General features: G+C 51.7%; 4 protein-coding genes across 5 annotated transcripts; 2 read left to right on the plus strand and 2 right to left on the minus strand.

Annotated features, from left to right (window-relative positions):
• The first annotated feature begins 293 nt into the window (after positions 1–293).
• Positions 294–2,316, plus strand: gpr12 (G protein-coupled receptor 12). The gene is made up of 2 exons (XM_066700244.1): positions 294–478; positions 1,280–2,316. Exon 2 carries the CDS (start codon positions 1,293–1,295, stop codon positions 2,301–2,303), a length of 1,011 nt encoding a protein of 336 aa, XP_066556341.1. The 5' UTR covers positions 294–478; positions 1,280–1,292; the 3' UTR covers positions 2,304–2,316.
• An 8,142-nt stretch (positions 2,317–10,458) lies between these two features.
• On the minus strand, positions 10,459–24,392 carry wasf3b (WASP family member 3b). 2 transcript variants are annotated; one of them, XM_066698988.1, is made up of 9 exons: positions 24,278–24,392; positions 17,790–17,952; positions 15,635–15,769; positions 15,023–15,176; positions 13,997–14,114; positions 13,674–13,849; positions 12,974–13,279; positions 12,313–12,671; positions 10,459–12,079 (listed from the first exon to the last, which is right to left on the minus strand). In XM_066698988.1, the coding sequence occupies exons 2-9, from the start codon at positions 17,920–17,922 to the stop codon at positions 11,925–11,927; spliced, it is 1,536 nt and encodes a 511-aa protein (XP_066555085.1). In that variant the 5' UTR covers positions 17,923–17,952; positions 24,278–24,392; the 3' UTR covers positions 10,459–11,924. The 2 variants fall into 2 exon arrangements, with proteins under 2 accessions (XP_066555085.1, XP_066555084.1); XM_066698987.1 differs by having other exon boundaries at positions 13,674–14,114.
• A 3,625-nt stretch (positions 24,393–28,017) lies between these two features.
• cdk8 (cyclin dependent kinase 8) lies at positions 28,018–41,565 on the minus strand. The gene is made up of 13 exons (XM_066698989.1): positions 41,070–41,565; positions 34,999–35,074; positions 34,583–34,693; positions 34,168–34,308; positions 32,935–32,992; positions 32,593–32,724; positions 32,216–32,359; positions 31,406–31,475; positions 31,250–31,322; positions 30,826–30,923; positions 30,186–30,264; positions 29,630–29,788; positions 28,018–29,514 (listed from the first exon to the last, which is right to left on the minus strand). Exons 1-13 carry the CDS (start codon positions 41,195–41,197, stop codon positions 29,389–29,391), a joined length of 1,395 nt encoding a protein of 464 aa, XP_066555086.1. The 5' UTR covers positions 41,198–41,565; the 3' UTR covers positions 28,018–29,388.
• A 746-nt stretch (positions 41,566–42,311) lies between these two features.
• rnf6 (ring finger protein (C3H2C3 type) 6) lies at positions 42,312–49,711 on the plus strand. The gene is made up of 4 exons (XM_066698990.1): positions 42,312–42,388; positions 44,197–44,386; positions 44,573–44,683; positions 45,009–49,711. Exons 2-4 carry the CDS (start codon positions 44,221–44,223, stop codon positions 46,853–46,855), a joined length of 2,124 nt encoding a protein of 707 aa, XP_066555087.1. The 5' UTR covers positions 42,312–42,388; positions 44,197–44,220; the 3' UTR covers positions 46,856–49,711.
• The last annotated feature ends 4,759 nt before the right edge of the window (positions 49,712–54,470 follow it).

The raw sequence follows: 54,470 nt of genomic DNA on the forward strand, positions 1-54,470 counted from the left end.
GGGCAGAGATGCAAACACACGGTTCTGTAATACTGAGCAAGGTGTGCAATCTCCTGTCTCTGTCCCTCTGTGTGCTCTGTGTATGTGATTGGGTTACATCCAGGGCTGTGGGTATGAGCCTGCGAGTCTCCCTCCCCCAACCCACTCCACACACACACACTCCCTCCTTCCCTCCTCCTCTGCTCTCATCTCCCCCTCGTCTCCCCGCCCCTCTCACCGGCTCTGCCACACAGTCTCCCTCCACGGTGATGCCCGCACTCCCTGGCTCCACTGCTGCCACTGTCCCCCCACACCCCCCTGCTCACACAAAGGCCATCGCCCCCTGTCCGGCCGCAGCCCCGCGCCGAGGCTCGGTGTCCGGGAGCAGCACCGCACCGCACCGCACCGCCGCGCCAGACGCACCTTGTCATGGAGAGCCCGCAAGGTCGAGGGGACGTGTAGCAGCGGACGGTACGGGCGGCTCGCCTACAAAGTCACGGTAAGGGACCGCTGGGGAAGATCGCATGATAACGGCGTAATGCAAAAGACAAGGCTTGTCATTGTTAACCAATACACGCCTTCCTGCCGATGCAGTTTATTGCATAATGATGAATAGATAAATGCACACATAGCATGATGGATGGTTGACGCGTTTGAGGAGGAATTGTGATTGATGATTCCACGCTGGATAATAGAGCCTGGACTGCTTTTGGTTTGTTTGTCTCTCCTCGTACAATTGCTCGTCTCTAGATGTCACCTGTGCGGGTGATTGTATTATGGTCTGTTTTGGAGGCAGCATCCTCGGCGTGCAGTGATAACCGGCTGCTGACAGACCGGCGCTCGGTGCCGTTAAACACGGTAAAGGTGACGGATGCCGCCACTTTACTCATTCACACGGTCCTCTGCTGCCACACCGTCAATAGCAATGCTGAGAACTGAGGAGGCGATGTGGGACAATAAAACGACTTGCTGTTTAATGCTTCCCTGATTGTTTTGTTGCAGCCTGCAGTCACAGGAATTGTTTATAACGCACCACTGAAATTATGATTATTATAGCACGCTGCTACTGGTGCGTTTCTGGCTTACAGCCACAGCATCGCGTTAACTTCATCTGTCACGGGAGCTGGCTGCTCCTGCTCACAGCGCAGTACTGACAGTTTTCCCGTTAACCACTGATCCTGAGCAACATAGGGACCTGTTTATTAATAGCTGTGGTATCTGTAACCTGTGCGGGCATTGAGAGGGCCTCTGGGGGCGGGGTTAAACATCTCCAGCCTCACTGTGCTTTGTTCTTTCCTAGACTGGGGGCTACAATGAACACCGAAATGCAGGTCAACGCCAGCTGGCTGCCTCCGGAGGTGTCTAGGGCCGGGGGCTGGGCTGCGGACAATGCCACGGCCGGCGTGTCTTCCCTGGAGCCGGCCTTGGAGGCAGCCCCCCCACTCATGGTGAACCCCTGGGACATCGTGCTGTGCACCTCGGGGACGCTGATCGCCTGCGAAAACGCCATCGTGGTGCTCATCATCCTCCACAACCCGGGGCTGCGCGCACCCATGTTCCTGCTGATCGGCAGCCTTGCGCTGGCAGACCTGCTGGCCGGCCTGGGCCTGGTGGTCAACTTCATCTTCGCCTACCTGCTGCAGTCGGATTCAGCCAAGCTGGTGACCGTGGGGCTGGTTGTGGCCTCCTTCTCTGCTTCCGTGTGCAGCCTGCTGGCCATCACCATCGACCGCTACCTGTCCCTTTACTACGCACTGACATACAACTCCGAGCGCACTGTCACCTTCACCTACGTCATGCTGGTGGTGCTGTGGGGGGTGTCTGTGTGCCTGGGGCTGCTGCCCGTTACCGGGGTCAACTGCCTGCGGGACGAGTCCACCTGCAGCATCATCCGTCCGCTGACCAAGAACAACGTGGCAGTGCTGTCTGTGTCATTCCTGCTGTTGTTCGGGATGATGCTGCAGCTGTATGTGCAGATCTGCAAGATCGTCATGCGGCACGCGCATCAGATCGCGCTGCAGCATCACTTCCTGGCCACATCGCACTATGTCACCACGCGCAAGGGCGTCTCCACCCTGGCCATCATCCTGGGCACCTTCGCCGCCTGCTGGATGCCCCTCACCCTGTACTCTCTGATAGCCGACTACTCCTACCCCTCCATCTACACCTACGCCACGCTGGTGCCCGCCACCTACAACTCCATCATCAACCCTGTCATCTATGCCTTCCGCAACCAGGAGATCCAGAAGGCCCTGTGGCTGATCTGCTGCGGCTGTGTGCCGGCTAGCGTGTCCCAGAGAGCACGCTCCCCGAGTGACGTGTGACGGTGGGGGAGGAGCGAGGAGGAGAGAAGGGGAAGAGGGGAAGAGGGGGACAGAGCAACAGCAGGCGTGTCGCTCTCCTCGCTCGCTCGCCTGTGGGGGCCGTCCTGTGCTCTCTCGTGCTATAGTCCTGTTATTTTGCGTTTGTCTCTCAGGCAACCCTGAAGCTTTCCTCGCTCAACTTTTTCTTCCAGTCAGACTGAAACCTATGCCAGTCCTGACAGGCACACCTGGTGAGCAGTTTTTAGTGCTGCTGTAAGTCAAAGCTCCCTCCCTCCAGTTACCTCCATTGCTCCATCCCTCTCTCCATTTTAGCTGAATGTCTGCCATGGATGACACCCATAGAGACATGTTCCAATAAACTACAAACTGCTTTCCATGTGCCCTGAATCTTGGGGACAGGGTGGCATGTAAGCAAGGAGAGAAAACGAAGGGATGCTGGCGTCAACTCCCATCAGCCATCTCTCATCTCATTGTGCTCAGTAGCACTCCTTCACCCTCACCCAGTGTACATGTGAGAGAGAGAGAGAGAGAGAGAGAGAGGGAGGGGAATTTTAATTGGTAAGAATCCTTACACATATTCGTTGCCTTCATTTTAACTTTAACTTTTTTATTAATGTATGTATTTTTTAAACAGCTTTGCACAGCGTGTCGGAGTGTGGTGTTAATGTGTGTCGGTGCCGTGTGCTGTGGAGAGCCCTGGTTAGGGAGCGAGAGGTGAGGGGGCGTTGGCGGGTCGGTGCTGGCCGGGCCGGGCGCTGCGGTGGGCAGCAGGGGCAGTAAATCGGGGTGTGCGTCCCGTCTGCAGCTCCACTCTGCTGCACTGGGAACGTGCGCTGAAACACAACAACCAGCAGAACAGGACGGAGGCGCTAAAAATAGACCCGCGCTGTGTCTCCTGGCAGGCAGAGGCGCTCGCTGGGTGACACCAAGAGAACTGTAAGAATGATCTTTGAAAAAAAAAAAAAAACATATATATATATATATATATACGTCAGTCCGGTTTTTGGCAGTCCGTTGTTTTGACTAGGCTTCGTTTATTTATGTTTGAGTGCCAACCCCATCCAAAAAAGAACAATGGCCTGTAATGTTTCCTTGCTGATTATTATTCATGAACGGAGGAAATGTAAACGGCGCTGCTGCAGCTCAGTCCGGCCCCGTGTAGACTGACAGGCTGCGGTGGCCCACAGTCACAGCGCACGCCGGAGCAGCACTCCACCATGGCAACAGAGGCTGGTGTGAAGTGGAAGCGGAATGACAGCGTCGCTCTGCAGGCCGTGTCCGTGGTCGGGGCGCTGTGTCCACCAGCACACTGAGGCCTCCGTGCAGCGTTGGCTTTGACAGCAGAGCCGGCCCGGATGTCCTGTCCTGAGAGAGAGCAGTTTTTAATTGTAGTTTAACACATTTCAGTGCAGAGGAGTCAGGGCTGAATGTATCACTGAGCGGTGCGCGGATGGGCCGCAAGTGGGCCGCTCTTTTGGACGCCAGGCGTCGTTCACAGGGTTTAGGTCAGATGGCCAGCCTAGTGGGAGCAGTAGGAGGCAGGGGCTCAGCTTGGGGACGCGGTGGTGTGTGTCCTGGTGCACATCCCAGCCTGCCTGTGCACTTCTCAGACACGTTGGGATGCACAAATAGCATAGTTTTTGTTTTTTTATTTGTATTGTTTCAGCCCACACAGCTGGCATTGTGTGTTTCCTTTAGAAAGCTGCTTTGTACTGGAGCGACTGGGGGACAGCGTGCCTCTATCCAGGATACAGCAGCCCTGCGTTCTAACCTGACAGACAGAGTCCAGTGTGATACGGTACAGACAGAGTCCAGTCCAGTGTGATATGGTACAGAGTCTAGCCAGGCAGTGCAGTGTTCGTCCACCAATGGGCAGGTAATGCCTCCACAGCTGCCGTGGATATCAGCCATGTACCTGGACACTATTACAGCATCTTTGTCTCAGTTAGCAATAAGTAAACCCTGGACACTGGCACACAAACGCACACGCACACGCACACGCACACACCTATATTGTTTTCCTCTGTTTTTGAATGGGACCAGGAGGATTACTGCAATATCCAGACAGCAATAAGTCATATACATTTCCAGACACAAGCCCAGTGCGAGTGCATTCACATCAGCTGCGTCTCTTCAAGGGCACTTGGCAATTATTCCAGCTTTTGTGCTCAATGGGGAACCAGCTGAGCAGTGATTATGATTTGTATGTACAAAGCACAGACTGTCACTGACTGCTTTTGATATCCTAAAGATATGTTTATTTCTGTTTTTTATTTCCCCCCCAATTTAAGACCTGCGATCACTTGAGAAGGAGTGACACGGGGTAATTAGATCACAGCAGGAAGCGCAGATGTGATTAGCAGCTCCCTTACTAACGCATCCGAGGCAGTGGCAGGAGCCGGTGTGCTGCCCCAGTGTGTGTTGGGTATTTAGGGATTTCACAGAGCCTGTCTCTGCCTTTAGAAGCCACTTAATTAGCCCAGCACCGAGAATCGGTTTGATGCTTCAGAAAATAAGACGGGAACATTTTGTGATATGGAGTATTACTCACACACACAAGCCAGAGGTACAGGTCGGCCCCTGGCTGCTGCTGCTCTGCCCCCTCCCCTCAATTAGCATTAGATGATTGAAAATTAAAACCAGTCAGGTCAACCCCCTGAACATGTGCCTCCCGAGGACCTCGAGACAGGAGAGCAGTGGAGTCCTGGCCTGTGTCTGCAAGCACTGCCTCCAAAGTGGTGTTTTCTTGTGTGTTAGGCCCAGACACTAGCCCAGCCCAGCCCAGGGCCTCGGCACAGTAATCTGACATCACGATTCCCCCACAGGCCCACAGCACAAATCCCCCTCTGTAAGGCAGCTGGCAAATATTTTTTTAACCCTCAGTTCAGACACAGACAGTGCGGGCGGCTCCCAGAGGGCTGAGTGGGGTCAGAGGTCAGGAGTCACGATGTGGGAGGGGCTTCTCTGGAATTCCTCAGGTCCTGCTTAGTCCTCAGATTCGCAAGGGGGCGGATGTCAGACACTGCCACTGCGTTAATGAGAAACACACACACCTGGTTTGACACATGTTCCTCAGAGAGAACTGTCGTACTTTAATGTATCATACATGTTTGCCTTAGTTCTCGCCTCTTGCCCGAGTGGTTGTATGGAGGCGTGTTACCAGTGTAAACGAGCAATGCCAAATGTATTGCGGCGTATTTCTGCTGTTGCACGGTGTTGTAAGAAATCTCCCAGTAGGCTCCCTGTGTGTTGGCCGATCCAGTCTGCTGGGGGGTGCCTTTTTGTTGACCAATGAAGCGATAAAATCAAGCAAACCAAGAAAGACAAATTAAAATAGTTCAATTCACGCCCCAGTGGTAACGCCCCAGCTTGACCAGGAGGCACTGTGGCGCTGCTGGACTGGGCAGCCCTGGCAAGGTGTGTAACAGGGCACAGGGCCTCTGCTCTCTGCCATTTGGACAAGCCCACAGCTGGCCTCTCTGTTAGCCCCCCTGCCGAAGGCAACACTGCAGGATGCCCCTCCAGAATGCCCCAGGCTGTGAACTGGGCTTATTTGGCCTTTTATATTTTTTGTAGATGTTAATTTATACATGTATGGTTGTATGTAAGTATGTCTGTTGGTATGTATTTATTACTATAAACGTGGGCTTCTGAACGCCTCCTGGATTCATATCTGCAGTGCTGTGTTGACAGATCGGATTCCAAGACATCCAACAGCCCAGAGTCTGTCACCATCAACATTCACCGTGCTGTTGTATCAGAACGAGCAGGTCTTTTTTTTACAAAGGAAAATGGAAAGAATCACAAAAAAATCAAAATAATGACCGAAAAAGGAAATGACACAGTAGCCAGACCTGGACTGAGACCCAGAGGTGAAGGAGACAGGGAGGCCAGAGTGAACACCACTCAGCTGGGCTGGAGAAGGCCGCCCCCCATCCCCATCTGTACAGAAAGACTCTTGCTCCATTCATGCCTTACAGAGACCTGCTGGGCGGCTGCAGTACTGCGGATCCCAATTTAACATTAGTGCCTCCTTCTCCTTCCCCTTCCACGGCAGTGTGGAGACCCTGACAGCCAGACTGAGTCTCTGCCACTCTCCCCTGTGTAGCTGCCCTGCCCACAAACAGAGGCCCATGCAGGGGGACAATAGTTGTAGTGTGCCAAGCCTCCGGAGCAACGTAGATTATTATAGTGCAAGCAAACTGCAGCTTGAAAAACGCCATGCTGTTTGATGTGTTGAGCTTTTAGGAGGGAGAGACGGAGAAGCATTCACAGCTGTGGTTAAGAGCTTTCTGTGTAGTGACAGAGACTTGAAAATACGTAACGGTAATGATAATAAAATAGTAGCATGTTCTGTGCATAAATAGATATGTATATATGCATATATATATATATATATATATATATATATATATATATATATATAGGTATATATTTATATATATGTATACATATTGGATGTCAAGCCCAAACGTGGAGTGCACAGTGGGTCAGGTGTAGCTGCAGAGCCACTAGTGTGAACATGTTAATAGTTTTATCTGTGAATTGCACTTTATTTTCAACAGAAATGGCACAACCCATTTACGTATCTGCAAAATAAACCAATAATCAACCTGCACTAATTAAGACATTATAATGATTACATTCTCTTTGTGTGTGTGGGTGTGGGTGTGTGTGTGTGTGTTTGTGTGTGTAACAGTGTTGTATATTTTTTCAGGGTGTATTAATTGTAATTTTTATTGCTTTGGTTAGTAAAATGACTTCAGAGATATTGTTAATTTTGTATCAAATAATGTGCTGTGCATTACAAATAAACTTTTTTTAATATATATATATATATATATATAGAGAGAGAGAGAGAAGGTGCCAGGATGTCTTGTTGTTTTTATTGAGTTGAATGTGACCAGCTACCAGGCATGGCCAGGGGCCTGCGTGGGAAAGTGTGGAGTGTGGAGTGTGCTCAGTGTGGAGTGTGCTCAGTGTGGTATGTGGTCAGTGTGGTATGTGGTCAGTGTGGAGTGTGGTATGTGGTCAGTGTGGAGTGTGCTCAGTGTGGTATGTGGTCAGTGTGGAGTGTGGTATGTGGTCAGTGTGGAGTGTGCTCAGTGTGGTATGTGGTCAGTGTGGAGTGTGGTCAGTGTGGAGTGTGGTCAGTATGGTATGTGGTCAGTGTGGAGTGTGGTATGTGGTCAGTGTGGAGTGTGCTCAGTCTGGAGTGTGGTCAGTGTGGAGTGTGCTCAGTGTGGTATGTGGTCAGTGTGGAGTGTGGTATGTGGTCAGTGTGGAGTGTGGTCAGTGTGGTATGTGGTCAGTGTGGAGTGTGCTCAGTGTGGTATGTGGTCAGTGTGGAGTGTGCTCAGTGTGGTATATGGTCAGTGTGGTATGTGGTCAGTGTGGAGTGTGCTCAGTGTGGTATATGGTCAGTGTGGAGTGTGGTCAGTGTGGTATGTGGTCAGTGTGGAGTGTGCTCAGTGTGGTATGTGGTCAGTGTGGAGTGTGGTATGTGGTCAGTGTGGTATGTGCTCAGTGTGGTATGTGGTCCGTGTGGAGTGTGGTCAGTGTGGTATGTGGTCAGTGTGGTATGTGGTCAGTGTCGAGTGTGGTATGTGGTCAGTGTGGAGTGTGGTATGTGGTCAGTGTGGTATGTGGTCAGTGTGGAGTGTGCTCAGTGTGGTATATGGTCAGTGTGGTATGTGGTCAGTGTGGAGTGTGCTCAGTGTGGTATATGGTCAGTGTGGTATGTGGTCAGTGTGGAGTGTGGTCAGTGTGGTATGTGGTCAGTGTGGAGTGTGCTCAGTGTGGTATGTGGTCAGTGTGGTATGTGGTCAGTGTGGAGTGTGCTCAGTGTGGTATATGGTCAGTGTGGTATGTGGTCAGTGTGGAGTGTGCTCAGTGTGGTATATGGTCAGTGTGGAGTGTGGTCAGTGTGGTATGTGGTCAGTGTGGAGTGTGCTCAGTGTGGTATGTGGTCAGTGTGGAGTGTGGTATGTGGTCAGTGTGGTATGTGGTCAGTGTGGAGTGTGGTCAGTGTGGTATGTGGTCAGTGTGGAGTGTGGTCAGTATGGTATGTGGTCAGTGTGGAGTGTGCTCAGTGTGGTATGTGCTCAGTGTGGTATGTGGTCAGTGTGGAGTGTGCTCAGTGTGGTATGTGGTCAGTGTGGAGTGTGCTCAGTGTGGTATGTGGTCAGTGTGGTATGTGGTCAGTGTGGAGTGTGGTATGTGGTCAGTGTGGAGTGTGGTCAGTGTGGAGTGTGCTCAGTGTGGTATGTGGTCAGTGTGGTATGTGCTCAGTGTGGTATGTGGTCAGTGTGGAGTGTGGTATGTGGTCAGTGTGGAGTGTGGTCAGTGTGGTATGTGGTCAGTGTGGTATGTGGTCAGTGTGGAGTGTGGTATGTGGTCAGTGTGGAGTGTGCTCAGTGTGGTATGTGGTCAGTGTGGAGTGTGGTATGTGGTCAGTGTGGAGTGTGCTCAGTGTGGTATGTGGTCAGTGTGGAGTGTGGTCAGTGTGGAGTGTGGTCAGTATGGTATGTGGTCAGTGTGGAGTGTGGTCAGTGTGGTATGTGGTCAGTGTGGAGTGTGCTCAGTGTGGTATATGGTCAGTGTGGTATGTGCTCAGTGTGGTATGTGGTCAGTGTGGTATGTGGTCAGTGTGGAGTGTGGTCAGTGTGGTATGTGGTCAGTGTGGAGTGTGCTCAGTGTGGAGTGTGGTATGTGGTCAGTGTGGAGTGTGGTATGTGGTCAGTGTGGTATGTGGTCAGTGTGGAGTGTGCTCAGTGTGGTATGTGCTCAGTGTGGTATGTGGTCAGTGTGGAGTGTGGTCAGTATGGTATGTGATCAGTGTGGAGTGTGCTCAGTGTGGTATGTGCTCAGTGTGGTATGTGGTCAGTGTGGAGTGTGCTCAGTGTGGTATGTGGTCAGTATGGTATGTGGTCAGTGTGGAGTGTGCTCAGTGTGGTATGTGCTCAGTGTGGTATGTGGTCAGTGTGGAGTGTGGTATGTGGTCAGTGTGGTATGTGGTCAGTGTGGAGTGTGCTCAGTGTGGTATGTGGTCAGTGTGGAGTGTGGTATGTGCTCAGTGTGGTATGTGGTCAATATGTTATGTGGTCAGTGTGGAGTGTGGTATGTGGTCAGTGTGGTATGTGGTCAGTGTGGAGTGTGCTCAGTGTGGTATGTGGTCAGTGTGGAGTGTGGTATGTGCTCAGTGTGGTATGTGGTCAGTGTGGTATGTGGTCAGTGTGGAGTGTGCTCAGTGTGGTATGTGGTCAGTGTGGTATATGGTCAGTGTGGAGTGTGGTATGTGGTCAGTGTGGAGTGTGGAGTGTTGTATGTGGTCAGTGTGGAGTGTGGAGTGTTGTATGTGGTCAGGGTGGAGTGTGCTCAGTGTGGTATGTGGTCAGTGTGGTATGTGCTCAGTGTGGTATGTGCTCAGTGTGGTATGTGCTCAGTGTGGTATGTGGTCGGTGTTTATACAATGGAACGTGGCTTGTGTCTCTCTCTTCCTACCTGCCTCACAGACCTCACAGCAGTTCCCCACGGCCAACAGACAGGCGGGTTCCGTGTGAGTGTGAGTGTGAGTGTGAGTGAGAGCAATGAAGGAACAGGCAAGGACAGAGTGGGTGGATATGAAGCCACACGGGACACAGCACAGCGGGGGTTAAACTGGGGTTTATTCTGGTTAGCTGCTGTACAGACTCGGAGCCAGAGCAGGAGCACTGCAGACTGGAGCTCACAGACATGGCCGCCTGCTCACAGGCACAGGGGACGGGCAGGAAACACACCTCTGCCCCCCAGGTCAGTATTGCACTCAGGGGGCCAACACTGGACCCAAACAACTGGCACTAAAGCCTCTCTCCTCTGCAGTGGAGAAGCAGTGCATAAGCAGTGCACTAATGATGCAGCCCACCCAAAAATATGCTTTTAAGCAAGGAGGAGAACAAAAAAGAAGCTGCCCAGTCCCCCGCTATCCTGCAGAGGAACGTTGAGTCCTCAGTGGCCCCAGGTTGGTCCCCTAGGATGGCCGCGCTCACATTCTCAATAAGAACAGGTGGGTGGCCCCTCCCTTCAACTCATTTAATATATTCAGCTATACATACCGTCTCAGAGAAAGAAAAAATAAAATCCAATCAAATCAAATAATTGCCAAGGAAGGCGAAAGAAATGTAAAACCTCATTTAATGTCAGTCTATAAAAGCGTAAAAGAGAATACAGTTTCAACAGCTATGGGTCATGAGCGCTGGACTGGGGTTTTGTGTTTTTATTTTAATTTAACATTTTCAGAGATCAGATCAAAAGTTTTTTGTTTTTTTTTAAGTTACTGGTTACAGAAGAAAAACAAGACAACAGTTGTTTCACAGTGTGGCAGTGTGACTCGGTCAGTCTGGGAGCCAGCGAAGATCTGTGGTGCATTTCACCAGCAAAGGGAAGGGAAATCCAAGCCTCCACACTGCGGATTCTGAAATGGTCTGCAGTTTGCTTTCTGTCGCCACGTCTTCTGTGCTCCCACTACAGGACCCAGTGCAGGGGGTGCTGCCATTACACAAGTCAACGGCAACTAATTCATATGGAAGGCAAGGGACCACAGTGTACTCCGTCACATCCAGTGTGTACTGTCCATCATTCACAGTGACTCAAACCCGTGGCGCAGCTTTCAACATCCCACCTCTAGAGTGTGGACTAGTCAAGTCAAGCACTAGACGTTTCGAGGACCCTACCCTGCTGGTTTTTGTTCCAACTGAGCTCTCCATTACTTCATTGAATCTTAATTGAATTGACAATCTGCTTAGATTTGACACAGGGAGCCTGAGTGGTAGAGTAGCACCTCTTGGCTTCTGGGATGTGGAAAGACTATTGCCTCTCTAATGTTCTTAGAGTCAGGCTCATGCCTATAAATTCTCTCTATTCTAGAGTCTAATTAAAAAAATAATAAGGAACAAATAGTAAACCTATAGTGCCTTTTAAAAAAGGGACATATTAAAAAATTAATATCATCATTAGTCATCTCCTTTTGCTTCGGTTGCACAGAGTTAATGGTGGGGGGGGCAGGGTGTGAATATCCCTGCCACCCAGACGCACAGCCTTCTTATTGCTTTCAGTTGGTTTGGGTCTCTGCTCTCGGTCGGTGCCGACACCAGCTCTCGACGACGCAGGAGTCCCTTGGCACGGCGTCGAGCAGGAACAGCGGAGCCAGGCAACTCCAGTAAGTATCTTTGATAACGATTGTTATGTGATGCACAGCATACTAAAATATATATACACACTTTATGAATGATGAGTATTCAGATCGGTGAGTGCTCTCCTGTGTAGGGGGGTGTATGTGACAGGGGTATGTACAGCAGTATCCCCCCCGACCACAGTCCGACCCCCAACCCTCACACATCCAAGTGAGGGTCCGTTGGTTGGTCAGTTGGTCAGTATGTGGGGATGCAAGTCAGTCAATCGGCCGGTCAGTGTGTCAGGTTGGGGGCTATCAGTCAGTCAGTCAGTCAGTCAGTTGGGCTTTTAGTCAACCAGTCTTGGCTCCAGTCAGTCTGTTGGGGTGGCTCTAGTTAAAGTGGATGTCAGCCAGTGTGTCTCCGTTGTCCGGTCAGCGTGGGTCAGCGTGGGATGGTCAGCCGCCCCGGGTCAGTCGGACCACTCGTTGTCCTCCAGCTCGGAGTCGTCGGAGTCGCTGTACTCCACAGCGATGCGGCGGGACAGGATGGTGGCCACATCGTTGCCCACAGGCTCGCGCTTCGCCTGCTGCTCCTGCTGCTCCTGCACCTTCTTCAGCTGGATACCTGCACAGGCACGCACAGACGTATGGACAGACACAGAGTTAACAGAGTTGCTCTCCTCTCTCAGCTGAACCTTTCAAAGCAACTTACAGAGACAGCTGCAAGAAACTCCCACTGAAGCTCTTCAGTCCTTGAGCTCGTCTTTAGACAAACACTCCCCCTCTGGTGTTCAGTAGACAACACACACACACACACACACACACACACACACACCTCAGCCCAGCTGTGACACTCACCCATGCGAATGGCTGCCAGCAGGTCGCTGCGAGCATCGTTGACAGGCTGGGTGCCCTCGTGCCTCTTGCCCTCGGGGGTGGCGGAGGGCAGCGTGCCGTGTTTGGGGGAGTGGGCGAAGCTGGGAGGAGGCGGAGGTGGTGGGCCAGGCGGAGGAGGAGCCACCAAGGCTCCAGATGACTGCTGAAGGGGAGGAGCGTATCCGGCAACCCCAGCCATTGGCCCTCCATGGGGTGTGGGTGGGATGGGGCCCCCCAGGGGAGTGGCGAAGGCAGTCTGGGCCGAGGGGATGAGTGGAGCCGGGGGAGGGGGGGGCGGCCCCCCGGAGCCGTAGTACTCCATCATGTGAGCGGTGGACATGCTGAGGAGGAGAGAGAGTGAAAGTGAGAGACAGACACAATTTCTCAGGATTTCAAGCGCCCAAAGTGCCAGTGTATCAGCTCTGTTCAGGGTTTTCAATGCTTATCTTTTCATCTCTACCCCCCATGGCTGAATGGACTCCGAAAACTAAGTTACATTTCCACAATTATAAAATATTGTGAACCAGAGCCAAACACACAGTGAACACACAGCACGAGAGCCAGGGGATGGGAGGGAACAATACAAATCTTACCCCAATAAAAAGTGTACAAAGCTGACGCGAGGGGACAGGGGTGTGTGTACCTGTACTCCACAGGGGGTGGCGGCAGGCCTCCGTTGTGGGTGAGGGCAGTGTCTGTGGGGGGCGGGGGCGGCGGAGGCTGCTGTGGCCGGCTCAGCGTGCCCTGCCTGTGCCCCAGGGTGCGGTAGTCGTGCTCCAGCCCCGACGCCGTGCCCAGCAGGTGAGACTGGGCTTCGGCGGCGAGGTAGTGGTGCGGCAGGGTGGGCGGGAGCGTGTGGGCGAGGCCGTGGTGGTGCTGGTGGTGGTGCAGGGCTGAGTGGTTGGGTGTGGCCGGGTACGAGTACTCCGTCAGGTCCGAGCCGTGGGACCTAGGGCGAGGGGACACAGGGAGAATGGGAGGGACGGTTATACAACAACAGAGGACAGTACAGGACAGAGACGGGCACAGGACACACACAATGCAACCCCACTCTGTAATTATTAAAAAATAGAAATCTTCAATAAAATGTGTTAAATGAAAGAGGGCAGATTGTAAAAAATGGGTTTGTTTTGGTTCTTCGCCCAAGAGCCCAGCAGAGGGAGCCAGAGACGCTGAGAAACGGCGTCGGGGCTGCAGCCAAGCAGGGAGAGCGTGGCAGCCGTGACTGAGATAACGGTGCTCTGAGATAGGGGAGCCGCACGAGGGACTCCAGCCGTCTGTGGCGAAGGACGGGCGCAAACATTTCCCATTTCGCGCACCGCATGTGACACGGAGCACCATACCTGCTGTCCGGGGAGAGCGAGCCCTCGGACGAGGCCCCGTGGCCGGCGTTCTGGGAGAGGCGGTGGTCGGGCCGCAGCTCCTTGTCGAACGCCATGATGTTCCACTCCTGCCGGCGGTTCCTCGCCTTGCGCACCTTCTTCACCTCACGGGTCGTGCCATCCACGCGCTTCTGCTCCTGCAGTGGGGGGGAGGATGGAGAGAAAGGTGGAGAGAGAGAGCGAGAGAGAGAGAGGTGAAACAAAAAGAGCAGAGCAAACACCCACCGGCCCCTGGGGGAAGAGGCTGGGTGTTGCACTCGGCTGCCCAGGCCTCTGGGCCTCACCTTCTGCCTCCTCTTCTCTTTCCTCTTGTCCTCCGTGTCCTGCAGCATCTTCTCTTTCCACAGGTCGAAGAAGTAGGAGGGGTCGGTGTAGAACTTCAGCCCGTCCTTCTTGTCATCTCTGCAACACAAAGACAGGGGCAAAAATGTAACAAAGAGGATATCAGGCAACACTTTACTGGATTACTCCGTTGCCTTGAACAAATAAGTAGACGAGTACAAGGAAGACATTGATGGAGAGCGTCTCTATAGGAGATCTTGAAGACCATACTAGAATAATAATAAGTTTGGTTCTTTCCATGTGCCGTATTTAATGATGAATACATTCAACATAATGGGGTGTATGCATCGAGGGTTTTTACAGCAAGGTGTTATTTCCGACACTTATTTTCTCGCTCTGTGATGTATGCACGTTAACTTTCAGAGGTAAACTATGTAATCTATGCGTTCAACGCTGGTGTCAGGCAGAGTATTCCAGATTTGTTGTGGTTGCTCTCCTCTCGACAGCATTTGAGAGAAAATGTATTATGTCTGGTGATAAAAGGTTTCTATTAAACCTACAGATGCAGCACGACTTGCTTCCTCCATTCTTATCGTTGGGCTGTGCGAGAGTACTTATATTGTGACATCACATATCTGGTCTCCATTTCAGTGTTTTCAGTGATATTGTCCCTAATGGCGCCTCATACTGATGCATGTTTGTGTGTTATAACAGTAAACAGGAAATAAACTGTAAAGAGGAAGTATGTTGGTGGGAATGTGGAAATACTTCTCCTCCACATAGACAATCCTCAACCCCCCCACCCTCTCTCTCTCTCTCTCTGTCTGTCTCTCTCTCTCTCTGTCTCTCTCTCTCTCTCTCTCTCTCTCTCTCTCTCTCTCTCTCTCTCTGTGTGGCAACAACTAAAGACAGAAAGGGCCGAATCTGAGCAAGATGTCAGGTTTTTTATTTTAATGTATTATTATTGTAACCTGGTAATAACGTTGGTTCTATCTGGAGGGGGTTGCCCATTTTGATCAAGGGCCTACCTGTAAGGGCTGAGTATGCTGAGGGGGGGTGGCTTGTCGCTCTGACTGTACATCTCCACCACGGGGTTGGGGATGCTGTTCTTGGACACCACCTGCTGGTCCTGCACCGTAGAGCTCTTGAAGGCCTTCCTCATGTTGATGTCCTGCAGGGACACTGAGACGCACAGGGAGACACAGAGTCCACTGTTAGTATCGAGGCAGGAGGCGGTTAAATGAACACTCTGAAATTGATAACTTGACTTTCCCTAACAGCAGACCACATTAGTAATGGGGCCTGTTCAATGTGTGACCATTACCCAGACTGTCCTGTGAGAAAATAAACTGGGCAGCTTGTCCAATAAGTCCAGGAGGAAAAAAACAACAACCAAGTAGACAAAACACCCTCTGATGCAATAACAGCTGCTCCCATCTTGAGCGGGGAATTTAATAACAGTGCGCTGCTCAAGGTTTGTTTTTCTTGGTCTATAAAATGTCTGCAGCGAATTAAACTGTGCAGAAGTTTCAGACGGCACCACATTCCTCACATTTCTACACATATATGAATATATATCAGAGTGCCGATCAGCGGATAGGTGGCGTGGCTGCCTTCTCGGCCCACGGTCCCACACTCACCCTCCTCCACTGTGGAGTCCAGCTGCGTGACCTTCACAGCCAGTCGGTCAATGCGGTCCTGCAGGGAGTTGGCGCGCAGGTAGAAGTGGTTGGCCTCATTGAACAGCTCCCCAAAAATGTCCTCTGCATGCTTACCTGCCGAGAGAGTTAAAGAGAGAGAAAGAGAGATGCACAAAGTCTTTATCAGGAGCTTGGCACACACATGCAATTATACATTTCCCCTGGAGTGAGTTTGCACACAGGTCTGGGGGAGAACATGGCCTGTGTCCACTGGGTCCAATGAAACAAGGAAACCCAGTTGGTTCCGTTAAACTGCACAAGCCCGTGACATTTGACTATACTGACTGAATGAATGGATGAATGAATGAAATGCGCAATAACCAGCTGGCCGATGCCTAATTTAGATCTCCCCTGGTTTGCCCTGCCTTGGCCGGGCAGCCTTGCTTGGCTCTCCCTCGGTGGCGGGACTGTCCCGGTCACACACAGCTCTATAAATAACCACACTGCTCAGGAAGAATGGACTTTAAACACTGACGAAGATGAGCTCGAGGCCTCCAGGCTGCTGTGGCCCAGCAGAGCGCTGTGCCGAGTCCTACCCAGCCGTGCGGGTTACACTTCATTGCACACGTGCTCTCTCTCTCTCTGTCTCTCTCTCTGTCTCTCTCTCTGTCTCTCTCTCTGTCTGTCTCTCTGTCTCTCTCTCTGTCTGTCTCATATGAAGCGGTTACAGTGACATTGTAGAAGCAATGTTAAATTTAAATTTAAGTATTTTGTTTGTTTATTTCTTTGTTTTAACCTTGAGAAGATTGAACCCACAGAGCTGGGAAGACACTAATACAGCATCTCAGCCCATCAGAATCTCAGCCCCCGAGGAGCCGGTCAGAGGCCTGCGATTGCCTGACCACTTCACTCCTCAACAGCTGTTCCTGACTGGTTAGAGCGTGAGGTGCATTATGATAGAATCAGGGGTCTGACTGACACACTGACTGACCGATATACTAATAAACTGACTGACTGATATACTAATAGTGTGTATGTATGTCAGAGAAGTGTATCGGTCAGTCACTCTAACTGACTGACCGACTGACATACTGATACACTGACTGTCTGACACACTCTGGTCTCCTCTGTCTGCGAGGGGGCAGCACAGCCCCACTGGCAGGCCCCCCTCAGTCCTCAGTCTCCCGGGGTCGTGGCTGTATCGCTCCCCGGGCCTGTTTGCCTCATGATCCAGAACAGCCTGTCATTATGGTCCTGGGTTTCAGAGAGCTGACAATAATCTGGAGTCTGCAGATCATCTCCTGACACTGATTAACAAACACCCCCACCCACCCCGCCCCCTCCCCCACACGGAGCAGAATCCTATTCATTCATGCATTTATTTTTAACCTCTGCCGGCTCTGTTGTGCTGCCGCTGAAAGGCTGGAATCCCAGTGGAGGAAGAAAAGGGGAATTCAGGCGACAATGGAGGGCTGATGCAACGGAAGGGCAATTAAAACACACAGACATCTGCGTCCTGCCTGTGGGGGGGGCGGGGAGAACCATCCAGCCCCACCGCCCCTGGGGATCAGGACTGCTTTTTCCCCAGGACTCATCGCCATCCAGGGCCACCATTGTGCGTCTGTGAGGCTCTGCCACAGCTGGTGCAGCCTGCGCTCTGCCTGCCCCCCTGTGCCATGTCGCCCTACTGCATTACATACTCCCCCGACCCCACCCCCCCGCTCCACAGCCGCTCCACAGCACAGCACAGCACAGCACAGCACAGCACAGCAAGCGGAAAATACAATGTGTGCAATACATGTATCGCATATAAAGCAGTGCGTCTGGCGTTAACTGGCGCTGGGGAGAGTGTGCAGTGGGGTGGGAGGCTGTGCAGGTGGAGGGGGTGTGCCGATGTTGTAGCTGCCTGGGTCTCCTCTACTGTCTTCAAAAGTTAGAACGTTCGAAGGTTCGTCACATTCTATTCTAGTTGTCCAGCAATTTTAAAATCCCAGCGTGGCCAGTTATGTCAGGACTCCCGTATAGCAGAAATGTGACCCCAGCCGCTGAGCTGCTTCTAAAACCAGCAACACCAACTGAAATAAATGAGTGAAGAAACACAGAAAATAATGAGGGGGTGAGCAGTGGAGGAGGAGGGGGGGAGGGGGTGTCTTACTGAGGCTGCTGAGCTGGCGGATGATGGAGGAGAGGGTGTTATTGGTGACGCACTCCAACTCGCTGCTGATGCCCTCGGGCAGCGTCCCCCGGCACAGCGGGCGCGGCTCAATGTTCCTCTTCACCAGCGGCATGTTAACAGGGACGGGGCTCACACCATCACACTGCAACACAACAACACAACGACTGTCACACTGAGCCACAATAATGCTCACACCATTACACTGCAGCACAACACAAAGGCTAGGGAAAGTTTGGCCTATAGCTATGAATAAGACTTAACCATACCCACCCCGACATTCGACAATTCGTCAGCACATTAATTTATTATTAACTCAATTATTTTGAGTGTCAAGAAAATTCCTTGTTTTTCTCTGCTAAAGTGAATAAAGGCGGACTTGGAATTTTCTATCTAAGCCAACAAACACACACACGTCCGCTGGAGCGGCAGTTATGAATTACATCATCATAAAATGCACCAGTGTTGCCTCCTTACTCAAAGGTGTGAGTCTGGAAGTGTGTTGTTCAGTTGTGGGTGTGTGTTGTACAGGTGCGAGTGTGTAGTGAAGCAACCCCAGGAGCGCAAACCAGGGCCTGACAGTGACCTGGGTAAAGGGCGCAGGCAGTCTGCCCAAAACCTACAGCCGCAAGATTAACATATTATCAAAAGAAGATGCTGACCTGCTAATCCTCTCCTTATTGCTGTGGTGGGGCGGAGACAGAGCACACTCACTGACTCACATAGCACTATATAGCGCCTCAGCTCAGCGCAGGGAGCAGCAGGCCTGTCTGACGCAGACCTGAGTAAGGCCGCTGTGCCAGCTGCACAGAAAGCTTAGGTGGTTAATAACTTGAGCGCGTCGAGGTATTTTGTCCAACATGTTTACACCGAAGGAACACTATGAGGGGAGACTTTGCCCAGGTTGATTTTTTTGTAACACAGCCTCGTCCAAACCGGTTCACACAGCAGAGCAGGGTGGTGCCGGGCAAGGGCAGGAGTACCAGCTGCATGTTCTTCCATTCCAAAACAGATCAATGTCACTACATCAGCGGAGTAACATCAAGCTCAGCCAGTCAGGCTTTAAGCTTGATTGAAAAACCCAGCGACCTCTGACAGGTCTCTGTGGAAGAAGCAGAAGCCAAGACTATCTGGTCCTGCAGGTGGAGACCGGGTGCTGCTATGACGGTGAACACACGGCCCTGCTCTGGCCCTGTCCACCTGGAGGAAGGCCCCAGAGCCCTTCCCTAGTCCTGCTGCTGCTGTGCTCAGCGACTGTACCCGCACACAGACTCACTGAGACTCAGACACACACACACACACACACAGACACTCATACACAGACACAGACACAGACTGCACCCTGCTCACAGCTGGGCCAGTGACCTGGATTAAAGCTGGGATTACCCTGAGACGCATAGCGCAGCTCTCTGTCACCCCTGCCCTCCCTCTCTGCATGCGCACACTCACACACATACACATATACACACATATACACACACACACAGGTTGAGGTCTCAGTCCAACAAGGCTCAGATTTACAGTGCAAAGTGGGTGTTGTTCCCAAGTAGAAAACTGCCCCCAATTCTCCTGGAAATACAGACTGCATACACAGAGACACTGGAAGGACGTTTCTGAACACTTATTACATCCTCAGACAGAACTACCATGCTGATTTGTGTGTGTGACACACGGTGACATCTGCGTCACGATCCACTCTGTGTATAGTTCTGGGCTCCACACTTCAAGAAAGATATCGCTGCTCTAGAGGCAGTTCAGAGGAGAGCAACCAGACTTATTCCAGGTCTGAAGGGAAAGTCCTACTGAGAGACTGAGGAACTGAACCTTTTCACCCTGGAACAGAGGAGACTACGTGGGGACTTGATTCAAGTCTTCAAAATCATGAAAGGCATCGACCACATTAAACCAGAGGAGCTTTTCCAGATCAGCAGGGACACACGCACCCGGGGACACAAATGGAAATTGGGCTTCAAAACAGAAAACAGGAGACACTTCTTCACACAGAGAGGCATCACAATCTGATAAACTCCCAAGTGATGTGATAGAAGCTGAAAGTTTGGGAACATTTAAAAATACACTGGATAGGATCCTTGGATCACTTAGTTATTAATGGACACCAAACAAGCATGATGGGTCAAATGGCCTCCTCTCGTTTGCAAACTTTCTTATGTTCACTTTGCCACTGAACTGACAGCAGCATCCCTGGGGGCCAGGCACAGGAAGGAAGGGAGAGGGGCCGCTGCACAGGCCAGGAGAGAATAGCTCAGAGAGACTTTATCTGAGGGAGTGACAGGAAAGTCCTGCTTCTCCCCCAGTCAGGCCTGCCCTCTATCAGCAGGGATGTTTGTCCAAGGTGGCTGGGGCCCGGAGAGCAGTTTCCTGCCAGGGCAGAAGCGTTGGGCTGCAGTGAGAGCTCAGCTGCCATGTGCTGCAGACCCAGGCCAGCCACACACACTAGTCTGTGCAAGTGGAGCAGCCAGCGCAGAACTGCACATGGCTGAAGAACTGCGCAGCCATGGGGGGACAGTTCTGGGTTTGTTCTGTGTGGAGTGTACTCAGCAGGACAGCAGGCCCTGTGGACAGTAAAGGGGCGTTGACCAAAGGGTTTTATAGGGCAGGGTTATGACAGTGGAAGAAGCAATGGCTTCCTCACACCCCTGGAAGCCGGTTTCCGGTTTAAACAGCCCTTTAACTCAGAGCTATGCCCCACTGCTGCATCCCCTCACAGTTCCTGACTGCACCCCCTCACTGCACAGCAGGTATGGCACTTACTGATCCAAGGCTGCAGGGGCATGTAGTGTGTACAGGCAGCGACAGAGCGAGACATCATCGCCCAGTCTCTGTCAACATGCTGCAGTGGAGATGTGCAGCTGAGACCATTATAGAGACTGTGGGCTGTTGTCACTGCTGCTGTTGCTGTTGCTGGCTGCCTCGACAGCACACCACTGTAATCCCCTCAATGCAGCTCGGTACCTGGCAGGGCATCGGAAACTGGTTCACAGTGCTGAAACAGAGCCCCCGCTTAGCCAGCAACAGTGCCAACGAAAACCAGTTTCCCAGTGCTCTCTGCATTCAGTGAGGTTCACAACACCCTCTCAGTGGGGTGCGCTGAAACTACCGAGCTCTCTGGGCCATGCGTACGACTGTCTGCAGATCCGCACACACTACAGAGAGGAAAGCGGGTTTCATTACCCAGCCGAGCTCCCCCGCTCCAGCTCCACAGAGCATCACAATTGTGCACGCTGCTCTCGCAATGCACCTCGGCCTCAAAATGCATTTTTCATGGTAATTTACGTCCAAACCAGGTTTGGAGGCGTGTCATAAATAATTGAGCCCCTGACACTGCAGGGTGAGTGCAGGTCTGTGCTGCAGTCTGCCTCCATCACGGCTCAGACACTCCAACGGGAAAGAAGAGAGCCCATCAGCATGGGCAGAGAGGAGAGACAGGAAACGGGACTGCCATCACAAAACCCCAGGATGCAGCCAGACGCCAAGGCTCCCCTGACATGCAGTGGAGAGACACAGACTGAATCTCCTGCTGCATCCCAATGAAACACGAGTAATTTCCTATATCACGGGGGGGGTGCAGCAGAACAGTCCTCCTGTGCAGCAGCTGGTGCAGCCGGCCGCAGGCTCCTGCACGAGCAGTCCTGAGAAAGCAGGCAGTGAGACACTTGCCAAGAGCCTCGGCCTGCGCTGCTGTTCTCAGTGAGGTAGCATGATCAGGAACACCCAGCACATCCTGTTCCCTGTTCCCTGAGTTTTGGTCTGGATTTAAAAAAAGAAAAATATCTAATTTGTAAAAATTCAAAGTGGGCTTAACTTACACGTGCCAAGAGTGCGTCAAAGAACCTGGCACGTGTCCCCTCTACCGGTTGAAAGGAGTAGAGGGGAGAGACAGGGATCTGTTTCCTTTGGCCAGTGCTCTCATTGATCTCAGATTGCCTCGATCGAGAAAGAGGAGCAGAGGAGAAGAGAGAGAGAGGACGCGGGAACAGGAAGCACCCGGAATAAACAGGAGCGGGGGCGCCGGGGCTCCCTGGCAGTTGGAGGAAAGCCGTGCAAGCCTTAATGACTGTGACAGGGGGAAGGTGGCAGATAAAAGACTTTCACGAGAGAAAAAAAAAAAAGAAAAAAAAACAGAGGAGGGGAAGGAGGAGGTGGGGGAGGAGGGAGGAAAAAAAATCAAAGGGAATGCGAGTCCCCTGAGGGAGCCGGCGGTAGGAGGCTTCTCCCGGGACAATGGAGGGGCTGATTCCGGAGTCCAGTCACTGAGCCGGCGTTCACACGGCAACGGTACAACTTTTCTGCGCATTCGCCGCCGCACAAAGGCAGCCCGTTCTGACCTCCATTCAGCCCCCACTGCCGTCTGCAGGACCCAGGAGCTATTCCTCTGCCAGCAGCTCCTTTAGCCCCAGCACCACTGAGAGACTGGAGTGAGAGCGAGAGTGAGAGCAAAAGACTGAAGGATGAAAGCAAGAGAAGGAGAGAGCGAGAGAGAGGGGGCGGGGGGAGGGAAAGAGAGAAAGGAGAGAGTACTGCAGAGTGACCTCGTCTCTCAGACAGCACAGGTCTCCCCAGGCACAAGAGACCCTCACACCCTCGCGCCCATCGCCTTGTTCCTGAGCACTGGACCCGTCTGTCAGAGCTTTGGCAACACTGATGTAACTTAGTCAGGCCAATAAACACAGCCAATAAACCCTTTATTTATCTGAATCAAATTAAAAGAAACAAGGAGAGAGAGACAGAGAGAGAGCAAGCAAAAGAGGAAGAGAGAAAGGGGGTCTGGGGGAGTAACTGAGGCCTCGGTGTCCGGAAATAATCAGGAAATGGAGGGAAGAATCTGAATCGTTTAATGAAGTAGCCGAAGCGCGGCTTTAAAGATAGAGTAACTCAATACTCACACGCCAGCCTCTCTACAATGGCCCGGGACGGTTCACAGCCCATGTGAAACGGAGTGTGACATCACAGCAAGCCCACCGCCATACACACTGCCCACCCCGTGACATAAAGGGTCACTGGGGCTAACGAGGTCACCAGAACACAGCGGCCCGGGAGCAGGGAGGATGGGAGAGCGCCACAGCCATGCCCGGCGTTGACGCCGTGTTCGTTTCTGAAATCTGCTTTAATGGAGGACGAGATTGAAACACCTCGACAGCAGCATTAGTGAGGGGTGGGGGTGCCAGCACTCAGGCCTGTTAAGCTGTGGACACATTACAGCTCTGTCTAAGCGATTGTTGCCTGTCCCTCACTGCTGGCCGTGTTAAACGCTGTTTCCACGCTGCTGCTATTAAACAAATGGCTTCATCTGTCAGTGATAAATGGGAGAACCGGATCTCATAATGCACTTACTGGAAACACGCATGCATAGTAGATCGGATTGGGGGGGGAACATACTGACAGAATTCACCCACTCTCTCTCTCTCTCTCTCTCTCTCTCTAGATATTTATACACACATTTATATTCCACCCCTACTAATTTACACTTCCAGACAACACAACAAAACAACAACAACGACAAGCTCTTTTCCAAACTCAACAGCAGGGTGCAGACAGATCCCGGGACCCTGATGCGACCCAGGGCCACTATGAAGAGTTAGCCGGACCAGCTGCGCACCACCGTGAGAGAGACCTGCTTGAATAATGTTGTGCACATTTTCTGCATCAGTGCGCAGACGGGATCCCTGGGCCCCGGACCCCCGACTCAGTCCCTTAGTCCCAATTAGTTTAATTAATATTGATCGGATCCCGGCCAGAGCCTGTGTGCACATTGAACGTGTCCCCTCTACCTAAACCATGCATATATATTATAACTGCACAGCCGGGGAGTCCAACACATTTCCCCCAGTCCGGCTATGGACAGGTCGGGATTGTGTAACGGGACTGTTGTGTGCTAAACTGGGAAAATGAGTTTTAATCCCGGTAAATCTCCGTGTGGAGCCGACGGGTCTCTCCAAGGACAGGATTTTTGGTCGATAACTTTTTTTCCCCCCCCCCATCTCTCTCTCTTTGTTTTCTCTTTCCCTCTATCTGTCTTTCTTTCAGTGTGAATCCCCTGCCGGCCACCGGGTTTTCGGACGGGGCCGCATCGGGATCAAAGTGATAAAACCCCCCAAACAAAACAAGAACACAGACCCCTCGATGATAATGCAAAAACTCATGATAATATAGGTTTGATCATATACACTCAAATATAGCAGCATGAATCATAAACAATCAGAGCAAACCAGTGCCGGACGCTAAATAATAACCAGACCAATAAGTCGATCTGTGCGCGGAAAGCAGCTGTCAGAGCGACTGCGAACAACACAACCCGGGTCTGGACGCGTAAAAGCGGATCGGCCGGAGCTCATCATGGGGGTGCCCGGCTCACAGCACAGCCAAAGCCCAGGCTTGCCCACTCGCCAGCCCGGCAACACAAACACAAGAAAAGCAACATTGTAGCGACGCTGGAAACGCGCGGATCTCACCTCGGAAGAGTCCGCCGTCGGGGAGCGATGGGCTGCGGGGCTCGGTCTCCGTCCACCATTCACTGTCCAGCGCAGCCGGACCGCACGCCACTCAATCCGCCACCGGGGCGGGAGGTGCTGGCTGACGGGCACCGCTCTGGGCCAATCAAGACGGAGGAGAGGGGATTTCAGGCGCCGTGGTGGTCCGGGCGTCCAGTGGAGAGCCGCGGTGGGCGGGGGCTGTGGGTTGAGTGGCAGCTCGGGGCGGACGGTGCGGTGGCCGGTGCCGGGCGCTGTTCATAATATGCACGAAAGTGACGCGTTGGGGTCAGTGCTTGTCTGAGGAGACGGCGTCTCTGGGGTGTATTTATTGAATTATCTTTGCATTTTCGCAGAATCTATGAACAAGCACACACACGCGTGCGCAAACAAGTTGAATGCGTTTTGTAATTTACTACAGGATGCAAACAATAGCGGGGTTTGCAGGGCCGCCTGGACTTTCCCTCTTGAGATTTCAGCGGTGTCGTTAGCGAAATTATTATCAGCTACCACCACAATACAGTAAAAACTGCCTCAACAACAGCAACAAAACGGACTCCTCTGTGCTGGCAGTCGGAGGCCGATATAGTTATTGATCCGGTTGGATGGGGAAAACAAGCCGCTGCTCGGCGAGGTGATGCGCTGTGTGCCGCCAGGGGGCGCTGCGCCACCACAACAAGGCGCTGTCCAGTTCTGATATTGAAGTTTGAAAGTGGAAGAATTATATTTGTGCAATACATCTATTTAATATGCGCCATGTAATCATAATAAACTATGCGTTTTCACTTTTGTAATGAATATATCAGCACTGTAATTTAATTAACAAACAAATAAATAAATAAAAGGTACACAGACAACTGATTAAGACGGTGGTTATTTAATTTTGTAGCTGTAACCCCCCATACTTTCATGCGCAGTGTCCTCTCATTCTCTTTTCGGGAGCTGGAAACTGTAAAAATATCCCAAATTCCCTGTATCGGCTCCCAGGTGGAATAATGTGAACTGTAGTAATTCCATGCAGGGTGGACTGTATGCCATTAACCCTGGGGTCAACATTTTGCTTTTACATGTTGTTATCTTATATATATATATATATATATATATATATATATATATATATATATATATATATATATATGCATATCCAGTGGTGCTGTAGGGCCCCTATCCAGTACGTTTTGTCAATCTCAAATTTCAACTGACTGGGACCACATGGAAGTTTTTGATCAATTAAGTAATTAGGGGAATTCTGGTTATTGAGGGCTGAAAAGGGTAGTTCATTTTCTTCATACCAAATCTCTACATAACTTCATTTCACAAATCACCCGCTTAATTGATCATAGTGAAATTGATCCAGGTGTTGTGAAATTGATAATTAAAGGTTACCTATAAAACCTGTTGGATAGGGGCCCTCAAGGATTGGGTTTGGGCAGCACTTTGTATATCTATTTATAGCTGTGTATATACACTCACCTAAAGGATTATTAGGAACACCTGTTCAATTTCTCATTAATGCAATTATCTAACCAACCAATCACATGGCAGTTGCTTCAATGCATTTAGGGGTGTGGTCCTGGTCAAGACAATCTCCTTAGTGCCAATTGGGCACCGTTTAAATGCCACGGCCTACCTGAGCATTGTTTCTGACCATGTCCATCCCTTTATGACCACCATGTACCCATCCTCTGATGGCTACTTCCAGCAGGATAATGCACCATGTCACAAAGGTCGAATCATTTCAAATTGGTTTCTTGAACATGACAATGAGTTCACTGTACTAAACTGGCCCCCACAGTCACCAGATCTCAACCCAATAGAGCATCTTTGGGATGTGGTGGAACGGGAGCTTCGTGCCCTGGATGTGCATCCCACAAATCTCCATCAACTGCAAGATGCTATCCTATTAATATGGGCCAACATTTCTAAAGAATGCTTTCAGCACCTTGTTGAATCAATGCCACGTAGAATTAAGGCAGTTCTGAAGGCAAAAGGGGGTCAAACACAGTATTAGTATGGTGTTCCTAATAATCCTTTAGGTGAGTGTATATATATATCTGTAGGAATTGCCTGCTCTTGGCGAGGTAAACTCAGGTCCTGTCCTGCACATGGAGAAGACATGTCTTGTGTTCTCAGGGCTACAGAGCATCTCCCTGACAGTTAATTATAGGGAGAGAGGGCCAGAGCTGTGCAGCGGATTGCAGGGAGTGCACCTGAGTGTGCAGCTCCTCTCCGCTCTCCTCCCTCAGTCCCAGCACAATCTCACCACTCTCCCCCTCCCGCTGACCAGCCTTGCCAAGTTGACTCTCCGGCTTTTAAATCTCATACCCCTTCCTGTTACTTTAATGTGTGGTGATCCCCGTGCCATTATGATAAGATTTCCCAGCCGTTTCCAAAGCATCAGTCCTTACGAGCGTTCAGCGGTAAGCCAGTGCTCAACGTTATCTTGCAGTAGACGAGCCTTGCCCTGCGTTTCCACCTGACCCGAGCAGCTCAGCCATGAGGTCAGCCTGTGGTTTGACTCCAATGCTGAATTAGCAACTCTCTCATTTAAGGCTGACCTCCACTGAAAGACAGAGGCTTACATTAAGACAGTGGTTTTCAAACCGGGCCTGGAGTACCCCCTGCCCTGCTGCTTTTTGTTCCAACTGAGGTCTTAATTGCTTAATTGAATCCTTAATTGACCTAACAAAGCAATATACCATTCAATTAAGTAATTAAGACCTAGGTTGGAACAAAACCCAACAGGGCAGGGGTACTCCAGGACCAGTTTGAAAACCCCTGCATTAAGACAAACAACTACAAAAAAGATGAGCTGAAGCTCAAAATCAAAGCAAATTCAAAAGTTTAAGCCATATCTTCCTAAAAGGTAGACGAGGTAAACATGTTAATCTGAGGCCAGGAGTCCCCAGTCCCAGTGTCTTCAGGACTCCCTTGTCAACCATCGCCCCATCAGTGTCTTAACTCTGCATTTTCTACACAGCTATACATCAATACATAAAGTTTAATGTATTTACAATGTAATGGAATATGAAACGATTAACGCGATTTTCTGGTTGTATAAAGAATAATAGATTAATATTCCTGTCAGCTTCATATTTTTTCTTCATTCAATGTATTTTTTCTATGCAGTAATGAGCAAATCTGCGTATCCCAACAGGATACCAAACTGCCTGCACCAGTGTGACGAAACAAGTCATTTTTCAATCCTGACCTGTTTCCTTGCGTCATAAAGTTCATTTTCCAGTGACTTTACCGTTACAGAATAAGGCAGAGCAGAATGCTTTCCGCTGTCGCAAAGTAACTTAAGGTTTAACGCCAGTTTTAAAGTGAAAAAATGCACGGAAGGAGGTTTTCGTAAAACATCGGCACAAAATAACACGTAAGATTTTAGGACCCCCCCCCACCCTCCCCAAGGATCCTACGCGCTGACGTCACACGTCGCCGGTGCTTCTCAAGGCGTCATGGAAACAGCGCAGGCCTCAGACGGGAGCAGCGCGACATGCCGGAAAGCGCTTCCTGCGGTGAGACGGGTTTCTGTCTGCGCCTGCGCTCTGCCCCTGCAGCCTCCATCACAGCCAGTCTCTGCACCGAGAGCCAGGGCTGCCGAGGACGCCCCACAGAGCTGTGCGCAGGTGCGGACTTGGGGAATTAGGCTTTTTAATTATTTTCACAATGGCTTTTATACTGTGACCTTGCCCCCCGCCCACAGATACGCCCTGCAGTGAAGGTTTTAGCCTTTATTGTCAGAATACTTGATTCATTCATGTAAAATATTTCAATACAGTACAGTACAATGCATGTTACATTTTTAAAATTGGATTCATGAAGTGCTAAGGCTCACCCACAACTCTTTTGTCTGGCTGTAATATGGGGCACTCCTAAACTGTGGGAGCATGTTCAGATTTTTTTTATAATATATATATTATCAGAATTAAAACAAACTAACAAAACAAAGAAAAATGTACTTCTCTAAATACATTTACTAAATTCACTTTTTATTTTTTTAAACTAAGACCACTTGTATGGAGATGTGCGCTTCTAGCAGCGGTGGTGAGAATCGCTACTCTGCGCCTCTTGGCCTGAAAGCATGGCGCACACTAGCGGCACCCCCTGGGCACTGCCCACCCAGCACAGCCTGGCCTGTGGAGACCAGCAGGGGGGCAGAGCCCAGCGCGATTACTGTCAGTGACGTAGCAGCTGTGGAATCAGGCAACTTAAAGGAAACTCAAAGAGAACAACTACTGTCAGAGTGACCAAGACGTTGGCAGTCTCCGGGGAACAAAGGGGAGGCAGTGTGTGAGGCGAGACTGGACCTGCGGCCTGCAGTGCACTCAGCTCAGCTCACACCCTGCTGGACTGGCCAGATAGCAATACGCATAATAATAATAATAATAAAATAAAGAGAACCAACCCATAATAGTCCCAATGAACTACAACGTGTACCACACGTTCAGAATGTCCTCACCTCTTCACCTCCTATATGTCCGAGTCTATTCACGTTTACGATGAGACTGTTAAATTCAAGTACCAGTTACAGGACTGTGGTTTGTTTTCTTTCTTCCGTGGGTCAGAGGTCAACTCACCAGTAACAGATAAAACACACCTGGCTCGAGCACTCACAGCGTTATTTGTTTTTTTTTCGTTTTTCCCCTCCATATTTTTATTTATTAATTCATTCATGGTTTAAATTTTAAAACTGCTAAAAGTCAGCCGTTCGGGGGAGGCACTGACGGGGAGCCGGGGCGTGGAAGGGGGCGATGGGCCACGAGGGAGAGCCATGCGATCGGCACACGCAGCGTCTGTCAGCGCCACAACCCTGCGTTCCCCTCCCCTCCACATCATGAATCGTCGGCTCCCGAGTCACGGCTCCCGAGTCACAGCTCCCTCTCCCTCCCTCAGTCCGGGTGGTGATGGACAGCTGGGTCCTGGAACAGTATGGCGGGGTGCAGAAGCACAGTACATTCTCCTGGCAGGCCAGGCCCCGGTGTTCAGTGATCCAGGTGCGTCCTGCAGCGTTGGGGGATGAGGAAGGAGAGGGACGGGGGTAGGGGAGGAGGGGAGGGGAGAGGAGTGGTGGCGCAGACAGGCATCCCTCAGTACCGGTGAGTCTGGTGAGAGTACTGTGGGGGCTGCTGAGAGGTAGAGGAGTAGCCCATGCTGCTCTGTGGTAGTGCTGTGCTTGGTCCTGGGTTCTGGTACGCAGCGTGTGGATTGGTGCGCTGCAGCGAAGGGGGAGAACAGAATCAGAGGTCAGAGGTCACAGATACACCAAGACTCACTCATGGGCACTACAATAAACGAGCGAGGGATCGGAAGAACAGGGTGGGCACTCACTTGGTAGTCTGAGGTCATGATGAGCCCACTGGAGGTAGTGGTGGGAGGAACCACTCTGACTTTCTTGAGAGGGGGCCCCTGTGCGTGGCTGTTGTCGGGGTTGCCGGTGTGGCCCGCCCCGTTAGTGTGGTTGTTGCCCTGCTGTTGCTGCTGGTTCTTCTTAGGGTTTGGAAAGGAAATTAAAAGAAGGGAGAGAAGGGAGGCAGGAGGGGAGAGAGACAGAGTGGGACGTCAGTATACACCAGGTGCAGTAACCGCCAGCGACGGACAGAAGCAGCGCACTGGGACAGAGAGAGAGAGGTGTTCTAGTCTCGGACGGTATTTGGCATCTACTGCTTTGGTCGGTCTTCACATTGTGCTTTACTAACTCATTACCCGCACCCTGGACCTTCCCCCTGTTGGTTTACCAGTGGACTAGTACTGTAGTCCCTCCGCTAAAACTCAGTCCTGTCCATCATCCCCTCCCTCTCCCTTGCTTTTCCAATCTCCCTTTCCTTTTCTCTTTCCCCATCTCTCTCTGTATCCCCCCGCCCCTGGTTTCTTCACGATTTCTTACTTTGTCTCCTTTGTCCTCCGGTTCCTCTTCTGTGAGAAACTCCCGTTTGGGATATGGAATCTGACAGCCAGCAAAGACACTGCAAGAGAAAGATGGGGTGTCAGTGTGACTGTGCAGCCTCCTGACCCCTGACCCCAGCTGCGGCTAGTCTTCAGGAGCACCAGTACAGCACTGGCAGGTGGAAAGAGTCACAGACACTCTGCGCAGGGCTGCCCTGTGCCAGGCAGGCTGGTACACGTCTTCTGCTGCTACAGACCGTGAAGCCAGGGAAATCCATTTAATTCCTCCTGGAAGGTTAGAATATACAACAGAAGAGCAGCAACTGCAGCTGACTTTAAAAACAAAATAAAAATAAAAAACTATTCTATCGCCAGGTATTTTACAGAGCAAGTGACTGCACTTAAAATGTCCAGACCACAAGACCCAATTACTCCACTCCGGTCCAGCAGGGGGCAGTGCAATATCACAGCTAGATCTGCTCGGAGGGAGATAAACCAGAGGAGCTTTAATAAACTGAGCGAGGCCTTGCACAGCCTGCATACTGAAATGAAAGAATAAAGGCTGCCATTACAACCAGTGGCCTCCAGACGGCAGCATGTCCACAGCACAGAGACAGACTTTTGATAATGTTAGGACTTACTCTGACGTGGGGAGGGGGTCCTCTAGGAAGTAGGGGTCCTGCATGGCCTGCTCAGAGGTGATTCTCTTGATTGGGTCCATCGTGAGCAGCTTCTGCAGCTGGGAGAGGAGCAGAGTTAGCAGGAGACACCAGCTCCTCACCCAAAAAACAAACAATCTGAAAGTCCCACATGGAGGGCAGGCTGGGGGGGCATGGACTGAAACTGAGGACCTAGCTCTCTGTTTAGTGGCAGGCTCACAGCACCCAGAACCCCCTGCCTTCCAGCGATCTGGACGGGACCCACTGCCCCTCTCCTGGACCCCTGGGACTCCAGTGCTCACTACAGTTCTCTCAGCTACACAGAGCAGACCGACACTAGCAGGAGCAGGATTTCAAAGCAGTGGGGAAACATAGCAATCAGCCAATCAAATTAAAGGAGTCTTACCAAGTGGAATGCTTTGCTGTCTGGCTTCACCTTGTGTTTCTCCATGTACTTCGTAAGGCTGCAATTCGTGTACCTGCAAGACCCACAGGAAGTGTGAGACACCATATCTATAGATCGGTCTCTATCTTCCTCTTTTAACAGTGCCTGTGAACTCACGTGTTCCTCCTGAAGTCTTTCATCAGCGTCGAGTGTTCAGGCATCTTCTTGATGTCTTCCCAGTCTTTATCTGACAGACAGACACAGGGCTAGGATTACACAAACACCCAGGATCGCAGCTCCCACTGCACACGCACTGTGCCACTGAATGTTTGTTTTTCCTTTAAAAACTGAATTAACATAAATCAATAAAAAATGAGCAGCTCCAGTCTTGTCTACCCTGGCATTAAAAATAACCTCATTTGATAAGAGAGGAGCATCTTCAGAAAAGGAGCAGGGGGCGGATTCCTCAGAGCCCCAACAACACCACAGTGTGCAGATAAGCAGCCAGCCGGGGTGCAGAGATAAGCAGCACGCAGCCCCCCGAGACGGAGCGCTCAGCCCACTGCTCCAGCGCTCGGTCTGATAAGCCAGAGGAAGCATTACTTCCTCTCGTGGCAATTACAAATATATATTAAAAAAGTAATCCCTTAGGTTTCAGAACGTAGGTCCTCATCTGATGGTAAACAGACTCGCTTCACAGCATAGGGGCCACTATCTGCGATTCACAACACAGGCACCGGGGCCACTATCTGCGATTCTGCACTGATGTGGAAGGCAGCCAGAGCAGAGCAAGCAATACATACATACATAGATAGATAGCCGAGAGAGATGGATACATACATTAATAAATGCATGAAATCCTCCCTGCCAGCCAACAAGGAGATAAAGCCACAGAGTTTATTACACACATGGCAGAGCCTTGGCTGAGGAGAGGGGAGAGGAAGAGAGGAGAGATGAGAGGAGAGAAGGGGAGGAGAGGGTGCTGACCAGCTGGGAAGCCCATGACATTGAAGATGCGGTCCAGCTGGTCGTGGTGGTAGGGGTTGCTGGTCTTGATGTCCTCCTGTCTACAGTGAAAGATGGGCTCGGACGTCAGCAGCTCTGCAAATATGCAGCCTATAGCCCAGATATCTGTAACACGGCACGAGAGGGAGAGAAATAAAGAGGAGAATTATTACATAAATCATACAAATGATTCAGTCTGGGGAATCATAAACCATTTTTTGTTTGTGTTTTTTAATTTGTTGCATTACATTAATTCACACAAGCGTGATATCCACAGACATACCCCGACCTATTCCTCACTCCTGGAGAGTGCACTGCACAAGAGTCTGCAATAAACAACCCCCCCACCCCACACTCACCGATGGCTTTGGTATAGTGCCTCGCCCCCAGCAGCAGCTCCGGGGCCCGGTACCAGAACGTGACGACCACTGGGTCCAGGTCAGCTAAAGGCTTCAGTGGTGAATTAAACAGCCGCGCAAAGCCCATGTCAGCTGTGTGGAGAGAGAGGGAAGAGTGTTAAGCAGGCTGCTCATGAATTACATAGGCCTGTACTAATCAAAATGTTATTTGTTTTTCCAGCACCAGGCTGAGCAGTCAAGGCTCCCACAGCCCCACATTAATACAATACAGACAGATAGATAAGGTGCGTTTTTAGAATTAATTCATGCAGGGGAGAGCCCCTAATCACAGGGGGGCCGTACCGATCTTGACTCTGCCTCTCTCGGGGCCCTCGCCCATCACCAGGATGTTGGCAGGTTTCTGTGGGAGACAGAGAGCAGGTTAGAGCCGCCACAGTCCCCCTCTGCTCCATAACAGGCCTACTAGGAAATACCCACATTTGCACAGAGAAATACCAGATTCAAATATACAACAACAATGGTGCTGGTTGTGGTTCGGAGCTCCAGGTGTCATAATGCCAGAGAGAACCTGGGGTAACAATGTGCACCACACCAGGCAATTGCTAGATGCCCCTGGGTCCAAGCTGTGAAAATGACTGAGAAAATGCAACTCGGATACGAGAGACCTGCTAATGGAGGATTCCTCCCTATGAGCAGGCTGGGGGAGTCTGCTACAGGAAGTCACTACTTCCCACCAGGGCTACTGGGCCCCCAACGCAGGCCCCCAGCTCCCAGTCTCCCACTCACACAGCAGGAAACACACTTGAGTTTGTAATGCACTTAATTTGTGTGCGTTGAGCCATGCTGTGATCTGGCTCTCTTGCATGACATGAGCGAAGCACCCAAGCTCTATCAGACTGCGGTGCCAGGCGCTCACCGACAACAGGAGGTGCTGCACTGCCAGCCTCAGTCACTTGGCTTCTGATAAACTGATCAGAGATAAAAATAATAATTTCAGCAGAGATGGGAGGGGAGCAAGTGGAGAGGGGGGGGCAAGCACTGCAATCCAGAATAACAATAATTATTCTAGAGTTTAGCAGCACAGGTGTGAGGTGTTGGGATGCCGGGCTGAGTTCACTCTAATCCTGCAGACTGAAGGCTGGGCTTTAATCCCCACCTCTCCCTGCTGCCAGAGACCAAATCCTCTGTCCGCATCAGACAGGAGAGGCAGCAAAGCTACTTCAAATGCCCATCTTCACACTCTTTTACCCAGAGTGCTTCACTCCCGCCAAGTTTCCAGCATCGAATAAAAGGATCAACGACAACAACAAAATCAATCCGACTTGATTGTAGGGACAGAGATAAAAAGGGGGAGGTGTGGGAGAGCATTTTTTATCAAAAGACAAATAGGAAAAGAAGGAAAGGATGCTATTAAATGTGGCCTCTTTCAGGCTGATAGCAGCAGTGAGCTCCAATCAATAAAAACACCTTAGCAAACAGGTACCTAAACCTCACACCAGCCTGTCGTCTCTCTCTCTCGGTCTCTTCATTAAAGTTCGGAGTAGCCTCGGTGCGGTGTGGTGTGGTGACACTCACCAGGTCCCTGTGCAGTACCCAGTTGGCGTGCAGGTAGTGGATGCCGTCCAGGATCTGGTAGAGTAGCGACTTCACCATTCCCCGTGGCAGCTGCAGGGGCTTCTTGTTGGCTTTGGAGGCTCTGTGGAACTTGATAATGTGCTGCAGGGAGGAGACACAGACAGAGGCAGGTTCAGCACCCCTCATACACACAGCACAGCCAGGCGCAGCACCCTGAGGGACAGTCAGCAGCTCTCTGCTCTCCCTGTGCACCACCGTGTCAGTCACACTGTGTCAGTGTACAGCAGCGTTCTGCGTTGTGTTAGTGTCCCATTATGTCAGTGTCCCAGTGAGCCAATGTCTGTGTTCCAGAGCATTACAGTGTGTAGTATATTACAGGTGTGCCAGTGCGGTAGTGTCCAGTGCGGCTCCTCACCCAGAGGTCGTGCTCGGCATAGTCGAACAGCAGCCACACCTTCCTGTCTGCGTGCGACAGGAACACCTTTTGCAGTGAGATCACATTGGGGTGCTTCAGCTCCCGCAGCAGCTGTAGACAATAGACACACACATTGACACACACAGAGAATCAGTCACATTCATCCTCCGTCTCGGTACCCAAACCTGCAGCACAACTGTAAGATTCAGATGTGGATGTTTTGACAAGACAGTGGTGGGATTGTGCTAACCTGATTACTAGAGACATTGTTAGCTTGTTCACAATACCAAAATTCATCATACGAAACAGCTACAGATCACAGTGCACAAAGCCCAGACCCCCCGCAGCTACAGGCTGCGCTATGGGAACGGCGCACAGATTCCCCGGCAGGATCAGGCTGCAGTGGGGATACTCACTGCGATTTCCCTGCAGGCGGACATGGATATCCCTGTACCCTCGATCTGTTTTAAAGCGTAGTCTTTGTCATCTTTCCTGCAAGACATCAAAGCAACAAAACCCAACATTATAATAATATTTTTTTTTAATGTTTGACTGTCCAGCACTGCGTGGGGATGAACAGAGCTACACCGCCCCCCCTGCACCACACACACTGTGAAGAAGCCCCCCAACACAGTAACATGCCCTAGCCTGGGCAGGGCCACACACAATTTATGAACACCGGGTGTGAAAAGAAGAGAAGAGCGTCACAGGAACCTAGGCTGTCTGGGATACCTTTTCAAGCTGGATCACTATGGGTAGTCAAGTAGGGCATGGGGCTGAAGCTGCAACTGCAACCTGCCAAGAACTCTGGCCATGGAAACAGGCTGCAAGAGGAGCAATTAAAGTAATGTGCCGAGAGCACAGTAATTAGACACATGGTCCCCATTAGCAGGGCACTTATAACAGGGAGGGTCTGAGAGAGACGGGCTGTTAAACAGGCCTGCCAGGAGTAACAAGGGGGCGAGCAGCTCCTGTGAAACAGGGAGGGGAGAGGGTGAGACAGTGAGAAAGAGGGGGACAGAGAGACAAATAAACAGTGAGAGACAGGAAGAGCAGTCACCTCACTGTCACCCTGATCCCCCACCGCGACAGCAGGGCTCCTCGGCTGGAGCAGCGACACACGTCGGGCCTACTGCTCCTGGCCTCGACCACATCCTGCCCGCCTGCTTCTCAGCAGCAGCAGGTAAAGCACATTGTGCAGCAACAGCTCACAGGAGCTCCACACCCAGCAGCACAGAGCACAGACAGCCAGTCCTCCACACACACCATGGGTGTAGAAATGTAAGTGATGCACTTACTGCAGTGCACAAAATACTCCCTAACAAAGGAAACGCACTTTGAGCAAACTGACCTGCACACAAATGCCTGAGCCAGAAAACTGGCCGTCCTACAGGGCGAGGGACACACAGCCCCCTTGGTGGCCCAGTATACAGTTTACAATAGGGGGCACAGCTGGAGACAGGAGATCACCAACAAGGAGGTGATATTAAATCTAAAATGTCATTTACTTTATGTACTCTTTTGTCATTACAGATTGAATATGTTCATGTATTATGATGATTGTATAAGTGTATATCTAAACATTTTACTTTTAATACATTTTTTCTGTGTTTCCAAGGATCATGTGCGTCTCCTTCTGTAAGACTTCGACAACACGTCATGCATGGCCCGGCAATAAAGCACCTTGAACCAAATTGAGAGTAACCTCAACCATGAGGTGAAACACTAACAACCCACTTTATTTCACTAGTGCTTTTCTTTGGGGAGGCGGCGGGTGGTGAAAGGGGTCTAGACTGTGAAACAAAAAGGGAAAATGCATGACTGCAGGATGATGCCTCATTGTTGTGAAGTAGCCGTGGCTGTCGACACAGCTGCACTCCACAATGAGTAGGTCTCTCTCTCTTGGTCTCAAAATGATTTGGGGGGGGGGGGATTCAGAGTTCAGAGTGCTGTACTCTAGATGCAAAAGCAGCCTGGTATAGATACACTGTAGTGCCTTGTGTATCTGAACATCGATCTATATCCTGTATGAGTGCACATTACATAAAATAAGTTTAAAACCGCTGCAGAGTGCTTGATGCGCTATGGAGCGATTCCCATCCCAGGAGCAGCCCTGGAGCCACAGCCTGCCAGTGTGCGTGGGGTTAAAGTTTCAATTTGGATGAATCCCTCTCGGCTGGAGATGCTCTTGCAGGTTAAACTCAATTTGTCTTCCCCGTCAGTCAGCCTGCTCACAAACTGGCACCAGAATTAATTTCCCTTCGTCCTCCATGGCCGAGGCAGCTGTAGGGCTCCCGATTTACAATTGTTGAGTAGTACTAGGGGAAATGTAATTTAACCATAAGCAATGTTTTGCGGTTAAAGTAATACATTAAAATAACCACAGATATTTCATTACATGCATTTATCACACTGTAAGAGATGTCGTTTCAGCGTGTCCGACTGCAAAAGCATCATGTCGTCTGGATCGGGGCGGCCATAACCATGACCTGTTCTCTGCAGCACAAATCTCTCACACACTCTCTGTCATCCACTTCATCACAAATCAGGCCACTTTGTTTTAATACCTATGGCCCCCGTCCCCCCCCAACGCAAATACATCAACAGTTAATGCTGTCCTCTCCACACCCAAACGCAAACTTAATGATGGCACTTTATCAAGACAGGGCCCCCAGCTGTAATTTCCACACAACCGCAAGCACACTCAGAAGTGACGTGAAATGCAATTTATCATGGCACTGCACTCCATCTCTTTGTTGCGCAGCCCACTCCCATCTGCACCCCATTGGCAGAGCTCCCCTGCCATAAGCATCACTGGTTGAAAACTAAATGCGATATTTAAAAACTCATTACAGTTCTGGGAGTTGAGCATGCATGCATACACAGACACACACGCAGCAGCCAGAGAAGACAGTCTGCCATCTCCACAGACACACCACAGAAGCACACACACACTCAGGGGGACAGTTGTGTTTGGCAGGGCTTGTTCTTGCGCTCGGATGCAGCAGGAGGGGGGGGCCCCACAGGCTGCAGGACTTTCCGCTCCAGCTGCACAACAACATCCCTTCCTGCAGGCTAGCACAGAATCCAGTCTCTCACACAGCACTCACTGACCTGCACTTAGCCTGGCTCTCAGTGCAGACACAACCAGCTGCTGCTTGTCCAGTGTGTGAGGATGACCGATCCTCTGGTCACAGAATGCTTGGTTTAGATTTACATACATGCGCCGTCACAGAGAGGGTGTCTCAGTGCGCAGCTTGAGGCTGCTTCAGAACAGTAGTCGCTTTGTCGATCTTGTATGTACCTCAGAGGAGCCCAGGCTGTCACACTGGTATTTTATTTGTTCATTTTTCAGTAGTGCTTTTCACTTCCCTCCTCCTTCTCTACCCTCCCTCCCTGTCTATCTGTCTGTCTGTCTGTCTGTCTTTGGTTAACCCCAGTAATAAGAGCATCAGTACAGCTGGCAAATTGCTTCACACTGGGGCCGCCCGCTCACCCTTCACTCCAAGCACCATCCTTCTCATTTAGATGAGAAGGAGAATGCACAGTGCTGAACGTTGCAGGGAAGGAACTGCGGGTCAGGACGTGCCCTGAAGCAGAGTTGCTGTGGGAATAACACTTGGGAACATTGGCGGGGGGGAAGGGACATTGTAGGCTTCAACTGTTTGTTGGGGGGGGGGGGTGTTGCTCATTCACACAGAGACTTAGGCCAGTGAAGCAATTACAAAATCACGTGGACCAAGAAAAACACGTTGTGAAATGTTGAGAGCCTTCCAGGATCAGAGCTGGACACTCCAAACTGGCTCCGGAGTTCCAGAACCTGACAATTCCACAACAATATCATAAGGCCGCTGGACTGTGGCTCTTCTGGGTCTGGCTTGGCCACTCCTGCTGCTGCTGCTTCTCTGATGAGAGAGCCAAGGGCACAGGAATAGAGGAAACCCTTTCATGGCGGTGGGAGGGGCTTCAGCATAGAGGATACAAGAGGGTCGTGCTGTAGATCTGCTCTTGTACTCCCTCTACCCTGCCTGACTGCAGGCCAAGGGGAGGCAACAGCAAAACATCTGCCAGAGTTTCAAACAAGCCCTCAGATTAGACAAGCGTATCTCACCAGCCCAGCACACAGGACTTGCTGGCAGCGGGAAGAAGAGATTCTCCCCGAAGGGAAAGGGTGCGGCCAATACAAGGGTAAAGCTAATCCAGGGGGAGCGTCTCACACTCGGGGGGGGCAGAAGAAAGGTATGAGCGGCCGTGTCACTCACACGTTCCCCTCACCCGGCTCCTAACGAGCATCTCACTTGGGCTTGGATCATACACAGAGGTTTACACTGAGCCCCTGAAAACTCTACCCTTCCACTCAGCCCAGTGATTCAACACTTTTTCCACTGGCCCCTCCGCAGTGTCCTCAGGGCACCTCGGCCACTGCCATCTCCTTGTGTGCCGGGAGCCTTGTGCCCTACCCTCACACTGCCACTGCTAACTGCACACGAAGCAACAATGAGCACAAGTGAGTTGGGACCTTGCCTGGCTAAGTCCTGCTGCAGTGCACAGCGCTGGCATACCCACTCACCCAGGCAGCAGCTAAGGGCTGTGCCTTCATGGTGTGAAGTCATTTTCTAGAACTCTTGTAAAACAGAAGCAGTATTTTTGTTATCGTTTTTATTGGGCACCAATAAAAGGTCTTGCTGAAAATAAGTTTAGCTCACACTTGGCTGCCATTTATTTTAATTTTCCATACAAATCACACAACACCATCCCTTCCAAAAATTGCCAACATGACATAGAACTACAACTGAAACACTTGAGCTGGAAGTGAACCTTTGAAACGCACAATCATTTTGATATTATTGTTATTTTTGTGGGGGGTTGATTTCAGTGTTTACAGATCGGCCTTTCTGGGTCTGGAGATGGGAATCCTATGCAGAGTGCTTGCAAAACACAGGGTAGGTGGGAGATGCATCTTCCCCAGCCTCGCAATACCAACAGGTCAGCAGGAGCCTGTGCACAGAGACTGGCAATGGCTGCCCACCGGGAAGGATGGGTGTGGCTCCAAAACACGCAGGAGAGGAGTGCACAGAGCATGTCCACATGGATGTGGGCAGGGTCTGGTGTTCAGTATGAGGGCTGAGGACTGTGTAAAGATACTGCGAGTCCACGTAGCAAGGAGGACCATGTGAGGGCCCTCTCTTATCATTAAGTGAATGCGGCAACGCCAGCCTGTCAAACCACTGCCCCCTCTGGGTTTGGGCCTGGAGTGCGTAGAGGGCAGCTTGTACAGTGCCCTCATACAGGCAGCAACCCGTCACCCCCTCAGCCCCTAGCTTCAGCTCTCCCAGCAGCCCAAGCAAACACACAAGCAGCACAATACCAAGGAAAGAGACAGACGCAGAGTGCCACAGTGTCCTCTGCCCTCTGCTGACAGCTCTCACAAGGGCAAGGCAGATTTAAGCTCTGGCCACTCAGCCATGTATATCTCAGGGGATCGGTCTTCCCTTTATCTATGCATCTGTACCAGGAGGGAGGAATAAGAAAGGCGGCATAGCTGGAGAAATGGATGGATGACCAGTCAGGAGCTGTATGAGCACCTGCAATTTATTTGGGCAGGGCTGCAAATAAACTTGTGTTGAAAACACAGTATGAAAATGACTCCCATCACAGCAGGTTGCAGTCTATCACTCTCTCACTCTCTCTCTCCGCACTCCCCCCTCCTGCTCTCACAGGTGCAGCAGGACAGTAGAGAGCCATCGGGTACCGAGATTACTACCTGAAGCCCTGAGCAGCTGTCTGTCTGTCTGTCAACATACTACACAGACTCCAGATAAGCTCAGACACAAAGCAGCTCACTGCATGGACACAGTGGTCCCTGTTATTGCAGCTCATGGTGTTGCAACACATTGAAGAGGTTACTTTGCCTGGGCTAGACGTGTGGGAATAAAAAACAATCACAGAAAACAGTCAAATTGTGTAATCTGAACCGAATCTAAGGTCAAGACCACAGCACGGGCTCTCTCCCAGTCAGCACTTCTGCTCCCGGCGATCCTCTTTCCTACCAGTCCCTTCCAGCCCTGCCTTCGCTATTACAACACGAAGCTTCCTCTAAAATGCGGTGGTGTGCGTGCTTTTCTACCAGAGAGACGGCTGGATGCGTGCTTGAGCTTTGTTGCTAAACGGGGAGATCTCAAGTAAAAGCACAACTATATAGGGAACAACAAAAACCTAAACGAAACGCATCAAGGAGCAAAACCTCTGGTCGCGTAGAAGCAACCGTCTGTCTATATGTCGTGCAGCTGTCACGGCTTGATTATGAATATCCAGATGTCCAGGTGTGCAACAGTGCTCCACTCCGCGCAGACTGCAATCGCAGCGAATCCGAATCGCCCGTGGGAACCCAGGCTGTGCCCAGCGAGAGCAATACGGCAGGGGAGCGGCGCAGTGTGGACGCGTCTGGTGTGAAAGCGGAGCGAGCCACGCAGGCCCTCGCACTCACCCGTCTTTCCTCTTGGCTTTGAACACATGCCCGTAAGTGCCTCGTCCAACTTTGCAGCCCTCATATTCAAACAGGTCCTCCACTCGCTCCCTCTCTCCGGTCAGCTTCACTTTGAAATCATAGTCCATTTTTCCGTGTCTCCTGGTTTTGTTTTGTATCGTCACTGTAATGAGTGCGTCTTCAAAACCAAACCAAACAAAACCAGGCGAAAGCGCCGCTTGGGAAGCAACTCCTGCTAAGTCCGGGCTTCAAACGGTTAGCGGTCTTCCCTGGCGCTGCTCCCACGCCGGGTGGATGTGCTGCATGTAGCGGCGCTGTGTCTGTCCGTCCCGGTCGGAGAGATGCACAGTTGTCTTCAGCAGCACGTCTCCCCGGTGGTATGTCAATGTCCTCTTCCCCCTATTGCGCTTATTGCCACTGCAGCTGCGCCCCTCGCTGCTCTCTCGCTCTGGCTGCCGGTATCTACTCACTAGAAAGCCAGACATCCACGCACGGCAGTGTCGCAAAGCGTCGCCAATCCACGCACGGCAGTGTCGTAAAAGCGCCGCCCGTGCCCGCTGTTCAGCAGAGAGGAGTCGGGGCTGCCGAGCGGCGCAGCGTGTTACCATTCATTGTTTTCAAGCAATAGTTTCACACACAAACAATATCTACATATTCAGTAAAATCGACTAGCTGTTGCTAATAATAATAATAATAATAATAATAATAAAAAGAGAAAGGAGCAGTGTAAGGCCTGTGGCGCCCTCTGCTGGGAATGCCAGGGTGATGGCCGATGCTGGACGTGAACAGCACTAGTATTTTTTAATCGGACCTGGGGCTTTTAGGCAAAGACCTTCATTTTCTATTGTAGGTTACATCATATTATACATGGTAGCTGTCGACCGGATTGTTTATAAATTGGTCATCTGGGTTTAAATCAGATCTTCAGATCAGTGTTTTACAAAGAAGAAACCCTGAGTGAACGTTAGTGTTTGCTTCTGGTTTACCAAAAGGGTATGGAGTTCAAATGTTAAGCCTACCTTGATGTATGTACGTGCATGTCTTGAATTAAACTCATCCAAAGCATGGGTTTATGTGTCGTGTTTTCTTATAACAAATGCATTGACAGTTCATTAGAGCAATGTGTATATAAAGTATGATCGATGGCTGGATGTTTATACGACTTTTGCAGTTCGGGAGCAGTGGGGAACCTGATTGGTCCGCTGCTGGGTGCAGGTCGGACTGTATTGAGTGTAGCACCAGTGTTCCCATCTTACTTTGTATCCCAGACAGCAGGGAAGGGAGAACAGGACTCGTCCATATTCCAGCTGAGCTTTCAGGTACCACCCCGGGTCCGAATCGCTTTGTCACGGCACGGTTGGTCCCCACAGCGCCTGGTCCACGGCGGCCTCTCTCCTGCCGCCGGCGCCGAGGCATCGGTTCGCCATCGGCACCGACAGCGGGCAGGAGACAGATGTACAGTCTGTGTGTTGCGCATTTGTGTCGCGAAAGCTGGCCTCCGCGTAGTGTCCCAGCACTGCGGGCCAGCCTGCGGGCTTCCCAGGGCCGGCGGAGGCACTACCTCGGCTCGGCTCGTCCACAGAGACGCTGTCGTTTCTGTCTGTTTGACATAAAATATATCTGGGGCCCGACTTTCATTTTTGTGTTTGTCCCGCCTCCCCGCTTCAGCTGTAGGGCCTTCGGCGTGTCAGTAAGCGCGTCCAGGCCGCGGATTGGAGGGCTGTCTGCAGTCGACGTATTGTGGACTCGGTGTTTTCTCTGCCCGGGGCCTGCGCTCGGTTCAGACCGGCCGGGGGGCTCGCATCCACGGTGTGGGATCGGTTGAAACGTCGTGGTTTAGCGGCGGATCGGAGCCGAGCCGACGCTTTGTCTTGTCATGTTGGCGTTGTTTTTAGGTTTTGTTTCTGACCTGTACGTGTCCCGGTGGGGATGCACCTGACCGTATTGCAGATCACCCGCTTCCCGCCCCGCTGCGTTCGTGTTATTTGATTTGATTTTAAATATATTTAAACAAAAAAAAAAAAACATTGCAACGTTTGGGGGCGCTTGGTGTAACAAAGCTACATCTCCGTCTCCAGTGCTGGTACGGGGTCCGGCAGGTCGCGCTGCCCGTCGCGATCATGACAACGCGTGTTTAGATGGCACGGCCTGCATTACTGTTGTTTTTGTATGTAGTTATATTCACGATGATTAAATATAACCAGATGTTAGTGTGATGTGTCGGTGGTTTCTGAACCTGAAGAGCACAGTACAGTGTTGTTGATCTGGCAACAGCCTTAGGGGTGTATGTCCCTGGCTGCCACTACTGACAGTAACACTGTAGGGAGGTGCAACACACACACACACACACACACACAATCTCTGCTGTGTAGTAATGAGTGGAGCAGTGGTGTGCATGTTTCTGTTTGGAGGAGCTGACTGCTCTAGAGCAACCTTTTTATTCCCATTACCCCCTCTTTCTCTCGCTCTAAATATATATGATGAATAAGCTTCCAGGGAGAAAGTGGGGGTAATATATTATTTTATCATAAATACTCTATGCTTGGCCGCCTGTTCTCTTTGGAGCGGAGAGTCTTTGTCCTGCTGCTTCCTCTGTGCGTGACTGATGTTCTGCAGTACATGGGCTTGTGTTGTCTTGCTGTAGTGCTGTGACTTGTCTGCAATACTGCCATTCAGCTTAGCCCTGCTGAGGGAGATGGGGCTGCATCTGGCTGGGATAGAGAGTCCTGGAGACCAGTAGGGGGCGGTCTTCTCTTCTGTATCTGACATCCCACAGCAGTGGTCTGGCATGGTGATTCAGGGAGGGGGGGAAACACAGATCCCCGCTGATTTTATTGGGGCTGTGGCAAGTGCTGTTTGCTTTGCGTCCTTTGGGACAGACAGAAGCCCATATAAGTGCCGGGCTGAGTTCTTATTATAATGATCAGATGATGAAGAGTAGGCACTAATTTTGACCCCTCTCCTCAGGTATTGACCCCAGTGTGATGATGTGCGTTTGTGCAGTGACACAGTGAGGTTCAAGGGAAGGAGGGAGCTACAGTGAGTGGACTTATACAGTGGGACAGCACAGATTCCCTCACATGCACTCTCTCTCTCTCTCTCTCTCTTGGATTCTGGGTATTGGCAGCAAGCAGGAGTGGTTTCCGTGGCGATGGACCCTCCCAGCCCAGCGGCAGACCGCGCGGCCGGCGGGCTGGATGAGCGGCGGCGGCAGCAAGAGCGGCTGCACCGTGAGGAGGCATACTACCAGTTCATCAACGGGCTGAGCGAGGACGAGTACCGGCTCATGAGGGACAGCAACCTGCTGGGCACGCCAGGTATGGGCTGAGCACAGAGCAGTGGGAGGGTACAGCACTGAGTTGCAGCAGGCTGAGGGTATGTAGAGTACAGTACAGTGACAGGGGAGTGTGAGAGTACAGCGCAGTGACAGGGCAGTGTGAGAGTATGGCGCAGTGACAGGGCAGTACAATGACAGTGCAATACAGTGGTTTCTCTGTGCGCAGGTGAGGTGACCGCGGAGGAGCTGAGGCAGCGACTGGATGGGGCAAAGGAGCGCCTGTCCTCTCAGCCCAGCGTGGATGCCGGCCCACCTGCAGAGGAGGACAGCAGCAATGGTAAGGATTCACTGACCGCCAGGCTTGACCGTTTAGCAGCTTTGTTGTCAGGGGACACTGGTCTTCTCCCACCTTCCCCATTGTGTGCCGGCAGGCAGAATAATCCCCAGTTCAGGTCTGTAGGATTTGCTTTCAAGCAGCTGTTTCAATAACAAATCGATTGGCACACTGTAGGAATGGGCAGCCCTGTCATGGGCCCTTGAGTAAAAGCCTCCACTTGTCATTGCTTATGCTTCTCAATATGACACTCTCCCTGTGCCCAGTGGCACCTTGCTGGCACTGCTGTGTCTCACTGTGACTCACTGTGCTTCTTGTCTCTCTGCAGGAGCCGGTGAGCCAGCTGGGGAGGCCTCGAATGGTGACTCTCTCCTGGAGTGGCTGAACACGTTCCGGCGCACGGGTAATGCCACGCGCAGCGGGCAGAGTGGCAATCAGACGTGGCGTGCGGTGAGCCGCACCAACCCGAACAGCGGTGAGTTCCGCTTCAGCCTGGAGATCAACATCAACCACGAGCAGCCCGAGCCGGCTGAGCTTGACCCGGGTGACGCCCCTCCGGCCTCACTCACCGCCCCCCACCCTCCACCACGGGTCACCCAGGGCCGCCGAGCGCAGGCAGCCGCGGCCAGGAGAACACGCGGTAGCCTGGCCCCGCCCTCCCCAGACCCCCCTGCTGGCAGGACGCGCAGCCTGCGGAGGAGCGAGGTCCCGCTGCCCCCCACCCCAGCCCCACCCCGCCGCGCACGGACCAGTGGGGGCCGCCGTGGTCGTGCCCGCCTCTCCCCTCGCCCACAGACTCTCGGCGCACAGGAGCCGCCCACAGACTCTCCGGCCACGCCGCCCTGCCCCCGAGTGCTGCCTGAGCCCCAGCTGCAGGGGGAACCAGCGCCGGCCACCGCCCCGCTCCGCAGCAGCAGGACTAGAGCCCGGGGCCGGGGCGGGCGGGGCGGGCGGGGCGGGGTGTCCCACAGCCAGGCCGGGGGGAGAAGCCGCTCTCCGCTGCGCAGGGAGCCGGGCGAGACGGCCCCTCCATCACCCAGGGAGGGGGAGGGGGAGGGGGCAGGAGAAACTGTGACTGCGGGTGGGGTAGGGACTCTGGGGGTCGCCATGGAGACCGAGCAGCCAGCCAGGGAGCCGGGCGCCGCCCCCGTCACGGCGCCTCCTCCGCCCGCCCCAGAGGGCGCAGTGGAGGAGGGGGAGGCGCAGGTGGCGGGGGCGGCCGGGGCTGGGGGCGGCAGCATGCGTCGCCATCCCACCATCATGCTGGACCTGCAGGTGCGGCGCATCCGGCCGGGGGAGAACCGCGACCGCGATAGCATCGCCAGCCGCACGCGCTCACGGGTGCGCATGGCCGAGAACACGGTGACCTTCGAGAGCGACAGCGGGGGCTTCCGCCGCACCATCTCCCGCTCGGAGCGCGCCGGCATCCGCACCTACGTCAGCACCATCCGCATCCCGCTGCGCCGCATCTCCGAGACCGGGCTGGGAGAGCCGTCCTCCACCGCGCTGCGCTCCATCCTGCGCCAGATCATGACGGGCTTCGGGGAGCTCAGCTCGCTCATGGAGACCGAGGCCGACTCTGAGGCGGCCGCTCCCGGGCTGGAGGGCGGCGGTGGTCCGGCCGTGCAGACCTTCCGCGTCCACGCCAACGACGGCCCGGTGCCCCGAGACGCCGTAGAGCGCCGTGGGGTGGACGGGGAGGTGGGGGTGGGATTGGCATCGGCAGCAGAGGAGGACGAGGACGACGAGGAAGAGGAAGAGGGCGAGGAGCGGCGGCTGGGAGGAGGGGGCAATGCCCAGCTGGCGGGGCAGCAGCAGGGCGAGGGCAGACAGGCCCACAGGGACACCAACAACCTGGTGGAGAACGGCACGCTGCCCATCCTGCGGCTGGCGCACTTCTTCCTGCTGAATGACGAGGAAGAGGAGGAGCACCCGCGCGGGCTGAGCAAGGAGCAGATCGACAACCTGTCCACGCGCACCTACGGCCTGGCCAGCCTGGAGGGGGAGCTGGGCCGCACCTGCAGCGTCTGCATCAACGAGTACGCCCAGGGCAACAAGCTGCGCCGCCTGCCCTGCGCCCACGAGTTCCACATCCACTGCATCGACCGCTGGCTGTCCGAGAACAACACCTGCCCCATCTGCCGCCAGCCCATCCTGCAGCCTCCCCACGACTGACAGACCGGCCAACCAGCGGCCTGGAACCCCCCCCCCCCGCCCCGCCTGAGTCCCCACCCCCCAGGGGACGTCTGTAAATACCGCTTTACTGTTATAACTATAAGATCCATTGTAATGAGCTGAAGGTAGAACCAAAAACATATGAGAAACAAACAAGGACATGCAACACAATACAACACGACAGGAGGAAACTAAAGTATATTTTTTTAGACTTTTTAGTTTTGTTTTTTTGAGTTGTTTTTTTTCCCTCTCTTTTTTTTTTCCCTTTTCTTTCTTTAGATGCATCCGTTTACTACAGAATATCTTCCCAGCTTCACTTTTCATTCCTGTGCTGCTTCATAGAGGTCGATTGTTACAGGTTTTATCAGAGGAACTAAAAAAACTAAAAGACGCTAGCAAACAGACACCTAGTGTGTAACCTTGACATTAACATATTACTGAAAATAATGGTTTAGGTTTTAGGTCACAGAGACTATAAACAAACCCAAGTCTGATCTGGAATACATTAAATAGTGACTGTCCTCTTTGGACCATTACAACAACAATAACAATAAAACAGTAGGATTAACGGGTTTAAGTCCCCTCCATCTCTGCTTCATTTCAAACTCCAGACACACGACACGCAGGGCTGCCAGTCTTGGACGCCCAGCCCTCGGTTCAGCTGGAAGGCACGTTGAACAGTTTCACACGGACACCGTTGGCCTCCTGTCTCATTCTTAACGAAGGTAGAAATTCCTGAAGCTTGAAGACTGTAGTGTTTCTTTTATTTCCTTTTGTTTGGTTTTATTTATTTTTAACCCCTGGTGACCCTGCGGTCCAGTCAGAGTGTGACCTGCCGATCAGCCGGCGCTGTTGGCAGGATTGCTGCCTAATAGAGCTGTATTGATTTTCCCAGCACATGGAGCAGAGAGGAAATATCCACAATGCAGCCTCGTAGAACGGTGGCGCGGAGTGATGGCCAGAGTCCAGCCCCTGTGTGGCGCCTGACCAGCTCCCTATCGCTGTGCTGATTGGCTGTCTAGGAGGATATAAATGGGGCAGAAAGCTCTGCATTGATTTCCCTGCTCATTAGCAGCCAGGTCACCCGGGTTCAGACATAACCTGCACTGAGTTCGTGGTTACAAATTCCAAACGTTGTCCTTGACGTCCTGGAGAGGCAGGATGAGACCTCTAGGGCAAGTGTGGAGGCAGTGAGGGCCGGAGCCCAGGCCAGGGGGCTCCAGAGCACGGCTCCGGGGCTGTGTACTTCCTGGACATTGTGTGCCCACTCCGTCTAGATGGTTCCCTCTAGGGCAGTAGCTGTGCGCCACGTTTGAGGGCAGAGGGCAGCGGAAGATGCTTGCTGGTGACATGCCAGTATGGCCTGAGCGTCGTCCTTCTGGGAGATGCGCTTGCTGCAGGGCCAACTAAAACCCAGTGACTTGAACTTTTTTTAATGGTTTAATTTTACAGTTATTTGTAATGTTTTAATTACGAGTGTACCATTACAGCACTTGACGGTCTGAATCCCTGTTCATCTAACACAGGCCTCATGTAGCCTGAACTGCCGCCCATTCCATGCCAATTTATTAAATTAATTATTCAATTGAGTAAACCCCTCTGCACTCTCCTGGGTCTAATGAAGGTGTTGATCTAGACCCCCCTGTGTATTGAGCCTGTGGGGATTTGGCCGGGAGGACAGTGGCTGGCACAGCGCTGGTCTGAGTGGACCGCCGGCCGGGAGACGTTGGCGAGCACCTCGGGGTCTGGGGTGCTATCCTGTGCGCCTGCTGGGGTCTGTTCTCCAGTCGGGATGTGTCAGGGGGCCCTGCAGGCACTTGGGCAAAACACCTGTGAGAGACTGCAGTTCGCAAGCCTGACCCTTTTATTTTATTTGTATTATGATTTCTGTATCTGTTCTTAATCCACACTACTGTTCGGGACATGGCGTCCTGTGTTCGTTGTGAAAGATCCAATTCTATGGTGCAGAGTCCTCCACGCTCACCGTCTGTAAGGCAGGAATGCAGACTGCCTGAACCATGTTTCATCAGGGCCAGTGGGGCTCTCCCTTTCAGGTTATTTATTAAACACATAGGAAAATTGCACCAGTATTGTCCCTCGTTCTTGTGTTGGGTTTGTTTGTTCGGAATGGGTGGGTAGATTCCAGTGAGTGAACTTGCACCCTTTCAAACCATATCTGGATCAACATTTTGTTAAGGCGTGATTGGTTAACTGTCTATCTGGGTCATAGGCACTGTGCTTTACAGTGTGACCTGGGAACCCCAAGGTTGTGTGTTTCATGTGCAGGATCACAAAAGCACCACAAGAGGGCATTATCTGCATTATTAGGACTATCCCTGAAGTTGAAAAGGGATTTCCCTGCGTAGACCACTGCCTTAAAGACTTGCAGGCATTTTTATAATGGGTGGCAGGGAGCAAACAAGGATGCAAATGTCCCCATTTATTTTCCACTGGTTGGCTTTTGCAGTCACAATAAGGTATCATGGGGGAAGGGAGTTCTTAAATGTTTAAAATGAGCACTGATTTTAGCAACTGCCCCCGTTTTCTACATGCATGCTGTAGTCCGTGTTAAGAGCAGAGGTGAAGCCAGGAGCCTTGTCCTCTTGTCTTGTTGCTTTAGCCTGCCCCCTGTCCATCTGCGCTGATGCTGGGGTCATGATGAAGGGATGATTGGAATGTATGTTGAAAGTGTTGAAGATCTCTCTCTCTCTCTCTCTCTCTCTCTGAATATCTACCTTTTTAAACTCTTCAGCTGCCTCTGGGAACTCCCCACAGGCTCATCTGGTATGATGTTTCAGAAACCTATAAATATGTATTCGATGCTAATTTAATTAGATAAAAGGACATGGATTCGAACTTGTGCATACTTGTGTTCTTTTTAATCGCTTCACACACTTGCCAAAAATGTTGAAATGTAAACACGTGCTGTGTGGGCCGCCTGGAGCCCCTCTCTACACTCTCCTGGGTAAAGAGGAGGAGGATGTGATGGTGGGAAGGGGGATAGCAGCGCTGAGGCTGTGAAACTGCAGCTCTGAGATAGAGGGGTGACTGCAGTGTCTTTAAATCTTGTTGAAGGCAATCATTGCCTCCTGCCTGCAGAGGTTTATGAGCAGGAAAAGATAATGTAGCACCTGAGTGAGCTGAACTGCAGGAGAAAACAGTACTGTTCTCTTACAGGCTTATTAGTATTAAGATAGACAACAGTCACCCAAGGGAACAGGACTGCCTGAGTTTTAACACAACATAAACTCTTATTAATAATGATCATACCATTCCAGTCACTAACCCCTCCCCAGCTATGCGCCAGACTGATCAAATTTCATGCAAAAGGGATTCTGTCTGATACACAAGTTTGTTATGCTTTAACTGGATATCATCCAAAATGATTGATTTAAAACCCTTAAAAAAAGTGACAAAAAGCACACAAACCGACTGACCAAATCTGAGCCGCTGACAAACAGAGCACAGAGCCGGGGTGTGGAGTGAAGTAAGCGCTGAACTCTGTGCCAAAGAGCAGGCTGCGACACTTCAGGCCCCTGGGACAGTAGTGTTGTGTAAGCCCTCTGGTCGGATAGGGGATCTCCAGGCCGGAGAGCAGCCACTGGGCAGTACACACACACAAATAACACACACTCGCTGAGAAATAATGGCTCCCGGTTTGTAGTTGTGAGGTTATACTGTAGTACAATACAATGCAGTACAGGTTACAGTATATTACTCAACAACCGTTCTCTGTATGGTAACCAGTACATAGTATTGATTGTACTGACATTTAACTGCAACAAAAGTAAACATGAGCGTTGGCCTTCTTACCTCTTAAACAATATAATTACATAAGGGTCATTACAATACAAGAGCTGTGTATAAAAAGCAATGTTTCCTAGAGTGTGCAGTGTGCCAATACTCCACTGGCCTTTTGCAACGGACACAACCAGACGGGTGGGACAGTCCTGTGTAAAGCCCTGTTTTCGCCGCTGCGCTCACTGTGTTGTGAGCAGGTGGAGGTGTGATGGGGTCTATTCGCAAATGACACACACACACCAACCAGTAGTCTAGTGAAACATTATAAGCATATAGTATATTTGACAGAGCTGAGGCTGCAACACGTCTGTCCCTACGGCACGCACCCCAGTCCCCCCTGCACATGAATAACGGCGCCTCCCACAGTGTAACCCTCATTACTGCACGCCTGCCTCCAGCATGTCGGCTCTGATGTCTTTCGCCTGCATATGACAAGCTGGAGTATTACACCTTTCACACCCACAGGGCATTGCATTCTCCTGTAAGACATCTGCTTGTCTCCTATGATATTACAACTGATATGACATGTTTTGGTGGTGTATGTGTTGGCTGTCTTTTCCGTATTGGGTTCTGTCTGAATATTAAAGGGATTATGATGTAAAAACAAGTCTTAAGTCTTAGGGGCTCTTTCCACTGTATGCTCATTTATTATTGTGACGAATAATAATAATGTATCCATTCTAATAATTATTTTTGTTATTCTTATGTTATATTATCATTATTATGATCCACAGATGCCCCCTGTTCTCCCGCTGAGCGCTGCGCTTACAGTGCTTTGCAATAGAGGGAGAGGGAGGTATCGGGCTCGCAGTGGAGCAGTTGGCACTGTTTTCCCTGGACTCGGCTCCATGCAGCCCATGTGCTTCTCTGTCCCCGACCTCACGGCGCTCCGGGCCAGCGGCACAGCACGGGATTGAGGCGCAGTCTGCCGTGCCATTGGGGGAAACACAGATAAGCTGCTGTCGTCCCAGAGCCTCTGCTTATTTCTGCGCCGGTTTGGCTAACGGGCGCGCAGTGTTATGGCCAGCCACCCTGCCCTGCGTCCGCAGCGCTGAGGAGCCGCTTCTGGAGACGAGCTGCTCCCGCATCCGCGCAGCCGGGCGCACCGGTCCAGAGCCGGGCGCATTAGGAGCATGCACCCCCGTCCGCGCCGCAGCCCCAGCGCCACGCACAGCCGGCCGGCATGTATTTCAATAGGAAATCGAAGAAGATCCACACGGAGGGAGGTGAGTGTTTCCACACCGAGGAGGGGGAAGAATGGAGGGCGAGGGAGGAGAGAAGCGGAATACATCGCAGTCGTATGTATTCGTATTATTAGTGCGTCATAAGAAAACAATCCAATATGGTGCAACCCATATTGTATGTATGCTGTTGATTTTTGTGGTGTGTTTTTCGTTTGATCCCCAGTGGGTATGTATAATATAATAATGTAAAAGTGTCTGCATCGCTGTTACCACTATTAGCCTCCCGTCTGTGGCTGAAGTTGCATTGCTGCTGCTGCGTGTTTGGACGGAGGGGGCAGGGGAGCGTGTCTGATCACACGGGTGTTTGCATGTTTCTGGGTTTTCTCGGGGTCTTCCTGCTGAGCCCCCACACCCCCCCACACACACACACAGATAGAGAACCGCGGCGCTGTCGGCTGGAAGAGGAGGCACAGAAAGACAGCTGGACTTGGTCTGTACACTGATGGATGGATGGATTGATTTAGCTATGCTGCACTCCTGTAAACACTCAATCTAAATCGTGTCTGACAGATTCGTAATAATAGTAATTGACAATAATAATCGGTCTGCTCCCTGGTGCTATTTGTGTCGTGCCTTGCTAGTGGTTAACCCCCCATGGCTTGGTTCTCAGGCAAGCGCTATTCATGGCAGCGGCTGACTCCAGAACATGCCTGTTTGCAGCAGTGTGCACTTTGTGCCAGTGTGCATCATCATCACTAATGCCAGCGCTGGCCGGCTGACAGGCGCAGAGGACAGCACAACACATACGCCACAGTCAACTAAAGCGCCGAGCAAAACGAGTCAGACCTGGATGAGTAACAATGACAACAATGGGGTCTGCCTGCGCTGTGCATTGTTCCACGGGACGCAGGATTATGCCACTGTTGTAATGAGGAGTGCAATGATCTCAAGCCTGCCCACAGCCCTGGCACCCCGGCGGGGCCAGCCGTCACTGCGCACAGCATCTCTCTGCTGACGCACCGCTTTTCCTGCACGGTTGCCAAGTTACCGAATGGGTACCGAAAGGGAGCGACCGCAATTACCAAATCGCATGGAGGCAGCAGCTGCATGCAGGGAAGGCCTGCAGGGATGCCGCCTCTCTGCTTCCACACCTATCTGATATTGTAAAGTGGGGAAATAGACCTTGGGCTGCAGCGCCACTAGCGTCTTCTGCGTCACTAATCGTGTAGAGAATTACCCTGGCTGCGGCTCAAAGAGCGACCTCTGCGCAGAGGTAAACCAAAAGCAACACAAAACATACACAATTCTTCCTATTAATAATGTAGAAAATCTGAAGATGAAGTTAAACTATGTCATGGTGGAAGAGGGAGTGTGTTGGTGGTTGAGAGGCAGAGAGGAGGCCAGTCACCCTGCAGACTTCAGCTCACCTGCTGCAGCGCACCTGGGGAACGGCCAGCGCTGAGGGCGGCTCAGAGGTGCAGGGAGCGGCACACAGACACCCCCCAGAGCTGGAATGGCCTCCACTGTGGGGGTGTATACTGTGTTTGCCTCAGCTGAAACACACTGTCCAGGGTGTACGTGTGGCAGCAGTAAGTGTTTCCCTGCTGTGATGGTGTTGAGAGGAATCCTGCCAGTACCAATACAAGTGCAAAACATGAGCTAGTTCTAGGTGATATCTCAAATTGCATTATGGAAGGGGTATTAAAAGTTGTAGCACGTGCTGAACTTTCATAACATGTAATTAAGGTGGCTTAGTTTTCTAAGTCAGCCATTACAAAATCATTCTGCGACCTAGTTCTCATTCTACACCTGCGTGTGTCTCCAGGGAGTCTGTCTGCAGCACAGCGGCTCCTCCTGTCCCACTGGCGGTCAGGGAATTCTAATCCCAGTCCGACCTCCCGTCCACCGCGACCGTTCTCCTCTGTCCCTCAGCCCTGTCCTGTCCTGCACCAAGACTCTGAGCTTCTCCCAGGGGCCCAGGCTTCTCTGATCCCCCTGTTTCTGTTCCCAGTGGAGAGCGGCGCGCTGTACAGGCGTCCCAGATTTATACAGGGAGGCTGGGCTTCTGCTGTTCAGTCTTTTATAGCGTAGCCGCTCTACTGCCAAGCAAGAGTCTGGCCTTAGGAGAAAATAAAACAACCCAAGAATAGAATCACAGTGGCCAAATGCTGCCTCCAGTAGTCTCCTGGTGACTGACTGTGTCTGCTCCTCCTCTAGAGCGAGCTGGAGTGCAGATCAGTGTAGGTGTCCAAACGTCTTCCCAGCGGGCCTTTCCGCCCATGCAGAGCAAACACAGATGGCCATACCGCCCCCTTTTCCAGGTCAGGGCTGGAATCTCTGTTTGTGGGACCATACAGCCATCATACTGGCCTGACCAGCTGTAAGGGGCACTTGGGTGGAACTCTTTTTGGGGTCTCTCACAAACCTGGGGCCCCCAGCACTGAGGCCTCCTCCTGCGTGGCTCTGCTCTTTAATCTGGCCTGTCTGTCTCTCACCAAGCCCACTAATCCCTGCCTTCTTCCCAGGAAGAAGACTAATTGGGTTTTGGTTGCTAATTAAAACGAAGGATCTCGTTAAGTACAGTGTGTTCCAAATGTAGCTTGGGGGGTTGGGGAGGAGTGCAGTGGCTG

The sequence above is a fragment of the Amia ocellicauda genome, chromosome 3 (genome assembly GCF_036373705.1).
Source record: "Amia ocellicauda isolate fAmiCal2 chromosome 3, fAmiCal2.hap1, whole genome shotgun sequence".
NCBI lineage: Eukaryota > Metazoa > Chordata > Actinopteri > Amiiformes > Amiidae > Amia > Amia ocellicauda.

What these genes read in the sequence shown, in the direction of transcription:
- rnf6 (XM_066698990.1), top strand. Translation starts at nt 44,221, where the DNA reads ATGGACCCTCCCAGCCCAGCGGCAGACCGCGCGGCCGGCGGGCTGGAT. An exon ending in CAACCTGCTGGGCACGCCAG is followed by an intron (nt 44,387 to 44,572) that starts GTATGGGCTGAG and finishes CTCTGTGCGCAG; the next exon opens with GTGAGGTGACCGCGGAGGAG. An exon ending in AGAGGAGGACAGCAGCAATG is followed by an intron (nt 44,684 to 45,008) that starts GTAAGGATTCAC and finishes GTCTCTCTGCAG; the next exon opens with GAGCCGGTGAGCCAGCTGGG.
- wasf3b (XM_066698987.1), bottom strand. Translation starts at nt 17,922, where the DNA reads ATGCCGCTGGTGAAGAGGAACATTGAGCCGCGCCCGCTGTGCCGGGGG. An exon ending in GGACTCCACAGTGGAGGAGG is followed by an intron (nt 15,177 to 15,634) that starts GTGAGTGTGGGA and finishes TGTGCGTCTCAG; the next exon opens with TGTCCCTGCAGGACATCAAC. An exon ending in TCGCTCTCCCCGGACAGCAG is followed by an intron (nt 13,280 to 13,673) that starts GTATGGTGCTCC and finishes CCCTCGCCCTAG; the next exon opens with GTCCCACGGCTCGGACCTGA.
- gpr12 (XM_066700244.1), top strand. Translation starts at nt 1,293, where the DNA reads ATGAACACCGAAATGCAGGTCAACGCCAGCTGGCTGCCTCCGGAGGTG.
- cdk8 (XM_066698989.1), bottom strand. Translation starts at nt 41,197, where the DNA reads ATGGACTATGATTTCAAAGTGAAGCTGACCGGAGAGAGGGAGCGAGTG. An exon ending in GCACTATACCAAAGCCATCG is followed by an intron (nt 32,360 to 32,592) that starts GTGAGTGTGGGG and finishes GCCGTGTTACAG; the next exon opens with ATATCTGGGCTATAGGCTGC. An exon ending in CGGAGGACAAAGGAGACAAA is followed by an intron (nt 29,789 to 30,185) that starts GTAAGAAATCGT and finishes CCAAACCCTAAG; the next exon opens with AAGAACCAGCAGCAACAGCA.